The sequence below is a fragment of the Hylobates moloch genome, unplaced genomic scaffold, assembly GCF_009828535.3.
Source record: "Hylobates moloch isolate HMO894 unplaced genomic scaffold, HMol_V3 SCAFFOLD_82, whole genome shotgun sequence".
Taxonomy (NCBI): Eukaryota; Metazoa; Chordata; class Mammalia; order Primates; family Hylobatidae; genus Hylobates; species Hylobates moloch.
In genome coordinates this window covers 71,751-143,839 of record NW_026652357.1, presented here as the reverse complement: position 1 = coordinate 143,839, position 72,089 = coordinate 71,751, and the positions used below count along the sequence as shown (strand labels likewise).

General features: G+C 41.4%; 1 protein-coding gene and 1 pseudogene across 3 annotated transcripts; one reads left to right on the top strand and one right to left on the bottom strand.

Moving 5' to 3' along the window:
• The first annotated feature begins 25,347 nt into the window (after positions 1–25,347).
• ZNF486 (zinc finger protein 486) lies at positions 25,348–51,592 on the top strand. 3 transcript variants are annotated; one of them, XM_058434919.1, is made up of 5 exons: positions 25,417–25,505; positions 27,380–27,497; positions 33,536–33,662; positions 35,172–35,267; positions 46,688–51,592. In XM_058434919.1, exons 3-5 carry the CDS (start codon positions 33,629–33,631, stop codon positions 47,740–47,742), a joined length of 1,185 nt encoding a protein of 394 aa, XP_058290902.1. In that variant the 5' UTR covers positions 25,417–25,505; positions 27,380–27,497; positions 33,536–33,628; the 3' UTR covers positions 47,743–51,592. The 3 variants fall into 3 exon arrangements, with proteins under 3 accessions (XP_032003102.1, XP_058290902.1, XP_032003099.1); XM_032147208.2 differs by lacking the exon at positions 27,380–27,497 and adding an exon at positions 31,957–32,098 and having other exon boundaries at positions 25,447–25,505; XM_032147211.2 differs by lacking the exon at positions 27,380–27,497 and having other exon boundaries at positions 25,348–25,505.
• A 3,237-nt stretch (positions 51,593–54,829) lies between these two features.
• LOC116463909 (zinc finger protein 486-like) lies at positions 54,830–65,574 on the bottom strand (annotated as a pseudogene).
• Between the last annotated feature and the right edge of the window lie 6,515 nt (positions 65,575–72,089).

Here is a 72,089-nt window from a genome sequence, read left to right as displayed (position 1 = left end):
ATCTTTACCTTGTAAAATCAGTATATGAAAACTTGAAGAGGTGTTTGCTCCATCAAATTCAGACACCAATACAAAGCTATATTGTGCCTATTGTCAATGCTTCTATTTTAATGTAGCACTGGAAGTACGTGGCAGAAGAACTAGTCAAAGAAATAAAAAAATCCATTGAAATTGAAGAAAAATAATTAAAGTGCTGCTGTTTGTAGATCATGCAATCTTATATTTAAAAAAAACCATAAACAGCACATTAAAACCTGTCTAAACTAATAAACACACTCAGTAAATTAGCAAAATATAAAATTAACATACAAGTATATGTAGGGTTTCATACACTTAAACTATCTAATAAAATAGAGGAAGAAAATAATCTTATTTATTTATTTATTTATTTATTTATTTATTTATTTATTTTGAGACTGAGTCTCAGTCTATCACCAGGCTGGAGTGCAATGGCGCGATCTCGGCTCACTGCCCCAATGACAATGAAATAAATGGTTAATTGGGAATAAAGGGCTTGGGGAAAGCAATACTGGGAATATATCTCAATCCTGGCACACAATACCATTATTACTGTTTTCCTTTTTTTTTTTTTTGACACGGAGTCTAGCTCTGCCAGCAGACTGGAGTGCAGTGGTGCAATCTAGGCTCACTGCAACCTCAGCCTCCCAGGTTCAAGTGATTCCCCTGCCTCATCCTCCCAAGTAGCTGGGACTACAGGCACATGCCACCATGCCTAGCTAATTTTTTGTATTTTTAGTAAAGACGGGATTTCACCGGGTTAGCCAGGATGGTCTCGATCTCCAGACCTTGTGATTTGCCTGCCCTCAGCCTCTCAAAATGCTGGGATTACAGGCATGAGCCACTGCAAAAATCTTATTTTTTTTTTTTTTTTTTTTTTTGAGACGGAGTCTCGCTCTGTCACCCAGGCTGGAGTGCGGTGGCTCAATCTCGGCTCACTGCAAGCTCCACCTCCCGGGTTCATGCCATTCTCCTGCCTCAGCCTCTCCGAGTAGCTGGGACTACAGGCGCCCGAAAAATCTTATTTTCTAAAGCATTAAATAATAAATTTCTGAGGAAAAAAATTAATCAAGGAGGGAAAAAGTCTTTACAATAAAGAAAAAATAAAAAAATTAGAGAAGATACAAATAAATTTTAAAATACTGTGTCTATGGATTGAAATAATAAATATTATTAAAGTACCACATTATCCAAAGTAATCTATAGATTCAATAGACTTCCTGTCAAAATTGCAGTGATTTTTTTTCACAGTAATGGAAAATACAATTCTAAAATTTACATGAAACTAAAATAAACTTTGAATTGCCAAAGCAATCATGAGGAAAAAGAACAGAGCAGGAGGATATCATACTTAAAATTTCAAACTATATTTCAAGACTATATAGTAATAAAAAAAGAATGTACTGTGCAGAAAAATGAACCAAAAAAATGCAACAGAAACTACTACTTTCACACATTTCAGACTTGATGCAAAAAGAGAACTTAAAAAAAATAGCGTTAGTTTCTCAAAATCATGTGGATAGTTGTGTCTCCCAAAAACAATGGAAAAGCAGCCAAATTGTGCAGTCTCTCTCTTTTTTTTTTTTTTTTGAGACGGAGTCTCACTCTGTCACCCAGGCTGGAGTGCAGTGGCATAATCTCGGCTCAGTGCAAGCTCTGCCTCCTGGGTTCAAGCGATTCTCATGCCTCAGCCTGCCTAGTAGCTGGGATTACAGGCACCCACCACCATGCCTGGCTAATTTTTGTATTTTTAGTAGAAACAAGGTTTCACCATATTGGCCAGGCTAGTCTCAAACTCCTGACCTCAGGTGATCCACATGCCTCGGCCTCCCAAAGTGCTGGGATTACAGGTGTGAGCCACCACGCCCAGCCTGTGCAGTCTGTTACATGCCATGAAGAGGAATTTGGCTCTCCCTGTGAAGCTGAAAGAAGCTCACTGAAAGAAAAGTAGAATCCTTATTTAAAAGCATCAGAGAGAAGATGCCCCTTTGTGAGAGCCAATTAAAAACAAACAAACAAAAACAGCTTTCCACGAATGATTTCCTTTGGAACACAGCTTCCCAAATCACATTTAAGGACAGACTTTCTCTTTGACCTTGGGACCTCTTATCTGTGTTGTCTGTTGTATTCATTTTCTTCTTCTTCTTTTTTTTTTTTTTTTTTAAGACGGAGTCTGGCTCTGTCCCCCAGGCTGGAGGGCAGTGGTGCGATCTCTGCTCACTGCAAGCTCCGCCTCCCGGGTTCACGCCATTCTCCTGCCTCAGCCTCTCCGAGTAGCTGGGACTACAGGCGCCTGCCACCACGCCCGGCTAATTTTTTGTATTTTTTAGTAGAGACGAGGTTTCACCATGTTAGCCAGGATGGCCTGGATCTCCTGACCTCGTGATCCGCCCGCCTCGGCCTCCCAAAGTGCTGGGATTACAAGCGTGAGCCACCGCGCCCGGCCCTTTCTCTTTTTTTTTTTTTTTTTTGTTTTTTTTTGAGATGGAGTCTTAATCTGTCACCCAAAATGGAGTGCAGTGGCATAATCTCGGCTCACTGCAACCTCTACCTTCTGGGTTCAAGCGATTCTCCTGCATCAGCCTCCTGTGTAGCTGAGGTTACAGGCGCATGACACTATGCTTGGCTAATTATTGTATTTTTAGTAGAGACGTGGTTTCACTCTGTTGGTTAGGCTGGTTTCAAACTACTGACCTTGTAATTCACCTGCCTAGGCCTCCCAAATTGCTGGGATTACAAGCGTGAGCCACTGCACCCAGCCTGTTGTATTCATTTTCACTCTACCTATCTGAGGGTTTGGCAATCATCTCATGTCTCTTCATAGTCAAAGGTTTTTTTTTCCTTGACAACAATACCAGTTTATTAAAAATAAATACCATGAATCTTGCTCATATTCTCCAATTAGAAGCTAGTAATGTGCTAAGCAGAGAGGATGTAATAAAATAGTCTAGTAAATTAATACCAAAATACTAATTCATAATAGAAATTTCTAAATATTTAGAAAATACTTTCACTTTTTCAGTTTCTTAATTTTACTACCTGGCACTACTGAATCAAAAATTGGTGGTGGCAATTAGATTTCCAGGTGGGGGCAACAATATTTCATGCCAGTAAATTTCTGGAATTACCACTAATTTAGAGTGAAGAATACACTCAACTGAGGAGTGTGGAAAGTTTGGATTAAGATGAAACATCTTGAAGAAATTATCTTCTAAATGAAAGAATCCTGAAGATTTTCTGGAAAAAGGGCATCTGAAACTCTTTTATGCAAAGAATAAAGTACTAAAAAAATTCCAGAAAAAAGGGAAATAAAATTTTTAGAGTATATTATGAATTATATATTAAAGTTATACTCACAACGGAAGACCAAGTTTCTGTAGTTCTAGCCTGTAAACAAAGATAAGAGTCTTCATTTTCCAAAGAAAAATATGTAGAAAAAATAAGAAAAAAGGACAGCTGTCAGATTGAATGTGATTGTTTATGCACGCCAGCTGCATAAACATACTTAATAATACAGAGAAAAATAATTAACTCTATAGTGAAAAAAATTAGAGAGCTATTTCACCAATTGAATCATTAACTATTAAATTCACTAGGACAAATTTTTATTTTGTGCTAATGCACACAGAAGAACACAGCATCACTCCTGAAATATTCTTCCCCAAAAAAGTAAATTATAGTCTGAATTTATGCAAACTTCAAAACACAGATAACTCCTATGTTCTGTAATTTTTAGTAGTAATTTTAAGTAGGCTTCATTTAGCACCCTAGAGAGCAGGTATCTCCTAATAATTTTTTTCAGAACTTTCTGGGTAATAAATGCCATCCCATTTAAATAAACATTTTTTTTTTTTTTTTTTTTGAGACAGAGTTTCGCTCTTGTCACCCAGGCTGGAGTGCAATGGTGCAATCTCGGCTCACTGCAACCTCCACTTCCCGGGTTCAAGCGATTCTCCTGCCTCAGCCTCCCAAGTAGCTGGGATTACAGGCATGTGCCACAATGCCCAGCTATGTTTTTTGTTTTGTTTTGTTTTGTTTTTTGTATTTTTAGTAGAGATGGGGCTTCGCCATGTTGGTCAGGCTGGTCTCGAACTCCTGACCTCAGGTGATCCACCTGCCTCAGCCTCCCAAAGTGCTAGGACTACAAGGTGTGAGCCACTGTGCCCAGCCTAAATAAGCATTTTCTTAATCCTGTTCTGCATAGAGCTAATTGAACACACAGATGGAGCCTAAACATTACATGTCCACCATCTTTACTAAGGACCACAGTTTTCTCCAATAGAAATCTTGAGTATCCACTTCTTTCCATGTTCAACAGCCACAAAGGGAACATTTTTAATGTTATGGGTCATAAATTCTTGCTGAGAATTTTGCATGGCATATAAGAAGCTATGACATTGAGAATGTAGAGAAGGCTCTGGGATATAGGAAAGAAACATCTTTCAGAGACCCTTGACTATCATAAGAATTTTAACAAGTAGTTAAACCAAACTCATTAGGGAGCAAAAACACAAGCAGAGAAGGAAAGCTTTTTGAGTAGTAAATCCATGGCAGTCCAGGAGGCAGAGTGGACCCAGTTCTTCATCTGACACCCGTTTACCTGAAGAAAAGCCATTTTTTTCTTTCTCATCTTCCTCTGGAATTTTTTCTCAGATGAGATTCTCTGAACAAATTACGCCCCCAGGTTGAGGATATGCCTTTAAAAGTGTCAGTACCACATGTTTACCTGCTAGCATGACATCAACTGGCAGAAAAACAAAGACGGAAAAAGTCCACCCATTTCTGCCCTTTAAAACAAAGAGACTCAGAAACAATGAGCTGCTCCATGAAAATAAAAATGTAAGTATCTCTTTTGCTGTCCTCAGTTGCCCTCCTCTGCCACAGACACCAGTAATTTCTGCTACAGTAATGGAAATATGCACCACACTGACCTGTCCCTACCAAATTCAAACAGAACAGGCCCTGTGACCACCCTTTAGTGCAAAGGTGGAACTTAACTCTCATGAATGTATTTTGAAGCAATCATACTTGATTCTGACCTCACCTTAGAGCCATATGAGGCCCTTCATTAAAACAACATGGATGCTTCCACCCAGAAAAATAAACAGAAGCTGTGGGGAGGGCATAAGAGGGTTCTGCAAATTGGCCATGTGATCCTAATGAGAAGCCTGGGCTGATAATCACTAAGCTAACCATTGCCTCTCAAGCTTTAATGAGCTTATCAATCACTTGGTAATTTTGGCCACAAAATTCTGGAGGCTTGAAAAGGGTCCAGGAATGGTTGTTTTATACAAGTTCCTTGTCAATGCTGATGTTGCTCTCCCTGGGCTCATTATTAGCATTAGTCAGAGAAGCAGGCACAGCTCAGGGTCCCTTACCCTTAGCACTTTTGTCACAACCAAATACTTCTGGCACAAATAAGGACAACCCATCTCCATCCTAAAGTTTTATATTATTTGCTGGCTCTTTAAAGTTTACAGATGAAACAGAGACCTGGAATCTACACTTTGATTAGCAGCAATTACAAAAGGATTTATAAAGACAACAAGAGAGGGACAGAGGGTGGGCTGATATAAAGTTGTCTGTCAGAAATTTTTATTTATTTAAAGAAGTAACTTTGATTATTGATTAGATATATATCATTATGGTTTAGGATATGAAATATAATGTCCAATATGGCACTATTATTTTAACTTATACCTAATTGTGGCAATAGCAAACATTTTCAAGAGATGAATAAATAGTTCAGGCCGGGCGCGGTGGCTCACGCCTGTAATCCCAGCACTTTGGGAGGCCGAGGCGGGCGGATCACAAGGTCAGGAGATCGAGATGAATAAATAGTTCAAAGTGGGAGAAAGACAAAACTGCACTTTTATTTTAATGTCTCTCAGAGTTTGATAACCAGAAAGACTTGCATTTTTCAGATAAAAGTTTTTTATTTCCCAAATCTCAAGACCTGGATTCAAAATTGGGAGTTACAGATTTAGGGCCTGAATGGCTGGAGTTGCAGCAGGTGTTAGCTGCACATTTGTGGGCATTTTGGCAAGAGGAGGAAGGGGAAAGTGGAGATTCTCATGTCTATATGTCTACTCAATGCACACATATTACTCTGATTGGGTTTCTGGGCTCCATAGTCACTGAATCACTTTCAGGCTTGAAGATACAAGAATCATTGAAAGAGCTAAAATGATTGATTGCTGTCCTGTGAAGTTTGTAGAAATTTGGTCTAGCTTCTCTAGAAATGACTGTAGAGGACTATAGATAACAAATAGGCTGAGATACAATTCTACCTGCATATTTAGGGGACAGCATGCACTGTGCTGTGCAAGTGTCTGTTGACTGGAAGCCTGAGAGGGAAAGTCCCCTCTAGAGTAAATTCTGGTTGGCACCTTATGTGTTTCTATCATGTCTGGTAATTCTAGACAGTGTTTGGAAACAATAATTAAAAGAAAAATTTTCTCCACCCCAGAGAAACTCCACAATAATAGAAGAGAAAGAAAATGCTTTTATTACACAATTAAACTTGAATATGACACCCATATACTCAATCTGCTTAAGAGACTGCAAAGACAGAAGGATGGTCACCATAATTAGTTCACAATTAGAAGAATTTCCAGCACCATGTCATATATAGTTCATCCTAAATTCACCTGGAGATTGAAGAGGCCATCTGTGTATGCTGATTGCTTATATTCAATGATGATAAACTTTTCATATCCTCATAACAGGAGGTAGTTTAGTAGTCTGAAGCCAGGTGTCTGCTGAAGCTAGGCTTTCACTCTGCTACAAAAATGGTTGAATAGTGTTCTATCTTTTTGGCTATTTACATTTTAGAGCCATGTCTCTGTACTCCCTGTCACTGAGCTACAGCACTCCTGCTTGCTTTCTCCTGGCTGCTACTGTCTTCCCTTGACCTCTGCCATCTGCCACTGAGGCACAGCCCAAACCACAGCTCACATTTTATGTGAATCCCATTTGCCACAGCAGCACTCTAGTGTCACATCAGAGAGGGAAGCCTGAGCTGCAGGAGGAGAGCCAGCAGGCCTCCTGGGTAGAATTACACCCTCACAATAATCAAAATAAGACCAATGTTGCAATCTCAGGTTCTACTTATAATGGTGACAAGGAAATAATACTGCTGAATTTCCAGCATGAGTCCAAATAGAGATAGCTCCAAAAGTTCTTTCTGTGACAGCCCACCTCATTGAGACACCATGGAATACTAATCGGGCTTCTGAAACAAAGCATTGGAGAGAAAAACAGATCTCCATCTGGGCAAGATGATTTTGAGACAAGAAAGTTAAAACGATCTTAAAAAAAGCTCAGAATAGATATAAGATTGACTAAGTCAGCCAGAAAATACTCCCCTAAAAGAAATTTCTCTCTAAACACCTAATGTGCACAGCTACTCTCAGCATGAGAAACATGAGCTTTATGAAGAAAGGCGGCAGATTTTAAGAAGAATTTTATAAAAGTTTCTTTTCCATCTCTGCTGCTCTCTCATGTCCTAGCCATTGAACGGGGGTTCTATATTGAAATACATCTGACAACTTCCAACAACACTTTTTGATGAAGAAATAGAATCTGACTATGTTCATATAGTGGAATATATTAGAACTTGTAACATAGCTAACTGAACAGCTATTATGGTGTTTGGGTGGCCACATCACCTGTCTTTATTTGTCCGGTAATAGCAGCATTCCAATTTAGGGAAATAAAAGATGCCAAAATTGTGTTTACTTTTAATTATTCCTATTGAATAAAGTAATAAGCATGTCATACTGATATCTATCGTAACAATAAATTTTGTTTGGATATTATATTAGATATAAATATTTAAGTATGAATAATTTTAATGAACTAGTCATAATGTACGTAGCATTTTTAAAAATTGTAACTATACTTCAGTTAAAACACTTTATAGTTCAAAAGTATAAATAACAACATTAAAATAACAATTTAAGTGATTCATTCAAAGTAAGTATTGGGGCTTTATATTCATACTATTGTAGAAAATACTGCTTATGGCTCATGCCTGTAATCCCAGCACATTGGGAGGCTGAGGTGGGTAGATCACCTGAGGTCAGGAGTTCCCGATCCCATCTTTACTAAAAATATAAAACTTACCCAGGGTGGTTGTGCATGCTTGTAATCCCAGCTACTTGGGAGGCTGAGGCAGGAGAATTGCTTGAACATGGGAGGAAATGGTTGCAGTGAGCCATGATCATGCCACTGCACTCCAGCCTGGACAAGAGAGTGAGACTCTGTCTCAAAAAAAAAAAAAGAAAATACTATTTAATTTTTATGAATGCAGGTTTTCTGCAAACACTACACATAACTATGCTAATTGTTCAGAAGTAATAAATAGAAAGCAAGGCACAACTACAGACTCTACTGTTCAGTTTATGCACTGAACTATTCTTGCTTTTGCAGTGTAAGTACTTCTGCCTGCAAATACTGGATAATTACCTTGGATCACCAGATTTCTATCAAAGAAACTTAATATCTTTTAGTCTTTATCATTTTGTATTGCTAAATTTATCTTTGTGTTAAGCTTCTGTGTGCTCTTAAAATGAGGTTTTATCTAAACAAACCTGTATCTACTTTAAAAGACTAAACATGAAAAAACTAAACTTTTCGGAACCAAAAACAAAGCAATAAATCTGAAGTACTAGATAAAGATAGTCTGGAGTGAGATTTATTTAGCTCTTTTTTTTTTTTTTTTTGAGATGGAGTCTTGCTCTGTCGCCCAGGCTGGAGTGCAGTGGCATGAACTCAGCTCACTGCAAAAGCTCTGCCTCCCGGCTTCATGCCATTCTCCTGCCTCAGCCTCCCAAGTACCTGGGACTACAGGCACCTGCCACCATGCCCAGCTAAATTTTTGTATTTTCTTTAGTAGAAAAGGGGTTTCACCGTGTTACCCAGGATGGTCTCTATCTCCTGACCTCGTGATCTGCCTGCCTCGGCCTCCCAAAGTGCTGGGATTACAGGCATGAGCCACCGTACCCTGCTCTTATTTAGCTCTTAATATGATTTACATATATTTCAAAAAAGCAGAGAAAAATATCTACATATAATCTAAATCCCTTAAGAAAAGAGAGAATAGCAAAAAAATTTTTGGAATTTTTTTTTTTTTTTTTTTTTTTTCAGATGGAGTCTCGCTCTGTCGCCCAGGCTGGAGTGCAGTGGCGCAATCTCGGCTCACTGCAAGCTCCGCCTCCCGGGTTCACGCCATTCTCCTGCCTCAGTCTCTCCGAGTAGCTGGGACTACAGGCGCCCGCCATCACGCCCGGTTAATTTTTTTGTATTTTTAATAAAGACGGGGTTTCACCATGGTCTCGATCTCCTGACCTCGTGATCCGCCTGCCTCGGCCTCCCAAAGTGCTGGGATTACAAGCGTGAGCCACCGCGCCCGGCTGGAACTTTTTAAAGAGTTTTGAACTCTTGGACATCTGAATTTTGCACACTATATGCACTTGAAAGAATGTTAATGGGGAGGCCTACAGTTTCAGCAAGAAACTGTAGTTATCTTTACCGGTTTAATATATAAGATGAAGGCCAGGAAAAGCCAAATGGAAAAAATGCATAGAACAAATAAAAGAGATGGAAAAAGATGAAACACATAATCCTAAAAAATATTTGTGATTAATAAAATTATCCATCCTAGGCCGGGTGCGGTGGCTCACGATTATAATCCCAGCACTTTTGGGGGCCGAGGCGGGCGGATCACAAGGTCAGGAGATTGAGACCATCCTGGCTAACACGGTGAAACCCCGTCTCTACTAAAAATACAAAAAATTAGCTGGGCATGGTGGCGAGCACCTGTAGTCCCAGTTACTCGGGAGGCTGAGGCAGGAGAATGGCGTGAACCCGGGAGGCGGAGGTTGCAGTGAGCCGAGGTGGTGCCACTGCACTCCAGCCTGGGAGACAGAGCGAGACTCTGTCTCAAAAAAAAAAATTAAAAATAACTAACTAAATAAATAAATAAAGTCTCCATCCTTTGTGTGCTCCAGGAAGTTTATGGAAGGAAACACCATTCCCATTATGACTTAAGTGGTGCTCTCTTTTCTTACCTAAAACACAGGCTGACACACACTCTCCACATTTTCTCGTTTTTTTTTTTTTTTTTTTTTGATGGAGTCTCGCTCTGTCGCTGAGGCTGGAGTGCAGTGGCCCGATCTCGGTTTCCTGCAACCTCTGCCTCCCGGGATCACGCTGTTCTCCTGCCTCAGCCTCCGGAGTAGCTGGCACTACAGGCGCCCAACACCACACCCAGCTAACTTTTTTTTTTTTTTTGTATTTTTAGTAAAGATGGGGTTTCACCGTGTTAGCCAGGATGGTCTTGATCTCCTGACCTCGTGATCCACCCGCCTCGGCCTCCTAAAGTGCTGGGATTACAGGCGTGAGCCACCACGCCCAGCCATTTCTCCTTTTTGTTATTTAAAAAAATCAGCTGAATTTGTCTTCAGTGGTTGAAATAAAAGATAACCTTTTTTTTTTTTTTTTTTTTTTTTTATGATGGAGTCTCACTCTGTTGCCCAGGCTGGGGTGCAGTGGCGTGATTGTGGCTTACTGCAACCTCCGCCTCCCAGGTACAAGTAATTCTCCTGCCTCAGGCTCCCGAGTAGCTGGGATTACAGGAGCCCAAAACCACACCTGGGTTTTTGTTTTCTGGGCTTTTTCTGAGACAGAGTTTCACTCTTGTTGCCCAGGCTAGAGTGCAATGGTGCAATCTCAGCTCACCACAACCTCCACCTCACTCCTGCCTCAGCCTCCCAAGTACCTGGGATTACAGGCATGCACCACCATGCCTGGCTAATTTTTTGGTTTTTTTTTTTAGTAGAGATGGGGTTTCTCCATGTTGTTCAGGCTGGTCTTGAACCCCCGACCTCAGGTGATCCTCCCGCCTCAGGCTCCCAATAATTTTCGTATTTTTAATAGATACAGGGTTTCACCATGTTGACCAAGCTGGTCTCAAACTTCTGACATCAGATGATCTGCCTGCCTCGGCCTCTCAAAGTGCTGAGATTACAGGCGTGAGCCACCAGCCTGGCTTAAAATTAAATATTTTTAAATTAAACTTTACTTAAGTTTATCTCCCTCCTCAAGCTCCTGAACTTTGAGCTACCCTCAGTCTGAGTCAACATACAACCCCATTTTACATCCCTCCCAAGAACATGCTGATTTCAGGGTAAGACATCCTCTGATCTAAAATCTGACTTTTTCACCCCCCATTTGCCATTCCCTTCCCACCTCGTTTCTAGTCTTGTTTGCTCCTTTCTGGGAAAGAAAGATCTTTTATGCCTACATCTTTGCAAGCCATAAAGATCTTGTAGTTAGTTGGTATTTCCTCCTATTGCAATACTTTTTTTGGAATTCAATTTTTTTTTTTTTTTGAGATGGAGTCTCGGTCTGTGGCCCAGGCTGGAGTGTAGTGGCGTGATCTCGGCTCACTGCAAGCTCTGTCTCCCGGGTTCACGCCATTTTCCTGCCTCAGCTTCCCAAGTAGCTGGGACTACAGGTGCCCGCCACCATGCCTGGCTAAATGTTTGTATTTTCTTTTTTTTTTTTTTTTTGAGACGGAGTCTCGCTCTGTCGCCCAGGCTGGAGTGCAGTGGCGCAATCTCGGCTCACTGCAAGCTCCGCCTCCCGGGTTCACGCCATTCTCCTGCCTCAGCCTCTCCGAGTAGCTGGGACTACAGTCGCCCGCCACCACGCCCGGCTAATTTTTTGTATTTTTTTAGTAGAGACAGGGTTTCACCGTGGTCTCGATCTCCTGACCTCGTGATCCGCCCGCCTCGGCCTCCCAAAGTGCTGGGATTACAAGCGTGAGCCACCGCGCCCGGCCTGTATTTTCTTTAGTAGAGATGGGGTTTCACCGTGTTAGCCAGGATGGTCTCGATCTGCTGACCTCGTGATCCGCCCGCCTCGGCCTCCCAAAGTGCGGGGATTACAGGCATGAGCCACCGCGCCCGGCCTGGAATTCATTTTTTTTTTTTACATAAATCTAATGTTTTTATTTTACAAAGTTTAGAAATTGCCTCAAAAAAATAAAAACTTCATCATCAGTAAGAGCTTCCCAGTTTCCTTTCATCTTAACCTCAACTGCACCTGCCTGTGGCACCCCAGCTTTCCAGGGCTCTGTAGCTTCTCTCAGGATAAAGGCTTCTTCTATGGCTGGGGTGAGCAGGCTGAGACATCTGCATGGGTGGCTCCTCAGAAAGAACTAACTGGGCCTTTAATAACTTCCTCTTGCAGGCTTAATATTAGCCTTAGCTTGGAGTCACTAGGTTCAAGCTTTAATTTCCATGTCAGAGTTATTCACTTGGTTTTCAAAACTAAGTGTTTGAAAAATCCAGTGAAATTACTCACAGCTTTTACGTAAGAAAAGGAAATTTTAAGGTGCTTACTTTTTTTTTTTTGAGACAGAATCTCGCTCTGTCACCCACGCTGGAATGTAATGGCTGGATCTCAGCTCACTGCAACCTCCACCTCCTGGGTAAAAGCTATTCTTCTGCCTCAGCCTCCCAAGTAGGTGGGACTACAGGCATGCTCCACCACACCCAGCTAATTTTTGTATTTTTAGTAGAGACAGTGTTTCACCATGTTGGGCAGGTGGGTCTCAAACTCCTGACCTCAAGTAATCAACCAGCACTGGCCTCCCAATGTGCTGGAATTACAGGCGTGAGCCACTGCACCTGGCTAAGGTGCTTGCATTTTATGCCTCCATAAGAAAAACAAATATATCTACTTCTTTCAGACAATATATGTATTATTTTATTATTTATATTAAAAAATAGTGTAGTAAAAAATTAGTCATATGGGAACACTTCTAGAAGTTACCACATTTCATCACATACAATTTAGCACTAAACTCAGAAATCAAGAAAACAGGATACAGAATGGAGATATTCACTGTCACAAATTTACCCTGCAAAAAGAGGAACTGATGTTTTGATGAATCTGTATAACTCATCAATTATCTACCACATGTTCCTATGAAAATATATTCATTGTCTAGAGCCAAAATGGAAGAGAGATTTTCCCTATTTTTTCCCTTGGTAGCTAGCATTATAAAGCTAAGGCTTAGAATTCTGTTTGAAATCACTAAGACATAAAAACCACACCTGAGAAAATTCCTAAACTCACTCTTGGAAAGAAAAATGTCAATGAGAGGTATTAACAAATGGAATATATGATTAAATATTAATTTTTTGAAACTCATCTATTTTCTTTGTAAATATTTTCTTACCTTTCAAGCCCTACTAATAAAATGCAAATTACAGTTAAAAAAACTGATGCAGGTGGGTGCCATGGCTCACTTTAATGACAGCACTTTGGGAGGCCAAGGCAGGCAGATTAATTAAGATTAAAAGTTTGAGCCGGGCGCGGTGGCTCACGCTTGTAATCCCAGCACTTTGGGAGGCCGAGGCGGGCGGATCACGAGGTCAAGAGATAGAGACCACGGTGAAACCCCGTCTCTACTAAAAATACAAAAAATTAGCCGGGCGTGTTGGCGGGCGCCTGTAGTCCCAGCTACTCGGAGAGGCTGAGGCAGGAGAATGGCATGAACCCGGGAGGCGGAGCTTGCACTGAGCCGAGATTGCGCCACTGTACTCCAGCCTGGGCGACAGAGCGAGACTCCGTCTCAAAAAAAAAAAAAAAAAAAAAAAGTTTGAGCAGGGCGCGGTGGCTCATGCCTGTCATGCCAGCACTTTGGGAAGCCTAGGTGGGCTGATCACCTGAGGTCGAGAGTTTGAGGCCAGCCTGACCAACATGGAGAAACCCCATATCTACTGAAAATATAAAAATTAGCCAGGAGTGGTGGCACAGCCCAAGGCTGAAGCAGGAGAATCTGGGAGGCTGAACCTGGGAGGCAGAGGTTGCGGTGAGCCAAGATCATGCCATTTGCACTCCAGCCTGATCAACAAGAGCAAAACTCCATCTCAAAAAAAAAAAAGAAAAAAAAAAGACTAAAAGCTTGGGACCAGCCTGGTCCATCTCTACTAAAAATACAAAAACTAGCCAAATACAGTGGTGCACACCTGTAGTCCTAGCTACTCAGGAGGCCGAGGCATGAGAATCACTTGAACCCAGGAGGCAGAGGTTGCAGTGTGCCGAGATCTAGCCACTGCATTCCAACCTGTGCAACAGAGTGAGACTGTCTAAAAAAAAAAAAGCAGAATCAACAACAAAAACACCTGAGGTCAAAATAAGTGAACAAATCTTTTCAAGCTACGGATCCAATCACCCACCCCATCCTGTTCACATGCTCAATAACCACCCTCTCAGGAGACAAAGCGCTATACCCCAGTGAGTGCCCCAGGTGCATTTTACTTTGTAAGTTTTTACGCCATCTCACTGGGGTCATTTTCTTTTGTCTTTTGAAGTGTTTTTTCACAAACTTTTTACTATTTTTCTTTCACTCCTCCCAAGTGCATCCAGGGGACAGAAATTATCTGTTTTCCCCTCAATACCAGCATCTGATTGGATGACCAACAACGTGTCTCCAAGAAATGGAAGTTAGGTTGGGTGAAGACAATCTTCATGTCTCAAGGGGCTAGCTTTTCAAAAAAAAAAAAAAGTATACTGGGAGATGACTTTCAGCCCCAAGGCTGCCACCTGCTCCCTTGAGAGGCTACACTCTATACTTCAGGTGGTCCTAAGGGAGAAAATGACCCAAGAGCTAATATCCGTTAGATATTTTAGCAGACATAGCCATAGTGGGTATATTTGTTTATCCCCAGAAAGTACTAAAACCCAGGCCCAGAATAAAACTGAAGGTTAGCAGAGGTCACATCACCCTATAATGTTTCCAGAGGGTAATCTGAACCTAAAAACATTCTGGTAAGTTCTCTGGAAAAATAAAAGAAAAAAAGGCACAGATATTTTTTACAATACAGTGTCAGAGGCTTATTCTTTGCTTTCTTCTCATGGGAAACATTTAAAAATAGAAAACAAATCTTTTCAATAGTGCTATGCAATGCTTTAAACAATGATTGAGGAACATGGGGTACACTTGAGGCCCTGCTGGGGACACATGTGAAAAATGCCAGGGAAAATCAGTCCCTTGTGGATTGTGAAAATAATTGAGCAGCAGGCAATTAGACTGAGAAGGCTCTAGTCCTCGGATTCCTACTTGTAAAAAAATGTAAACTCAAGCGGATTTGTTAATAAATTACTATATTTGGGGAAACAAATTTCAGGCTTAAACAACTATAAACTGCCACATAAGCTCTGATTACATAACCAGGAAATTTCCACCTTGATTGTACAAATTAAGAAGCTAGGTAAGTATACCTAACCAATTGTTGAATTTGGTTTTCTTCATCATTGATTTTACAAACGTCTTTCCTTCGAAGTGAGGAGCGCCTCTGCCCGGCTGCCCATGGTCTGGGATGTGAGGAGCACCTCCGCCCGGCGGCCCATCGTCTGGGAAGTGAGGAGCACCTCTGCCCGGCCGCCCCATCTGGGATGTGAGGAGCGCCTCTGCCCGGCCGCCCCGTCTGGGAAGTGAGGAGCGCCTCTGGCCTGCCACCCATCATCTGGGAAATGAGGAGCGCCTCTGCCCAGCCGCCCATCGTCTGGGAAGTGAGGAGCCCCTCTGCCTGGCTGCCACCCAGTCTAGGAAGTGAGGAGCGTCTCTGCCAAGCCGCCCCGTTTGGGAAGTGAGGAGCGCCTCTGCCCGGCCGCCCCGTCTGGGATGTGGGGAGCGCCTCTGCCCGGCCGCCCCATCTGGGAGGTCTACCACGGAGGCCAGAAGCAATGTGGGGGCTGGACGTGGTGGCTCACACCTGTAGTCCCAGCACTCTGGGAGGCCGAAGCGGGTTGATCACTTGAGGCTAGGAGTTCGAGACCAGCCTGGCCAAACATGGCAAAACATATGAAAAATACAACAGACAAACTAACCAACCAACCCAGCGACAACAAAACAGGTCTACCCTGGAGTCATACTCTAATTTTTTCTATTTTCCTCCCTTTCTGATCCTTTATCCCACTGTTTTTCTTCCTCTTCCTTCTCCTTCTTCTTTGTCAAATAGAGGATTGAGTTATTATCATTGATCCATACAAAGTCCCTCTCTCATTTATTTTCTTTAATTCCCACCCCCCATTTCTATTCCCCGTCTTCCCATGTGCAACCTTCCTAATGTTTGATATGCATCTTTTTGTTTGTATGTATTTTTAGAAAATGTTTATTGTTTTGTGTGTGTGCAAAAAAAATTAATAATAAAAAATAAATAAATAAATAAAGTAAAAAAAAAAAAAACAAAAAAAACCAAATGTCTTTCCTTCAAGCCCCTCCCATGGACCACAAACTACAAACTATAGCTGGGTGCTCTACAATTCTTGAATCACTCTTTGATTAATTATTTGATTTTTTGCGGTGACTTCCATAATTTACTTTTTTCTAGACAGAGTCTTGCTCTGTTGCCCAGGCTGGAGTGCAGTGGCACGATCTTGGCTCACTGCAACTTCCGCCTCCGGGGTTCAAGCTATTCTCCTGCCTCAGCCTCCCAAGTAGCTGGGACTACAGGCGCCCGCCACTATGTCTGGCTAATTTTTGTGTTTTAGTAGAGACAAGGTTTCACCATGTTGGCCAGGATGGTCTCGATCTCTTGCCTTCGTGATCCGCCCGCCACCGCCTCGCAAAGTGCTAGGATTACAGGCATGAGCCACCGCACCTGGCCACCCGTCCCCACAAATTTTTAATAAGACAAAACAGAATCTGTGAACCCCACAGACCAAAGCTCTTCCCATTCATGAACCCACACTCTGAGTCAGGATTCTCCCCCGAAGATCCTCCTGTGGTCCCCGCACAATCTGGAAGAGACGCGGCGCTCTCGGTGCAGAGCTGCCCTGAGAGGGTTTCAGGCCAGGGCACAGTCTCTGCGCAGGGAAGAGACAAGACACCCCTGGACCGGCTGTCGGCGCAGCCACCATCTTAGGGCTGAAGGGGACTGAGGCCAAGCTGGGCAAGGAGAACGTGTGACACAGATTGTGGAGCTGACTGAGGGGAGGCCTGAGTCCTGCCGCAGCCACTTCTCACCAGTTCCAACCAGCCCCTCCCGCTCACTCGGGATGTGGGAACGGCATTCTCACTATTTCTAGGCTTCCGAGAGGTCCTGGCGTCTTAGCTGTGGATCTCCCAATACCTGCAGGTCACAGGGCCACAGAGGTTGGGCCTCTAGGAGCAGAGGACACAGACCACTGAAGACGAGACCCAGAGCTCAGGCTGCAGCCAGAGACAAAGGCCGCAACCAAACACTGAAGACGTCCTGTTCGCTCCAGCTGCGTGCCTGATTGGACGGTTTCCAGCCCAGCGTTTCTGATTGGATAATGCTTAAGGCCCCCGCCCCCTCAGGCCCTGGTTAACAGAAAATGTGATGAGGGCTGAGGGAAAAAAAAATCACAGCCTAAGCTGCAGACGTTTTCAGGCAGGGCTTCCTCCCTGAGCTGAGCCAGGCCCATGGGAAAATTCTTTTTTTTACTCTCTCTCTTTTTGAATATATTCAAAAGGTGAACAGAAGTATTTTGCTGTCATATTAATAATACATAAAATTTTTGTTCAAGAGAAAATCAACTTTTACTTTGGTAATAGTGTATTATCTATACTAAAGCTAATTTTAATAAACCTTATAAATAAATCAAATTTGTCATTTTTCACTACTCCAGTTTTACATATATATTTTGCAATCTCTTGTAATTTTTAAAAACTCTTTACATTTTATTTTTATCCAAATTCTTTTTATTTTTTCGATTTGAAACAACCTTTAAGTAATTTCGAACTGTTATAGGAGATAGAAAGAAGTCATTTAGGGCCAGGTTTGCTGGCAAGTGCCTGTAATCCCAACATTTTGGGAGGCCAAGGTGGGTGGATCACTTGAGGTCAGGAGTTCAAGACCAGCCTGGCCAACATGGTGAAAACTCATTTCTACTAAAAATACAAATAATTAGCTGGGTGTGGTGTTGCACACCTGTAGACGCAGCTAGTCCGGAGGCTGAGGCAGGAGAATTGCTTAAACCCAGAAGGCAGGTTGTGTAACTGCCCAAGGGGTTCACCTTGCCCTATGCCTAGACAGAGCTGATTCATCAAGACTGGGTAATTTGTGGAGGAAAAGTTAAATATTAAATTTGAACTTAATTGAACGTGGACACACTCAATAGTCACCAAGTTCTCAAAGAGGTCGTGTGAGCCCCTTGAGGCATTCATTCAGTGCTGTTTCAGAGAAATCTCTATTTCAATGTATTTCTGTACATCAGTTGTTGAAAAACAATAGACAATCACAAAAACAAGTTAACAGTTTTGTGTTCCTTGGCCCCAGTTGCAAATGGCTCTCATGACTGGGCCTTATGCCAAACAACTCGTTACAAAAGAGCTAGGGTATCAGACTGTGCTGAAGCTTCATTAGACCCTCCTCATCTGTGCAGGAATGAATGGCTGACTCTGGAGCCCAAGCTATTGCTTCCCAGTCTGGTGGTGAATCCTCCATAGTCTGGTGAGTGTAAATATATATATCTCTTTTCCTTTCTCCTCTTCCCATTGCAGTTTGCGTATTATATCAACATGTTTGTTATATCAATCTGGTTATTACATTGATTTGCTTATTATATTATTTGCTAATTATATCTGCATTTCCATTTACGTGGCATAAAGCTTATTTACCCTTAAAGATATTGTGTGTGTCTTTTCTTCTCCCCTTGAAGGTTTCCCACACAGAATATTTTTGGATCACAAACAGGATTCGAAAACCAAACTGTGCCACTTTTTGGCCACAAGGACAGGGCTGGAAACTTGAGGAATTCCCAAATCCAGGGATGGGAACTCCCCAATGTCACTGTCAGTTCCTACAGGATTGAACAAAGGGGGACGAATGCAGAAATGAAGACAAAGACAAAAGATTTGTTTTAAAAGAAGGGGTCAGGCAGGGTGCGGTGGCTCATGCCTGTAATCCCAGCACTTTGGGAGGCCGAGGCGGGCGGATCACGAGGTCAGGAGATCGAAACCATCCTGGCTAACACGGTGAAACCCCATCTCTACTAAAAATACAAAAAAATTTAGCCAGGCGTGGTGGCAGACGCCTGTAGTCCCAGCTACTCGGGGGGGGGGGGGGGGGGGGGGGGGGGGGGGGGGGGGGGGGTGCGCAGGAGAATGGAGGGAACCCAGGAGGCAGAGCTTGCAGTGAGCCGAGATCGTGCCACTGCCCTCCAGCCTGGGTGACAGAGCGAGATTCGGTCTCAGAAAAAAAAAAAAAGAAGGGGCTGGGGGCTCCTTGCTTCTAGTGAGCAGAAGGCAGCCCTGAGTTTCTACAGGCCTTAGTATTTATTAGGTAGAATCAATAGGGAGGGAGAGGTAATGGTTGGTCAGCTGCTTGATTTATCACAGGTACATATAATTGCTTTCTTTGTACAACAGGCTTCAGATGTTCCTATAGATAACCACGAGGAACACTGCGCCTGGGGCGTATCTGCCTTCAGCACCCCTTCTGGCAGCAGATGCAGTTTGTCAGTTTTCCAACATCCTGCTTTCATGAGAAGAGTTTTCTGTTTGCTCATATAGCCTCCAGTGGTATACTGAGTTGGTCAGGACCCCCATTTCCTCTGCGTCCAACACCCCCAGTTCTCCTTTTTGGTGATTGAATGGTTCAGGGAAAGTGGCCTTTGTAAGAATTGAGAATCTAAATTAGTGCAACTTAAACCATTGACTGTGCATGTGAGAGGAGAGAAAGACCCTCTCACCTTGTTTTATATTGTTTTATATTCAGTAAAAACAACAAGGAAGTAAAACCAAAGACAGGCAGCCCGGCACCAGGCCTGAAACCAGGCCTGGGCCTGCCTGGCCTAAACCCAGTAGCTAAAAATCAACTTATGATTTAGAAGCCGATGTTATTCATAGATTCCTTACAGTGTATAGAAGAACATGGTGAAACTCCCTGCCCTGTTCTATTCCTCCCTGACCACTGGTGCATGCAGCCCCTGTCATGTACCCCTTGCTTGCTCAAATCAATCACGACCCTTTCATGTGAAATCTTTAGTGTTAGGCCGGGCACGGTGGCTCACGCTTGTAATCCCAGCACTTTGGGAGGCCGAGGTGGGCGGATCACGAGGTCAGGAGATCGAGACCACAGTGAAACCCCGTCTCTACTAAAAATACAAAAAATTAGCCTGGCGTGGTAGCGGGCACCTGTAGTCCCAGCTACTCGGAGAGGCTGAGGCAGGAGAATGGCGTCAACCTGGCAGGCGGAGCTTGCAGTGAGCCGAGACTGCGCCACTGCACTCCAGCCTGGGCGACAGAGCAAGACTCCGTCTCAAAAAAAAAAAAAGAAATCTTTAGTGTTGTGAGCCCTTAAAAGGGCAGAAATTGTGCACTCAGGGAGCTCAGATTTTGAGACAGTAGCTGGCCGATGCTCCCAGCTGAATAAAGCCCTTCCTTCTACAACTCGGTGTCTGAGAGGTTTTGTCTGCAGCTCATCCTGCTACATGTGAAGTGCTGCAGGGGATTCCAGTCACCAAAGGAGATGCTGAGGGGATCTCCCCGAGTGAATGGTGTTTGCTTACTGCTTATAAGTTAATGTATCAAGATAGGGGATAGTTGCTACAAGAGAAATGAAAGCTGGAAAAGAAAAATGCTAATCTGACTTCCAGACTGACCCTGGCCCAATGCCAGGCCTATGTCTTGACTGTTCAAACTCAAAAATATCAGCCTATTGATGAAAAAAGCAGCTGTTCCAATGGCCCCGTCAGGGTGAAATTGAAGAACTAGTCAGTAAGGGTTTGGAGTAAGTAAAAACACAGCTCCTATCTCAAGGATGGGAAATTAACCTTAGTAAAATTCAAGGACAAATTGTAAAATTCCTTGGTATCCTGCACAAACTATAAAATTCCTTGGCATCTTTTGAAATGCAGGGAAATAGTCCATTTTACCAAAGACTAAGGCTAAAATACTAAAAATTGCAACCCTTACCACTAAAAAGGAGGACTAGAAATTTATTGGCTTGTTCGGATTCTGGAGACATTATATTCCCCACTTGGGTAACATATTACAACCTTGACATGCAGTCACTAGAAAATGCTATGACTTTCACTGGAGAGAGAAAGAGAGCATGGCTTTTGAACAAGCTAAACAAGAAGTGCAACTGGCCCTGGACCTATGGCCCATATGGGATGGGCCAGTAGAACTGCAAGTAACTGTCCTAAATCAACATGCTAATTGGAGCCTTAGGCAGAAACAAGATGAGAAGAGGGTACATTTTGGGTTTTGAACCCAGAAACTGCCAGAGGCCAGCCAAGCTTATACCCCTTTCAAGAAGCAATTGTTAGCTTGCTATTGGGCTTTGCTGGAAAAGGAACATCTCTGCTTCAACCATGATGTCTTTATAAGGTCTGAAATTCCTATTATGACTTGAGTCATGAGTTCCCCCAAAACTCACCAAACAGGGCATGCCCAAGAAAGTAGCATCATAAAATGGAAATACAACATAGAAGACCAGGCTAAGCCAAAACCAAAGGGGGTATCATTTTTACATGAGGATGTACAAAACCTGCCAGCTCAGGAAACCACTGAGGAAGTGCTGCAGATAGGGAAGGAAACCCCCCACCCCCCCGCTCAGTGGTGCAGTTCCTTTAAAGAACTAAGCCCAGAGGATCATAAACATGCTTGGTTTACTGATCGATCCAGCAAACACATTGGTGGGACCCGATGCTGGAAGGCCGTGGCTTATAATCCTGTTAAAAACGTAAGCATTTCTGATGAAGGAAGGGGTGGGAGCAGCCAGTTGGCTGAACTAGTAGCCATCCTCCAAGCTATTCAGGAGGAAGCCAGAGGGATTTGTCACTTGTATACCAACTCTTGGTCAGTAGCAAATGGTCTTACTACCTGGATGCTCCAATAGTGACAAAACAATTGGTTAATTGGGAATAAAGAGGTTTGGGGAAAAAAATACTGAGAAGATATCTGAATCCTGGTGCACACACTACCATTATTGCTGTTTTCCATGTTGATGCTCATCCATCTCTGCTGTCTCTTGACAGAGTATTTAATCACCAGGAAGATCAACAGGCCAAAATTTTTATTACAACTGAAAACTTGAATGCGGATGAATTGATTACCTGTTCAAGCCTTGCAATGACTGGCATTATAATGTGTAGTGGTATAATTGGTAGTGATTAGTGGCCTAAATGTTCCACTTAAAAGATACAGAATGGTAGAATGGATAAGAGTTTACCAACCAAATATCTGCGGTCTTTAAGAGACTCACCCAACACATAAAAACTCACATAAAGTTAAGGTAAAGGGTTGGGAAAAGATAGTCATGCAAATTTACCCCAAAAGCAAGCAGTAGTAGCCATTCTTACATCAGACAAAACAGACATTAAAGCAAAAACAGTTAAAAATAAAAAAAGACAAAGAGGGACATTATATAATGATAAAAGGACTAATCCAACAGGAAAATATCACAATCCTAAATATATATGCACCTTACACTGGAGCTCCCAATTTATTAAACAATTACTACTAGACCTAAGAACTGAGATAAATGGCAACACAATAATAATGGGGAACTTCAATACTCTACTGACAGCACTAGACAAGTCATCAAGACAGAAAGTCAACAACAACAAAAACAATGGACTTAAACTATACCGTAGAACAAATGGACTTGACAAATATTTACAGAACGTTCTACCCAACAACTGCAGAATATACATTTCATTCATCAGCATATGAATCATTCTCTAAGACAGACATATGATAGGCCACAAAACAAGTCTCAATAAATTTAAGACAATCAAAATTATATCAACTGCTCTTTCAGACTACAGCGGAATAAAAGTGAAAATCAACTCCAAATGAACCCTCAAAACCATGCAAATACGTGGAAATTAAATAAATACATGGAAATTAAATAAAAATAAAATTTAGGATCAACTTGTTTCTGAATGATTGTTGTATGAAATCAAGGTGGAAATTTAAAAATTCTTTGAGCTGAAAGATAATAAAGACACAATCTATCAAAATGTCTGGGATACAGCAAAAGTGGTGCTAAAAGGAAAGTTCATAGCATCAAGTGCCTACTAAAAAGTCTGAAAGGGCATAAGTAGACAATCTAAGATAACACCTCAAGGAACTAGAGAAACAAGAACAAGCCAAACTCAAACCCAGTAGAAAAAAAGAAATAACAAAGATCAGAGCAGAACCCTAGGGCAAGGGGTGGCTGCAGTCTCTGTGGACCAGCAGACTTAGGCTTTCCTCCTGCTAGTTTTGAAGAATTTGAGCAGCCCAGATGAGTAGATTTTCCCCCAGCAAAACACCCCCCTCCACCAAAGGACAGTCAAAGTGCTTCAGTAAGTGGGTTCTGCTTCCCATGCCACCCAATTGGATGAGACCCTTCAACAGGGGTTGTCAGACACCCTATAGCGGAGCAATTCTACTGGCATCAGGTTTGTGCCTCTTGAGGTCAGAGATCCCAGAGGAAGGAGCGGACACTCTTCTTTGCTGTTCTCCAACCTCCTTGAGTGACATCTCCAGGCACGGGAGTGAACCAGATGAATAGGTCCTGAAGTGAACCCCCAGCAAACTGCAGCAGCACTACAGAAGATGGACCTGACCACTGAAAGAAAAACAAACAGAAAGCAACAACGCATCAACAAGAAAAAAATGTACCCACAAAAACCTCATTCAAGGCCACACATGGTGGCTCACACCTGTAAAAAAAAAAATCCAAGGGTCAGCAGCCTCAAAGATCAAAACCAGACAAACTCATGAAGATGAGAAAGAATCAACAAAAAACTGCTGAAAGGCCAGAGTGCCTCTTCTCTTCCAAATGATCAAAATGTCTCTTCAGCAAGGTGCAGAACTGGACAGAGGATGAGATGCCTGAATTGACAGAAGTAGGCTTCAGAAGACGGTTAACAACAAACTCTGCTGAGCTAAAGAAACATGTTCGAACCCAATTTGAAGAAGCTAAGAACCTCGATAAAATGTTAGAGGAACTGCTAACTAGAATAACCAGTTTGGAGATGAACATAAGAGGATGAGATGTATGAATTGACAGAAGTAGGCTTCAGAAGACAGTTAATAACAAACTCTGCTGAGCTAAAGAAACATGTTCGAACCCAATTTGAAGAAGCTAAGAACCTTGATAAAAGGTTAGAGGAACTGCTAACTAGAATAACCAGTTTGGAGAGGAACATAAATGACCTGATGGAGCTGAAATGTTTGGCATGAGGCCCAGTCAGTAGGGCCCTTTGCGACTGGGCTCAAGGAACACAAAAACGTTATCTTGTTTTTCAATAACTAACATATAGGAATAGATTGAAACAGAGATTTCTCTGAAATGACATTACATGAATGCCTCAAGGGGGTCACACATCCGGTTCTGAGACTTGGTGACAATTGTTTGTGTCCATGTTCAATTTATTTCAAAATTAGTATTTAACTTTTCCTCCACAAATTCCCCTGTCTTGATGAACGGGTTCTGTCTAGGCAAAAGGCCTGTCTTTATGAATCAACTCTGTCTAGACAAAAGGCAAGCTAAACCCCTTGGGCTGTTACACAACCTCCGCTTCCTGGGTTCAAGCGATTCTCCTGCCTCAGCCTCCAGAGTAGCTGGGACTACAAGTGCGCACCAGCACACCCAGCTAATTTTTTGTATTTTTAGTAGAAATGGGGTTTCACCATGTTGGCCAGGCTGGTCTTGAACTCCTGACCTGAAGTTATCCGCCCACGTTGGCCTCCCAAAGTGCTGGAATTACAGGCGTGAGCCACTGTGCCTGGTCTAAATGATTTCTATTTCCTGTAACAATTTGAAATTACTTAAAGGTTGTTTCAAATTGAAAAAAAGAATGTAGATAAAATATAAAAAGTTAAAAAAATTACAAGAGATTATGAAATATATGTGTAAATCTTGAGAAGTCAAAAGTGACAAATCTGATTTATATACAAGGTTTTATTAAAATTAGCTTTAGTATTGATAATACACTATTACCAAAGTCAAAGTTGATTTTCTCTCGAACAAAAATTTTATGTATTATTAATATGACAGCAAAATACTTCTGTTCACCTTTTGAATGCATGCAAAAAGAGAGACAGTAAAAAAGATACAGAATTTTCCTATGCTCTAGGGTGGGCCTGGCTCAGTTCAGGGAGGAAGCCCTGTCTGAAAAGGCTGCAGCTTAGGCTGTTACTCTTTCATCGCTCAGCCCAGCATCTGATCACATCTTCTGTCACTCAGGGGCTGAGTGGGCAGGGCCTTAAGCATTATCCAATGAGAGACGCCGGGCTGGAAACCGTCCAATCAGGCAGGCAGGTGGAGCAAAGAGGACGGCTTCCGGGTTTGGCGCGGCCTTTGTCTCTCGCTGCATCTGGAGCTCTAGGTCTTCTCATCACTACTCTGTGTCCTAGAGGCCCACCCTCTGTGGCCCTGTGTCCTGTAGGTATTGGGAGATCCACAGCCAAGATGTCGGGACCCCCTGGAAGCCTAGAAATGGTGAGAGTGCCTGTTCGACATCCTGAGAGAGGGGAGGGACTGGTTGATGGGAAGTGGCTGTGGAGGGACTCAGGCCTCCCCGTAGTCAGCTCCACAATCTGCGTCCGGAATTCTCCTTACCCAGCTGGGTCCCCTCCAGCCATAAGATGGCGGCTGCGCTGACAGCCGGTCCCGGGGCGTCCTGTCTCTTCCCTGCGCAGTGACTGTGCCCTGGCCTGGCACCCTCTCTGGGCAGCAGCTCTGCACCCGCAGCTTCAGGTCTCTCCCAGATTGTGCGGGAACCACAAGAAGGTCGTCAGGGGAGAATCTTGACTCGGGGTGCGGGTTCACGATTCGGAAGAGCTTTGGTCCGTGGGGTTCACAGTTTCTCTTTTCTCCTGTTAAAAATTTACGAAGCCGGGCGCGGTGGCTCACGCCTGTAATCCCAGCATTTTGGGAGGCGAAGGCGGGCGGATCACTTGAGGTAAAGGGTTGCTAGGACAACTAAATTCCTCTTCAAAGACTCAACTTCCTGGTCAGAAGTTGTAAAAGTTGTAAATCAACCCTACCCCTTTTTCTCCCTTTTCCTTTTCTCGCAAATCGCGCGTTTATCCTATTTGGAAAAAGTTTGGGTCTAAGCTAACCGGGATCAGCTTAGATTGTGCGGTCTGACCCCAGCCAATAGGGGAAGGACACAAAAACAAAAACTACGTTGGGGTTAAAAACCCCTTCCTGGTCGGGCGCGGTGGCTCACGCCTGTAATCCCAGCATTTTGAGAGGCCTAGGCAGGAGGATCCTGTGGTCAGGAGTTCTAGATCATCCTGGCCAACACGGTGAAACCCCATCTCTACTAAAAATACAAAAATTAGCCAGGTATGGTGGCAGGAGCCTGTAATCCCAGCCACTTGGGAGGCTGAGGCACGAGAATTGGTTGAACCCAGGAGGCGGAGGTTGCAGTGAGCTGAGATCGCGCCATTGTACTTCAGTGTGCGCGACAGAGCAAGACTCCTTCCCCCCCCCAAAAAAAAGGGCCGGGCGCAGTGGCTCACGCCTGTAATCCCAGCACTTTGGGAGGTCGAGGCAGGCGGATCACCTGAGGTCGGGAGTTCGAGACCGGCCTGACTAACATGGAGAAACCCTGTCTCTATTAAAAATACAAAATTAGCTGGGCATGGTGGCGCATGCCTGTAATCCCAGCTACTCAGAAGGCCGAGGCAGGAGAGTTGCTTGAATCTGGGAGGAGGAGGTTGCAGTGAGCCGAGATCGCGCTATTGCACTCCGGCCTGGGCAACAAGAGAGAAACTCCGTCTCAAAAAAAAAAAAAAAGTAAGAATCTTAAAATTTTCTTCCTTTATGTAAACACTGTGTTTGAGTAATTTCACTGGATTTTTCAAACACTTAGTTTCAAAAACCAAGGGAGTAACACTGACATGGAAATTAAAGCTTGAACCTAGTGACTCCAAGCTAAGGCTAATATGAAGTCTGCAAAAAGAGGGAGTTAAAAAAAATTTTTTTTTGAGACAGTCTTGCTTTGTGGCCAAGGCTGGAGTGCAGTGGCGGGATCTCGGCCCACTGCAACCTCTGCCTCCCGGGTTCAAGTGATTCTCCTGCCTTAGTCTCCCTAGTAGCTGGGATTGCAGGCATATGCCACCATGCCCGGCTAATTTTTGTATTTTTTAGTAGAGACGGGGTTTCTCCATGTTGGCCAGGCTGGTTTCGAACTCCCCACCTCAGGTGATCTGCCTGCCTCGGCCTCCCAAAGTGCTGGGATTACAGGCATGAGCCACCACACCCAGCCAAAACGTTTTCTTTCTGTTCTATTATTGTGGAGTTTTTCTGGGGCTGTAAACATTTGTTCTTTGTTTTTTTGAGACGAAGTCTCTCTTGTCCCCCAGGCTGGAGTGTGATGGCATGATCTTGGCTGGCTGCAACCTCTGCCTCCTGGGTTCAAGCGATTCTCCTGCCTCGGCCCTCTGAGTAGCTGGAATTACAGGTGCCTCCCACCAAGCCCGGGTAATTTTTTTTGTAATTTTAGTAGAGATGGGGTTTTACCCTGTTGGCCAGGCTGGTCTAGAACTCCTGACCTCAGGTGATCCACCCGCCTAGGCCTCCCAAAGTCCTGGAATTGTAGACATGGGCCACCATGCCCAGCGAAGAAAATTGTTCTTTTTTTTTTTTTTTTTTTTTGAGACAAAGTCTTGCTCTGTCACCCAGGCTGGAGTGTGCTGTGGTGCCTTCTCGGCTCACTGCAAGCTCCACCTCCTGGGTTCATGCCATTCTCTTGCCTCAGCCTCCCGAATAGCTGGGACTACAGGCTCCCACCACCACACCCGGCTAATTTTTTATATTTTTAGTAGAGACGGGGTTTCACTGTGTTGGCTAGGATGGTCTTGATCTCCTGACCTCGTGATCTGCCTGTCTCGGCCTCCCAAAGTACTGGGATTACAGGTGTGAGCCACCGCACCTGTCCAAAGAAAATTGTTCTTCTAATTATTGTTTCCAAACACTGTCTAGAATTACCAGACATGATATAAACCCATAAGGTGCCAACCAGAATTTAGCGAGGACTTTCCCTATCAGGCTTCCAGTCAATTCACACTTGTGCAGCAAAGTGCATGCTGTCCCCTAAATATGCAGGCAGAATTATGTCTCTATTTGTTATCTATAGTCCTCTACAGTCACTTCTAGAGAGGCTGGATTAGATTTCTACAAAGTTCATAGGGCAGCAATCAATCATTTTATCTCTTTCAATGACTCTTCTATCTTCAGACTTGAAACAGAGTCAGAGACCATGGGGCCCACAAACCCAGTTAGAGTAATGTGTGTGCATTGAGTAGACTTGTTGACAAGAGAATCTCTACTTTCACCTTCCACCTCTTGCTAAAATGCTCACAAATTTGCAGGTAACGCCTGCTGCTCCTCCTGCCATTCAGGCCCTAAATCTACAGCTCTATATTTTGAATCCAGATCTTGAGATTTGGGAAATAAAAAACTTTTATCTAAATAATGCGGGTTCTTTTGGTTATCAAACTCAGAGATATGTTAAAATGAAAGTGCAGTTATGTCTTTCTCCCACTTTGAACTATGTATTCATCTATTGAAACTGTTCACTATTGGCACAAGTAACTATAAATTAAACTAATAATGCCACATTGGACACTATATCCCATACCCTAAAACATAATGATAGATATCCAATCAATAATCATGTTATTTATGTAAATAAATAAAAACTTTTGACAAACAACTCTGCATCAGCCCACTCTCTGTCCCTGTCTTGTCTTTACATATCTTCCTGTAAATGCTACTAATTGAAGTGTAGATTCCAGGCAACTTGAATCTTTGCTCCCAGGTTTTAACCCTTAAGCTTGACCCAAATAAACTGTCTACTTATATTCATGTTGTGTTACCTTTTTTTTTAAATGTAGACTTATTATTTAGGATGTGTTAGAGCAGCATCTATGAGGAGATCTCTCTTTTGACTGTACTCCACTTGGTGTAACACGAAAGGATGGAGAGCCAAGTCGATCCTACCTAGAATTTGCAGATAAGGTCTGCCCTCTGCCTGGGATTTAAAAAAAAATGCCAGACTTTGGATAGAGAATGTACAGAAAATTAACAAAAGTCATTTTCTCTATTGTAAGTTGTCAAGATATCTTACAGCCTCCATTTGGGAGTGTGGCTCTTTGAGATTTTTCACATCTTGTTCATTGACCTGCTACAGTTATGTGAGAGGCTCCAGGAGGAAATAGAATCTGATGGCAGAATCTGTAAGTGTAAATAAATATCTCAAGAGTGAGAGATCAGGCCACAAAATATCCAGAGCCATGACCACAACTATATTTACCTGTAAAATGTGATACTGGAGTAGAGTGTTTTTGTTCTTTCTCTTATCCAAGAGCTAGCAAATCAGGACAGATGATCCAGATTCTGGAGCTCCACCAAGGCAGTTCTATTTTCTATTCAGAATCAGCCTGAGTCTCTCCAGCCTGGCTTAGGGCATTGAGCCATCAGCCCTGGTTCACTAGGAATTCCCTCACGATCACCTAGGTGTCTTTGAGGCATTTGAGGATGTCCAGAGCAGAATTGTGTTAGGCTGAGAAGAGTGGTTAATTCTGCTTCTGTCTCAGTGTAAGAGAAGTGAGTCATCCTGTGTTTGTTCATGCCCTCATACAAGAGGTGTCTTTTTTGGTACCCAGATCAGAGTTTCTCCAGTTTCTTGGTACTTGGATGATAAACAAGGAGGAGATCTGGAGACCCAAATAGATAAACTAGTAGCTTCCATTTCATATGGCCATTAAAAAATACATGAAGCAGCCGTGGTTCCTACAATCCAGAGACTTTTAGTCTAGACCAACAACTGGATAAATAATTGAATTATGCAACATATGGTTGGCACAATACATAGATGTGTCCAAAACCTTGGGTTTTATTTAGGACACTTTATGCTGTTATGACTTCTGAATTCTACATCTGAAGGGATATCTATGAACAGAATAATTGTTATTATAATTTTTTTTCTTTAGTCAGAATCTCACTGTGTTACCCAGGCATGAGTGCAGTGACACGATCTCAGCTCACCGCAATTTCTGCCACTTGGGTTCAAGCGATTCTCCTGCCTCAGCCTCCAAAGTAGCTGGGATTGCTGGCCCCAGCCACTGTGCCCAGCTATTTTTTGTATTTTTAGTAGAGGCGAGGTTTCACCATCTTGGTCAGGCTGGTCTTGAACTCCTGACCTCGTGATCCACCCACCTTGGCCTCACAAAGAGTTGGGATTACAGGTGTAAGGCAGTGCACCCAGCTGTAAAACTTCTACTTTTTTTTTTTTTTTTTTTACCTTCTAAAGTGTACATTTTGATTTACTAATAATATTACCCTAGAAAACCTTAAGGGATTTGTTTAAATTGTGTATTAATATATAGTGTAAAGTTGACAGGGCAGTGGCTAGAAAAGATTAAAATTATAGGAACTCTGGGATTTAAGTTTCTTTTAGGTAAGCTTAGAAAAAAACAAAACTGGAAGTACCCCAGTGGCATAGAGAACAGAATTCTACATAAGGTCTTCACACTGCCTGAGACCTGATCAGATTCATGCTTTTTGGAGGCTTTATTTAGGTCTGACCCTACCCTGGAGTCTTGCCTTACAGAACTGATTAGTAGAGATCAGAGTTTTGGCTGGTGAATCCTGCTGCCTTTCTAGAGCTGCTGCTCACAATTTCCTGAATCCCAAAAGCAGATGAAAGGGAAAAATAAAGTACGTATTTTAGGGTCTTAGTTTTTAAATTTTCTGTTAAAACCAGTGCTTGCAGAGACATTCTATTTAGCAATTTGTTTTCTATTCCTGCAGATCCAGTAGTTGCTCCACAAGTCACAGAAAAGTAAATATAAACAGAATAAAATTTTCTCTAAATTACATTAAACTCTTCCTTTCTGTCTCTTTCATCTGTCTATATTTCGCTTTTATTCTTTATGGTGTTTAAAAAAATTGATGACAGAGAAACGGGAGAAGAAATAAAAATGCTGCACACTTTACCTAAATCCTAAAGTTTATTAAACCCTTAGTACCAGCTTTCAGGGTGTTATGAGAAGTAAATCACAGAATGTGTTATGCCCAGCACAGTGCTCTGTATCATTCTCTTGAGCACATAGTACCTGCTTAATAAACATTGCATTAGTACATGTGTACATGTTGTTTTTTAAATACAGACTTATTCTGACACTGCTGCCTTCAGTTTCCTCTGTAAACTTTAGAGAGCCAGCAAAGCATATAAAACTTTAGGGTAGAGATGCCTTGTCCTTATTTGTATCGGAAGTATTTGGTTGTGACAAGAGTGCTAAGTGTAAGGGACCCTGTGCTGTGCCTGTTTTCTCTAACTAATGCTAATAATGAGCCAAGAGAAAGCAACTTCAGCATTGACAGGGGACTTGTTTAAAACACCCATTCATGGATACTTTTCAAGCCTCCAGAATCACATTACATAAAGTGGAGCCAAAATTACCAAGTGATTTATAAGCCTATTAAAACTTGAGAGGCAATGCTTAGCTTAGTGATTATCAGCCCAGGCTTCTCATTAGGATCACATGGCCAATTTGCAGAACTCTCTTGTGCCCTCCCCACAGCTTCTGTTTATTGTTCTGGGTGGCAGCATCCATGTTGTTTTAATGAAGGGCCTCATGTGACTCTAAGGTGAGGCCAGAATCAAGTATGAGGGCTTCAGAATACAATCATGAGAGCTAAGTTCCACCTTTGCGCTAAAGGGTGGTCACAGGGCCTGTTCTGTTTGGGTTTGGTACAGACAGATCAGTGTGGTGCGTATTTCCATTACTGGAAATTGCTGGTGTCTGTGGCAGGGAGGGCACCTGAGGACAGGAAATGAGAAACATTGCTATCTTCGTGGAGCAGTTCATTGTTCCCTGAATCTCTTCTGTTTCAAAGGACACAAATTGATGGGCTTTTTCTGTCATTTTGCCAGTTGATGTCATGCCAGCAGGTAATCATGTGCTGCTGATACCTTTAAAGGCATGCTCTCAAGATGCAGGTGTAATTTTTCCAGAGAATCTCATCTGAGAAGGAATTCCAGAGGAGAAGGAGAAAAAAAAATGGCTCCTCTTAAGGTAAACATGTCTCAGATGAAGAGCTGTGTCCACTCTGCCTCCTGGACTCCCATGAGTTTAGTACTCACAAACCTTCACTTCTCTACTTGTGTTTTCCCTCCCTGAGTTTGGTTTAACTACTTAAAATTCCTATGATAGTCAAGGGTCTCTGAAAAATACTTCTTTCCTATATCCCAGAGTTTTCTCTGCATTCTCTACGTCATAGCTTCTTATATGCCATGCAGAATTCTCAGCAAGAATTTATAATCTGCAATATTAAAAATGTTCCCTTTGTGGCTGTTGAACATGGAAAGATGTGGATACTCAAGATTTCTGTTGGGGAAAATTGTGGTCCTTAGTATAGATGGAGAACATGTAATGTTGAGGCTTCATCTGTGTGTTCCATTAGCTGTATGCAGAACAGGATTAAGAAAATGCTTTTTTACATGGAATGGCATTTATTATCTAGAAAGTTCTGAAAAAAATTATTAGGAGATACCTGCTCTCTTGGGTGCTAAATGAAGCCTACTTAAAATTACTACTAAAAGTTACAGAACATAGGAGTTATCGAAAACTTTGAAGTTAGCATAAAACATGTTTCTTTATAGTTAAATTCAGATTTTATTTACTTTCTTTGGGAGGAATATTTCAACAGTGATGCTGTTTTCTTCTGTGTGCATTAGCACATCATAAAAATTTGTCCTAGTGCAGTTAATGGTTAATGATTCAGTTGGCGAAATAGCTCTCTGACAGATTTTTTTCACTATAGAGATAATTATTTTTCTATTCATTATTAATTATGTTCATGCAGCTGATATGCATAAACCATCACATTAAATCTGGCAGCTCTCTTTTTTAAAAATATTTTTCTTTGGAAAATGAAGTCTCTTATCTTTGTTTACAGGCTAGAAAATCTGAAAGAAAACATAGGCTCTTGCACTTACTGCATGTTTGACAAAATATCGTTTTTGGGACAAGAACATTAACATTATTGGTGAGCTTGTTAGAAATTCAAATAATCAGACTTTATGCCAGATCTTCTGGGAAAAAAAAATCCTGCATAAGAAGGTCATCAGCTTATTGTACATGTTAAAATTTGAGAGATGCCTTCTAACTCAACATGTCTTTTCTATCTGAAAGATATTCATAACTGATTCTGTATGATATAAATATAGCACTCAAAAATGTACATGTTCATGTTCATGCCCTTAATTTTATACTTTGTTATCTAGAAAAATATCATTATATGAACTAATGTTGTGGATCTTAGGCTGCTCCTTTTTCTCAGAGATAGAGAATACATTAGAAAATATTTCTGTGTTGAAAATTATTTTATTGGATAATTTTAGTCAATCCTATAAGTAAGAACCAGTTCTCTTTACTCTCTCATTTCACCTTAAATTAAAAATTCCACCAATGGCAACTTGGTAAAAATGTGTGTGTTTGTGTGTTTTTCAGGAACCATTGCAATTTAGAGATGTGGCTGTAGAATTCTCTCTGGAGGAGTGGCATTGCCTGGACACTGCACAGCAAAATTTATATAGGGATGTGATGTTAGAGAACTACAGACACCTGGTCTTCCTTGGTGAGGATAACTTAAATACATAATTCATAAAAAAAACCCAAAAGTTTTATTTCTCTTTTTTGTGGAATGATTTTAGTAATTTATCCTTTGCATAAAGAGTTTCAGATGCCCTTTTTCCAGAAAATCTTCAGAATTTGTGTATTTAGAAAAGAATTTCTTCAAGATGTTCTATCTTAATCCAAACTTTCCACGTTGCTGAGTTGAGCTTTATTCTTCACTCTAAATTAGTGGAAATTTCAGAAATTTAGTGGCATAAAATACTGTTGCCCCCACCTGAAAATCTCATTGCCACCACCAGTTTTTGATTCAGTAGTACCAGGTAGTAAATTTAAAAAGCCTACATGCAGGGCCAGGCGCAGTGGCTCATACCTGTAATTCCAGCACTTTGGGAGGCTGAGACGGGCAGATCACCTGAGGTTGGGAGTTTGAGACCTGCCTGACAAACATGGAGAAACCCCATCAATACTAAAAATACAAAATTAGTACGTCATGGTGGGGTAGTCCTGTAATCCCAGCTACTCCGGAGGCTGAGGCAGGAGATTCCCCTGAACCCAGGAGGCAGAGGTTTTGGTGAGCTGAGATCGAGCCATTGCACTCTAGCCTGGGCAAGAAGAGCAAATACTGCTCTAATTTTGATAGGAAGTTTATTGAATCTATAGATCACTTTGGATAATGTGGCAATTTAAAAATCTATTTGGATCTTCTTTTTTTTTCATAGTGTTTTTATTGTAAAGATTTTTTACCTTCTTAGTAATTTTTTAAAGAAATTTATTATTTAATGGTATAGTAAATAAGATTTTTTTCTTTCCCTATTTTATCAGATAGCTTAAGTGTTTGAGACCATACATATACTTGTGTGTTTATTTTATGTTTTGCTAATTTACTGAGTGTATTTTTCAGTTTAGAAAGGTTTTAAGGTACTGTTTATGTTTTTTTTTTTCTTTTTTTGAGATGGGAGTCTCACTCTGTTGCCTAGGCTGGAGTGCAATGGCATGATCTCAGCTCACTGCAACCTCCGCCTCCTGGGTTCAAGCAATTCTCCTGTCTCAGCCTCCTGAGTAGCTGGGACTACAGGCGCGTGCCGCCGCACATGGCTTTTTGTATTTTAGTAGAGATGGGGTTTCACCATGTTGGCCACGCTGGTCTCGAACTCCTGACCTCGTGATCCACCCATCTTGGCCTCCCAGAGTGCTAGGATTAGAGGCATGAGCCACTGCAACCGGCCCTATTTATGGTTTTTAAAGTACTGCTTATGGTTTTTTAAATATAAGATTGTATGATCTACAAACAGCAACTTTTTAATTATTTTACTCCATCTCCAAAAAAAAAAAAAAAAGAAGAAACCTTAAAGTTGAAAGTATTTTCTAAATATTTAGAAATTTGTTATGAATTAGTATTTTGGTATTAATTTATGAGAATATTTTATTACATTATTTCTGCTGAGTACATTACTAGCTTGTAATTGAGGAATATAAGCAAGATTCATGCTATTTATTTTTAATGAAACAGGTATTGTTGTCTCTAAGCCAGACCTGATCACCTGTCTGGAGCAAGGAAAAATACCTCTGACTATGAAGAGACATGAGATGATTGCCAACCCCCCAGGTAGGTGCGAATGAAAATGAACACAACAGACAACGCAGATAAGAGGTCCCAAGGTCAAAAAGAAAGCCAGTCCTTATCTGGGAAGCTGTGTTCCAAAGGAAATAATTCCTGGTCAGCTGTTTTTATTTATTTATTTATTTAATTTTTCTCTCACAAAGGGACATCTTCTGTCTCATGCTTTTAAATTCTCTAAGGATTCTACTATTCTTTCGGTGAGCTTCCTTCAAGTTCACAGTGAGAGCCAAATTCCTCTTTATGGCTTATAAGAGATTGCACAATCTGGCTGTTTTTCCATTGTCCTGGGGACACATGAATATCTGCATGATTTTGAGAAACTAAAACTGTTTTTTAAGTTGTCTTTTTGTATCAGATCTGAAATGTGTGAGAGTACTAGTTTTTGTTGCATTTTTTATTCATTTTTTTCTGCACAGTCCATTCTGTTTTTATTACTATATAGGCTTGAAATACAGTTTCAAATTATAAGTATGATATCCTTCTGCTTTGATCTTCTTCCTCAAGATTGCTTTGGCTATCAGAGTTATTTTAGTATCATGTAACTTTTAGAAATGTATTTTCCATTACCATGAAAAAAATACCACTGCAATTTTGATAGGAAGTTTATTCAATCTATAGATCACTCTGGATAATATGGCAATTTTAAAATTTATTTGGATCTTCTCTAATATTTTCACAGTTTTTTTTGTTTTTTGTTTTTGAGATGGAGTCTTGCTCTGTTGCCCAGGCTGGAGTGCAGTGCATGATCTTGGCTCACTGCAAACTCTGCCTCCTGGGTTCAAGCAATTCTCTGCCTCAGCCTCCTGAGTAGCTGAGATTACAGGTGCATACCACCATGCCTGGCTAATTTTTTTTGTATTTTTTGTAGAGATGGGGTTTCACCATGTTGGCCAGGCTGGTCTTGAACTCCTGACCTCGTGATCCACCCACCTCAGCCTCCCAAACTGCTGGGATTACAGGCGTGAGCCACCCTGCCCGGCCCATAGTTTTTTTATTGTAAAGATTTTTTGCCGGGCACAGTGGCTCACGCTTGTAATCCCAGCACTTTGGGAGGCCGAGGCGGGCAGATCACGAGGTCAGGAGATCGAGACCACGGTGAAACGCCGTCTCTACTAAAAATACAAAAAATTAGCCGGGCATGGTGGCGGGCACCTGTAGTCCCAGCTACTTGGAGAGGCTGAGGCGGGAGAATGGCGTGAACCCGGGAGGCAGAGCTTGCAGTGAGCCGAGATTGCGCCACTGCACTCCAGCCTGGGCGACAGAGCGAGACTCCATCTCAAAAAAAAAAAAAGATTTTTTACCTCCTTTTTTTTTCTAAGAAGTTTATTACTTAATGCTATGGTAAATAAGATTTTTTTCTTCCTCTATTTTATCAGATAGTTTGTTTTAAGTGTATGAGACCGTACATATACTTGTATGTTAATTTTCTATTTTGCTAATTTACTGAGTGTACTTATCACTTTAGACAGGTTTTAATGTTATTTATTGATTTTTAAATATAAGATTGTACGATCTACAAACAGCAACTTTTTACTTATTTTTCTTTAATTTCAATGGATTTTTTTATTTCTTTGACTAATTTTTCTGCCACATGCTTCCAGTGCTACATTAAAATAGAAGCATTGACAATGGGCACAATATAGTTTTGTATTGGTGCCTAAATTTGATGGAGCAAACACCTCTTCAAGTTTTTTTTTTTTTTTTTTTTTTGAGACAGAGTCTCACTCTGTTGCCCAGGCTGGAGTGCAGTGCTGCAGTCTCAGCTCACTGCAACCTCCACCTCCCGGGTTCACGCCATTCTCCTGCCTCAGCCTCCCGAGTAGCTGGGACTACAAGCGCCCACCACCACACCTGGCTAATTTTTTTGTATTTTTAGTAGAGACAGGGTTTCACCATGTTAGCCAGGATGGCCTCGATCTCCTGACCTCGTAATCCACCCGCCTTGGCCTCCCAAAGTGCTGGGATTACAGGTGTGAGCCACCATGCCTGGCCTTCAAGTTTTTATAAACTGATTTTAGAAGTTAAAGATCTTTTGTTGCGCCCTTAGGGTGATGAGATGCCCTCTGAATTTGTAGTGGAGAGGGGGTATAGCTTGGTGACAAGGTTGCTGGGTCTGCACTAGGGTCCACCTTTAGTTGGCTTGTTACAGGGGCTTGGGTAGTTGTAATTCTCATTTTATTTTTGGACAGACTGCATATCCTTCAGGGCTTTGCTCAGTAGTTAAGACACTAGGGCATGTTTTTGTAGTCAGGTCTGCATATGGTGGGCCTTATATCTGGATATTGATGAGCATGGCTTTTATTGAGTATCAGAGAGCATTCCCTCAGATAACTGGGTGGGTTTCTATATAGGCAGAACTGACCATAAACTATCTTGTTTAAGTGAGTAGTCATGGAGATAGTCTTTTTTTCACCATGTGTTTAATGATGAATATATATTTCCTTTTGTGAGAGAAATACTTGTTTGATTTGAAGGTAATTTTCAGAAAGATTTATAATTCTGGATTTTTTTCAGTTTTTCTTTAAAAAAATTGTTTTAAAAACACATAACATAAAATTTACCATCTTAATTCAAGTGTACATTTTCAGGGCCAGGCATGGTTGTGGCTCCCATCTGTAATCCCAGGATTTTGGGAGGCCAACACAGGAGGATCCCTGGAGCCCAAAATTTTGAGACCAGCCTGGGAAAGATATGGAGACCCCTCTTTATAAAAATAATTTAATAATTACCAGGCATGGTGGTATGCAGCTGTGGTACCTGCTACTTGGGAGATTGAGGAGGAGTCAAAGTTGTACCACTACACTCCAGCTTGAATGACAGAGTGAGACCCTGTCTCAAAAAAAAAAAAAAAAATGCTGTTCATTTCAGGCACGTTAAGTATATTCTCATTGTTATGTAAAAGACTTCTAGATACTTTACTTCTTGTAAAACTAGAACTCAATACCCATTAAATAACAACTGCTCATTTTACCCTCTCTCTCACCCTTGACAGGCAAAACTTCCACTTTTCTGTTTTATGATTTGACCACTTAAGATATCCATAATTTTGTTACTGGATTAATTCAAGTGACATAATATTCTCAATGTTCATCTTAAAATGTGACAAGATTGTTCTTTTTAAGATGGAATAATATTCCATTGTATGTATATGTTACATATTTGATATGTTTATAAATCAAGAGACATCTGGGTTGCTTCAACCTTTTGGCTTTTGTGAATACTGGTGCAATAAGCATGGATTTTCAAATATGTCTTCCAGGTCCTCTGTTGCTTTTCTTTTTTTCTAGAGGTGGGTTCTCTGTCACCCAGGCTGAAGTGCAGTGGTGCGATATCAGCTCACTGAAACCTCTGCCTCCTGGGTTAAAGCAATTCTGCTTCAGCCTCCCGAGTAGCTGGGATAACAGGCGCCCACCAACACACCTAGCTAATTTTTTTGTATTTTTAGTAGAATGGGGCTCATTATGTTGGCCAGGCTGGTCTCAAACTCCTGACCTCAGGTAATCTGCCCACCTTGGCCTCCCAAAATGCTAGGATTACAGGCTTGAACACCTGGGCCTGGCCTGTGTTATGTATTTTGTAAATAGATATAATAAGTGAGGAACATTTATAACATTTTTAAATAATGGCTGCATCTTTGTTTTCCAGAAACAAGCAACATGGGTTTCATTTTTATTGCAACATCAACAGATTGGGTGTTTTTAAAAAAATTTACAGTGGCCATTCTAATGGATATGAGGTGATTTTGTTTGTCATTGTGTTTTTTTTATTTCTCTACAAATCAGTAATTTTGTGCATTCTTTCTAATGCTTTTTCCCATTTGTGTAGTTTTTTGATGAAAATTTTTTTGGTTCATTTTTAAATCAAGTTATTCAACTTTATTGTTTAGTTTTAAGAGTTGTTTATTTATTTTGAATATTAACTTCACATGAAATTTGCAAATGTTTTCATCCATTTTCTAAGGGATGTTGCCACTTTTGAATTTTCTTCCGATGTGCAGAAATTTTGATGTCTAGTGTATTTAAACTTTTCTTGTATTTGTTGCTTATGCATTTAATGTCATATCTAAGAAAATGGTGGCAAGACCAATGTCATGTCTTTTTCCTGTATTTTTTCTAATAGATTTATTATTTTCTTTATGTCTAAGTATTTTGTTTAAAATATATTTTTGTATCATTCAAGGAAATAACCCAACTTTATTTTATCAGTGTTGATATTCAGTTTTCAACATCATTTTTTGAAGATATTACTTTTCTCTATTTTGTACTTATAGCAACTTTTTGAAAGACCATTTGATCATATATAGAAGGGTTCATTTCTGAGCTCTTTAACTGTAGGTTGTATTGACATCTGTGAAGAATAAAATTTTTTGACCTCTGAGCAAGAATATGTTGAAGAGTGTGTTTTATATTCACATATTTTTGAATTTGCCAGTTCGCCTTTTGCTTTTAATTCCTAGTGTCATTCAGTTTTTGTTAGAAAACACAATGTATAATTTTAGTATTTTTAAATTGATTTGTTGTTGTTTTAAGACAAGATCTTACCAACACCGAGGCTGGAGTGCCGTGGCATAATTTTGACTCACTATAGCCTCAGCCTCCTGGGCTCAAGTGATCCTTTCACCTCTGTTTTCTGAGCAGCTTGGACTACAGTCATGCACTACCATGTCTGGCTAATCGTTTGCTTGTTTGCAGTGTTAGGATCTCATTATGTTGCCCAGGCTGGTCTCAAACTTTTGGCCCTAATGGATCCTCTTACCTTGGTCTCCCAAAGTGTTAGGATTATAGGCAAGAGCCACTGCACCCAGTCAGTACTTTTAAATTTAATAAAACTTGGTATGTGTCCTAACGGAATACACCAGATGCAAATAAGAATATTGTGTATTATCTTGGTTTTGACTGGAGAGTTTTGCATGTGTCTGTGAAGCCTTGTTGGTCTATAATATGGCTTCCATGTTCATGTTCTCCAGCCCTCATGCTGCAAAATAAATCTTCAATGTTGGATGTGGGAACTGGTGGGACATGTTTGTGTCATGGAGGCAAATTTCTCATGAATGGCATGGTACATCCTCTTGGTAACCAAAACTTTACACTCTATTAATTCAAATGAGAGCTGGTTCATTAAAAGAACCTGGATCCTTCACCTCACACTTGCTCTGTTTCATTAACATGTAGTATGTCCAATTACTCTTTACCTTCCACCATGATTGTAAGTTTCCTGAGACCCTCACCAGAAGCAGATGCTTGCACACACTTCTTATAGTCTGTCAAACTGTGAGCCACATAAATTATTTTTCTTTAAAAATTATGCACTCAGCTGGGCACGGTGGCTCTGCCTGTAATCTCTGCACTTTGGGAGGCTGAGGCAGGTGGATCACGAGGTCAGGAGATCGATACCATCCTGGCTAACATGGTGAAACCCCGTCTCTACCAAAAATATAAAAAGCCGGGCATGTTGGTGGGCACCTATAGTCCCAGCTACTGGGGAGGCTGAGGCAGGAGAGTGGTGTGAACCTGGGAGGCGGAGCTTGCAGTGAGCTGAGATCGCTCTACTGCACTCCAGCCTGGGCGACAGCGAGATTCCATCTCAAAAAAAAAAAAAGAAAAAATTATGCACTCCGCTGGGTGTGGTGGCTCACACTTGTAATCCCAGCACTTTGGGAGGCTGAGGTGGGTGGATCACGAGGTCAGGAGATCGAGACCATCCTGGCTAACACGGTGAAACCCCATCTCTATTAAAAATATAAAAAAATTAGCCGGGTGTGGTGGTGGGCGCCTGTAGTCCCAGCTACTTGGGAGGCTGAGGCAGGAGAATGGCGTGAACCTGGGAGGCGGAGCTTGCAGTGAGCTGAGATTGCATCACTGTACTCCAGCCTGGGTGACAGAGCAGGACTCTGTCTCAAAAAAAAAAAAAAAAAAGAAAGAAAAAGAAATTATGCAGTCTCAAGTATTCCTCTGTATGCAAAATAATATGGTCTATAATGTTGCATAAGTTGTCTGTTTCTCATTTTTTTCTCTGAATTTTCTATTTATTGTTGCGACTGGGGTCTTGATGTCTACAATTTTTATGTTGCTATGTATGTCTTGCTTCACTTTTGTCAATATTTGCTTTATATATTTTGGAGCCCTGATGTTATGTTTACATATACATATAGATAGATAAATAATATAGTTACAGATTCCTGTTAAATTAACTCACTTTACCATAATATAATATCATTCTTTGTCCAATGGTAGTACTTGACCTATAGCATATTATGTTTAATATAATTATGACCACCTCACTCAATTGTGGTTACTATTTTTATGAAATACACATTTTTTTCCTTCTGTTAATTTCAGCCTATTTGACTCAATGCTACAATGAGTCTCTTGTAGGCAGCATACTGTATGCTTTTAAAGAAACCACTGAGGCATTCTATAGCTTTTCCTTCATATGCATTTATTTATTTATGTATTTATTTTGAGACAGAGTTTCACTTTTGTTGCCCAGGCTGGAGTGCAATGGTGTGAGCTCACTGAAACCTCCACCTCCCAAGTTCAAGTGATTCTCCTTTGTCAGCCTCCTAAGTAGCTGGGATTACAGGCACCTGTCACCATGCGCAGCTAATTTTTTTGTATTTTAGGTAGAGATGGGATTCCACCATGATGGCCAGGCTCATCTTAAACTCCTGACCTCAGGTGATCTGCCCGCCTCTGCCTCCAAAGTGCTGGGATTACAGGCATCAGCCAACACGCCCGGTCTCATTTAACTTTGAGATAGGGTCTCACTCTGTCAACCAGGCTGATTTGCATGATTCACTGCTGCCAGAACCTCCAAAACTCAGATGATCCTCTCATTTTAGCCTCTCAAACAGCTGGGTTACAAGTATTTGCCATCATAGCCATCTAGGTTTTATTTTTTGTAGAGACAGAGTTTTGCCATGTTGCCCAGGCTGGTCTTGAACTCATAGGATCAAGTGATGAGCCTACCTTGGCCTTCCAAAGTCCTAAGATTACATTTGATTTTATTAAGTAATATAATTAATTTATATTTACAATGAATAAAGAAACAAAGTTGTCATTAGCAGTTAGACTGTTATTGTTTTATGTGTTTCTAGTAGTTATATTTTTCTCATCTCTTGTTTTACTTTCTTAATTTTCATTTTATTTTGTACTGGCATGCTTTCATTATCTTCTTTTGCATACTTTCTATAAATATTATCTTTGTAATCATCTTGAAAACTGGAGATTACATACATCTTGAAGTTAAAACAATATGTTTCAATCTCATAACTTCAATTGATTACAAAAACTGCCTCTATATTTTATGGTTTGTTATTGATATAAAAATTATTTTATATGGTGTATCTATTAACAGATTTACATAATGTTTCTTATATTTTATTTAAAAACTTAAAAGTTTTTATGTACCATCTTCTTTTTTTTTGAAACTGAGTCTCACTCTATTGCCCATGATGGAATGCAGTGGTGTAATCTTGGCTCACTGTAACCTCCACCAGGCACGGTGGCTCATGCCTGTGTTCTCAGTACTTTGGGAGGCCAAGGTGGGCGAATCAGAAGGTCAGGAGTTCGAGAGCAGCCTGGCCAACATGGTGAAACGCTGTCTCTACTAAAAAATACAAACATTATCCGGGCATGCTGGCAGGTGCCTATAATCCCAGCTCCTCAGGAGGCTGAAGCAGGAGAATCGCTTGAACCTAGAAGGCGGAGGTTTCAGTGAGCCAAGATCACAATGCTGTACTCCAGCCTGGGCAACAGAGCAACACTCCATCTCACAAAATAAAAAAAAAATATGTCTTTTGATTGGAAAGATGATTATATATATATTTAAATCATTTTCTGAAATAGAAAAAGTTACTCTTATTTTTATTAAATGTTGTATTTGATTCTTGTATCTTTGTCACTCGTTTTCTTTTTGTTTTTTTTATTTTTGTATTGATATGCTTTCAGTTTCTTTCTTATTTTATTTTGTGTATCTATACAGCTATTATCTTAGTGGTAACATGGGGGATTACATGAAACCTCTAAAAGACACAACAATATATTTGAATGTGGTAAAAAAATTAACTTCACTTACATACTGAAATTCTTCATCATTACATTTGCCTTCAACTTTGTTACTGATTTTGCTAATTATATTTTTTATTTTTATATTTTTTTATTTTTTTGAGACGGAGTCTCGCTCTGTCGCCCACGCTGGAGTGCAGTGGCGCAATCTCGGCTCACTGCAAGCTCCGCCTCCCGGGTTCACGCCATTCTCCTGCCTCAGCCTCTCCGAGTAGCTGGGACTACAGGCGCCCGCCACCACGCCCGGCTAATTATTTTGTATTTTTAGTAGAGACGGGGTTTCACCATTGTCTTGATCTCCTGACCTCGTGATCCGCCCGCCTTGGCCTCCCAAAGTGCTGGGATTACAAGCGTGAGCCACCGCGCCGGACCTTTATGTTGTATATTTATTAACAGATGTTAACAATATTTCTATACTTTTATCTTTTAAATTTAGAGAGTAATTAAAAATGTTTTCTGTACCATTATGACAATGTTAAGTAAGAAATTCCATTTTTGTGTATGTGGATATCTTTTCCAGAAAGTTACATATTTTCATAGGTTATCTGTTGTTTTCTTGCATTATGTTATTTTCAGTGGAAGAAACTCCTTTTAGCATCTTTGACGTGTATGGTTTATGCAGTGCCAATATACTTTCTCAGGATTTGGTTATTTTGGAAGCACTTGTTTTATTTGGTAGTACAATTTTGCTGATGGCATTATTCCCATTTGACAGCTTTTTAAAAAAAATTATTATAACTTTAGCTATATCACAGTTTTTTTCTGATGTGCAAGAATGTTTTAAATAAATTCACTGGTGCCAGTTGCGGTGGCTCATGCCTATAGTCCCAGCACTTTGGGAGACCAAGGTGGGCAGACCACCTGAGGTCAGAAGTTCGAGACCACCCTGGCTAACATGGTGAAACCCTGTTTGTACTGAAAATACAAAAAATTAGCCAGGCATGGTGGCGCACGCCTGTAATCCCAGCTACTCAGGAGGCTGAGGCAGGAGAATAGATTGAACCCAGGAGGCAGAGGTTGCAGTGAGCCAAGATTGCATCATTGCACTCCAGCTTGGGCAACAAGAGTGAAACTCTGTCTAAAAAAAAAAATTCCCTGGTTATCTCATGAGACTGCTTATAAATGGAACATCATTTTTATCTTGCAGCACCCAAAATTCTATTCTTATATGTGATTTTTGAAATTTTGCTTATATGTGTGTTTGTTATAAATATATTTGTGTGTATCTAAGTTTGTTCAGCTTTTTCATATTTACATCATATTTTCTTTTAATAAATTTTTCAGTTTTTTATTTTTTATATCCACAATTTTTGTTTTTTTGGTATTTTAGTATTTCTTTTTATTCTCATTTTTCTGATCTTCAGTAGTTGGGTTTCTATTTTTTTCTTATACAGAGTCTTTTTCTGTCACTGAGGCTGGAGTGCAGTGGTGTGATCTCAGCCAGGCTGATCTTGAACTGCTGACCTCAAATTATCCACCCACCTCAGCCTCCTAAAGTGCTGGGTTTACAGACATCAGCCACCACACCTGGCCTTTTTAATTTTATTTTTGAGACAGTGTCGCTCTGTTGCCCACGCTGCAGTACAGTGGTATAATCTCCACTCACTGCAACCTTTCCCACCCGGATTCAAGCAATTCTTCTGTGTCAGCCTTACAAGTAGCTGGGATTACAGGCACGTGCTACCATGCCCAGCTAATTTTTGTATTTTTAGTAGATACAGCATTTCACCATGTTGGCCAGGCTGGTCTCAAACATCTGACCTCCTGTGATTTTCCCACCTTGATCTTCCAGTGTGTTGGGATTACAGAAATGAGCCACCAACACTGGGCTGTTCAATTCATCTGGAATTTTAAAAATTACTTTATATACTTTTTATGGTTGCTTTTGAAAATTTTATAATTTTTTCGGTGGGGCCATGTTCTAATATTTGGTATACATTATAATCTTTGATAGAGATTTGGAAATTAACAAAAAGCTACCTGTTACAATCTTTATAATATAGCTTTGTCCTGGCGTAGTCTGAAATCAATTGTCTTGGCTAGAGATTCTGGGAATGTCTCAAACATGTTTTTAGGATGTGTCTTGTGTAAAATTTTGTGTCTATTATTTGGTTAAATCAGCTTATTCGTATTTCTTCTTAATAGTCAGTAATCACTTGCTAAACCCATTCCCTGTTTGGGGTACTGCCGTTTCTCTGCTTCTCTATAATTTACCTTTAGACTTAGCAAACTCGAACTGTCATTCCAACATACATCACCATTTTTTTCAGCATTTTATGTCATGGGACACATTATCTGGTGTCTAAAAAAGCCCCCAGAAGACAGAAATAAAGATGTATGTGCCAATGTTTCTTGTTTTTTAAAAAAGAAACTAGGAGTTGGCAATTTACATTTTTGTGTGTATGTGTGAAACAGAGTCTGAATCTTACCCATTCTGGAGTGCAGTGGCATGATCTTGGCTCACTACATTCTCTGCCTCCACAGTTGAAGCAATTCTCCTGCCTCAGCCTCCCAAATAGCTGGGATTACAGGTACCTGTAACCACGCGTGGCTAATTTGTTTGTATTTTAGTAGAGATGGGGTTTTACCATGTTGGTCAGGCTGGTCTCAAACTCCTGACCTCAGGTGATCCTCATGTTTTGCCATCACAAATTGCTGGAATTACAGGCATGAGCTATCATTCCTTGTTGGCAATTTACTTTAAAAAAAAATTTTTTTTTTTTTGAGATGGAGTCTTGCTCTAGCCCCAGGCCGGAGTGCAGTGGCGCAATCTTGGCTTACTGCAACCTCCGTCTCCTGGGTTCAAGAAATTCTCATGCCTCAGCCTCCTGAGCAGTTGAGATTACAGTTGCCCATGACCATGATTGGCTAACTTTTTGTAATTTTAGTAGAGATGGGGTTTCACCGTCTTGGCCAGGCTGGCCTTGAACTCCTGACCTCAAGTGATTCACCCACATCAGCCTTCCAAAGTGCTGGTATTACAGGCGTTGAGCCACTGCACCAGGTTGGCAATTTACTTCTAAAGGCACAATGTTATACTGGAGAGCAGGAAGAGCTGTTGCATATAAGTAACAGACTTTTCTTTATCTTCTATGTGACTGTTTGCATTGTGCTCACCTGGGGACTTTCACACACTTAACTCATTTACAAATTTTTTACAAATGTATTTTGGTCAGTATGTTTTTGTTACCTTTATATGTCCAGGAAGAAATTACAGCTTGTGGCATTTTGCTATGTCATCTTGCTTATGTAGTTTGTGTAATTTTATAGGTTAGATTTGTAAAGTATATTTATCTGAGTCTAGCAATTGAAGTAATGTGTTTTTATTGTTTCTTTCAGTTATGTGTTCTCATTTTGCCCAGGACCTTTGGCCAAAGCAGAACATAAAAGATTCTTTCCAGAAAGTGATAATAAGAGAATTTGAAAAATGTGGACATGGCAATTTACACTTTAAAAAAGGCTGTGAAAGCGTGGATGAGTGTAAGCTACACAAAAGAGGTTATAATGGACTTAACCAATGTTTGACAACTACCCAGAGCAAAATATTTCAGTGTGGTAAATATGTGAAAGTCTTTCATCAATTTTCAAATTCAGAAAGACATAAAAGAAGACATACTGAAAAAAAACCTTTGAAATATGTAGAAGGTGACAAAGCTTTTAATCAGTCCTCAACCCATACTACACATAAAAAAATTGATACTGGAGAGAAACCCTACAAATGTGAAGAATGTGGCAAAGTCTTTAAGTACTTCTCTACCTTTACTACACATAAGAAAATTCATACTGGAGAGAAACCCTACATTTGTGAAGAATGTGGCAAAGCCTTTAAGTACCCCTATACCCTTACTACACATAAGATAATCCATACTGGAGAGCAACCCTACAAATGTAAAGAGTGTGACAAAGCTCTTAACCATCCTGCAACTCTTTCTTCACATAAGAAAATTCATACTGGAGAGAAACCATACAAGTGTGATAAATGTGGCAAAGCCTTTATTTCATCCTCAATCCTTAGTAAACATGAGAAGATTCATACGGGAGAGAAACCCTACAAATGTGAAGAATGTGGCAAAGCCTTCACCCGTTCCTCACACCTTACTATGCATAAGATAATTCATACGGGAGAGAAACCATACAAATGTGAAGAATGTGGCAAAGCCTTTACATGGTCTGCAGGCCTCCATAAACATAGGAGAACTCATACTGGAGAGAAACCCTACAAATGTGAAGAATGTGGCAAAGCTTATACTACATCCTCAAATCTAACTGAACATAAGACAACTCATACTGGAGAGAAACCTTACAAATGTGAAGAATGTGGCAAAGCTTTTAACTGGTCCTCAGACCTTAATAAACATAAGAGAATTCATATTGGACCGAAACCAAGAACGTGACAAAGCCTTATTTTATTATTATTATTATTATTGTTTGAGAGGTAATTTCACTGTTGTTTCTCAAGCTGGAGTGCAATGGTGTAATTTTGGCTCACCACAACCTCCATCTCCTGGGTTCAAGTAACCCTCCTTAGTAGCTAGGATTACAGGCATGCGCCACCACACCTGGCTAATTTTGTATTTTTAGTAGAGATGGGATTTCTCCATGTTGGTCAGGCTGGTCTCAAACCCCTAACCTCAGGTGATCTGCCTGCTTTGGCCTCCCAGAGTGTTGGGATTACAGGCATGAGCCACTGTGCCTGGCTGACAAAGCTTTTTAAGGAAGTTCTCAACCCTTACTACATATTAATTCATACTGGACAGAAACTCTACAAGTGTGAAGAATGTGGCAAGCCTATAACAAGTTCTCAATTCTTTTATTTTTATACATTTATTTTTTGAGATGCAGTTTCACTCTTGTGACCCGGGCTGGAGTGCAATGTCATGATCTCGGCTTACTGCGACCTGCACCTCCTGGGTTCAAGCCATTCTCCTGCCTCAGCCTCCCGAGTAGCTGAGATTACAGGTGCCCACCACCATGCCCAGCTAATTTTTGTATTTTTAGTAGAGATGGGCTTTTGCCATATTTGCCAGGCTGGTCTCAAACTCCTGACCTCAGGTGATCCACTCGCCTTGGCTTACTAAAGTGCTGGGATGACAGGCATTAGCCTCACTTCTCAGCCACATGCTCTTAATTCTTAGACATGGCGATAATTCATGGTGAAGAGGAACTTTACAAACCTGAAAGATGCGACAGTGCTTTTCCCAACACCTCCAACTTTTCTATGCATAAAAAAATTATACTACTGTGAAACCAAATAAATGTATGAAATGTGACAAAGCCTTTGTGTGGTTGCCACACTTTATTGTAGGTAAGGTAATTCATAATTCCAAAATACCTACAAGTATGAAGAATGTGGCAAAACTTTTAATCATGCTTACACCGTATTTCACAGGAAAGCTATTATCCTTGAGAAAAATTGTACAAATATAAAGAATATGGAAAAGCCATTAATGCCCATCACATCTTACTCAACGTAAGAAGGTTCATAGTTAATAAAAATAAAAGAGCAATTACTGTGAAAAAATATTTCAGAAAATATAAACCTTTAAGGTGAAGAAGAGTATTGATTCTGAAGGCAAGCATTACAAATATAAAGGGGTTTGTAGTACCTTTCCTTGTATTGCAGATCTTATTGCCCACATTTTGTATTAGAAGGAAACCCTAAAGCGGTTGCCAAGCTTTGTGCAACATCAGGGAATGTATATTGAAGAAGATTCCTGCAAATGTAATGAGTTTGGAAACACTTTTTAGATAAATTATTTGTGGCCGGGCACAGTGGGTCATGCCTGTAATCCCAGCACTTTGGGAGGCCAAGGTGGGAGGATCACCTGATGTTGGGAGTTTGAGATCAGACTGACCAACACGGAGAAACCCTGTCTCTACTGAAAATATAAAATTAGCCATGCGTGGTGGCACATGCCTGTAATCCCAGCTACTCAGGAGGCTTGAACCCCAGAGGTGGAGGTTGTGGTGAGTCGAGATCATTGCACTCCAGCCTGGGCAACAAGAGCGAAACTCCGTCTCCAAAAAAAAAAAAAAAAGAAAAGAAATTTATTTGTGTATAACTTTAAAAGTAGATTTTTGGAAGCATTGTAATTACATTAAAAGTATACTTGTTCCAGCTGGGCATGGTGGCTCACGCCTGTAATCCCAACACTTTGGGAGGCCAAGGCAGGTGGATCACGAGGTCAGGAGTTCAAGACCATCCTGGCCAAGATGGTGAAACCCTGTCTGTACTAAAAATACAAAAATTAGACATGTGTGGTGGCGGGTGCCTATAATCCCAGCTACTTGGGAGGCTGAGGCAGAGAATTGGAATTGCTTGAACCCAGGAGGAGGAGGTTGCAGTGAGCTGAGGTCGCACCATTGTCCAGCCTGGGTGACAGAGCAAGACTCCATCTCAAAAAAAAAGTATATTTGTTTCCTTAAAAAAATTTTTCTGAAAAGTGAATAATGATGTAATACAGCTTTCAAATTACTTTATGCTGTTACTTTATTCTTATTGTATTCACATGTGAAAGCATGTGTTCAATTTTTGCTGCATCAGAGATATTAGAGATACTTTTTTATTAATTGGGCATTTATGACCTTTTCTATAAAAGTAAGGACATTAAAATGTAAGATGCCTGATGAAAATATAAGTGGAGAGGCTCTTTGTCGTTAACCTATATTAAGTAATGTATAGGTAGGTGTTCAGAGTAATACTTTTCTACATTATAGTGAGAAATTATAGATAAAAGTATATTAAACTAAATTAGTATATTTTACTTATTGTACTTTTATGTAATAAAATGCAGTACATTTAAAAATTGTTAGATTATGTGTGAATTTAATTTTATGTTTTTTACCATGTTAAGACTATTGTGCATTTAATGAAGCATTATTATGCCACTAACATATCCCACCTTACTCAAAGGTGTAGGTAAAAGATGGTAGCAATATACTATTTGGTACATAATGGGATAACGTCTCTAGTAATCACTTTGCCAGTGGCTTTAAACAGCAAGTGAATTTAAGAATATTGTTCCCATTGGTTAAATTTTTATTCTCTTTTCTTATTGAAATTTATTATTAGTATTTGTGGGTATATAGTATATGTATATATTTATGCTTTATATGGCATATTTTGATTCAGGCCTACAATATGTAGTAATTACATTAGGGTAAATAAGGTATCCATCACCTCTAGCATTTATCCTCTGTATTACAAACAGTGTAATTATATACTTTTAGTTATTTTAAAATGTACAATAAATTGTTATTGACTACAGGGTTATTTTTATGATCATAATAAAAATTATACAGAAATATAAATAAAATACAGCCAGGCCCAGTGGCTCATGCCTGTAATCCCAATACTTTGGGAGGCTGAGGCAGGTGGATTGCCTGAGGTCAGGAGTTCAAGACTAGCCTGGCCAACGTGGTGAAACCTCGTCTACTAAAAATAAAATATATAGCTGGGCATTGTGGTGCATGCCTGGAGGCTGACGCAGGAGATTCACTTGAAACTGGGAGCTGGAGGTTGCAGTGAGCTGAGATTGCACCACTTCACTCCAGCCTGGGTGACAGACTCAATCTCAAGAAAACAAGAAATAGAAATCATACATATACTGAAAAATTATTAATAAATGTTTGTTATATGGTTTTCTTTGAACACGTGGTCTCTGCCTGCAAACGTAGACTTTTAGTGTTAATTTACATGAGTTATATATACACATATTACTCTGAAGATAAACCTTAGGTGTAAGAAAATTATGGAGTGTATTTGTGTGAGCATGAGATTGTATGTATTTTCAGAAGAACAATTATTGGAACAAAACAAATTATTTTAATAAGGTGGCTAATAAAAAACTAAGCACCTTGAGAATGCTGAAAGCAAATCTATGCTTTCTGCTTTGTCTTGAATTTATTAATATAAAATTTTATGGCTTATGTTTCAAATTTTTTTCAGAATCTGCCTATTAAAGTACAGGCAGCTTTGTCTCCAGAAACAACACTCTTGAGTACAACAATAAAAGCCCTCTTCAAACAGAAAACAAATAATCATAGTTAACACTTATTTTAATGAAAATTCAACCAAAATTAAATTATTGGATATATTTTATTGTCCTATGTGTGTATGAATATATAAAATGGTGCATAAAGGAAAAATAAGCCAGAAAAAAAGATGTTAATATTTGTAATGAATAAAACTGGAAATTAGTTAATTATTATTTGCAGGTGATATCTTTGTTTATGTAGATAACAAAAGCAGCAGAAAACTTTCACGGAGTCTCTCTCTGTTGCCCAGGTGGGGTGGAGTGCAGTGGTGCGATCTCGGCTCACTGCAAGCTCCGCATCCCGGGTTCATGCTGTTCTCCTGCCTCAGCCTCCCAAGTAGCTGGGACTACAGGCGCCCACCGCCATGCCCAGCTAATTTTTTGTATTTTTAGTAGAGACGGGGTTTCACCGTGTTAGGCCAGGATGGTCTTGATCTCCTGACCTCGTGATCCGCCTGCCTTGGCCTCCCAAAGTGCTGGGATTACAGGCATGAGCCACCGCACCTGGCCAAAACCTTTTTTTTTTTTTTTTTTTTTTTCAAAAAATTATAAATAGAAGATTCTAAAGAGAAGCTTTTAATAAATAAGCATTTAAAAGAAACTAGGGTTACTTGTTATGTTTAAAATATATGCTATTCTCACACAAAATGAAACTGCTGCAATCCAACTTTAGAAGCAAAGAATAGCCTTAAATTGTTAAATACAGAAAATATACTTTGCAGAATAGGATTAGGCACTCTGATATGTGAAAGAAAATATTAGGAAATAAACTATGTTATTCTTTAGATATAGGCTGAAGAAAGTAGATGAAAATCCTGTAATTCTTTTTGCCTGAAGCAAACTTAAATTTATAAGTAACTATTTTGATAAATATGGAGTTCCTACTAATTATGTAATTTACTTCATGCATAACATGCAAATTCTAGCATATTGTCCTAAATATCTAAATCTGAAATTACAGACAAATTTGAAACAGAAAATAGAAAGTCAAAATGTATAGGGAGAGTGACATCATTAAGATGAAAGATTAAAAGTGCCCTAATTTTATATCCCCTTACAGCAAAAAACATCAGCTATCCCTGACAAAAATGCTTTTATTGGCCAGGCATGGTGGCTGATGCCTTTAATCCTAGCATTTTGGGAGGCTGAGATGGGCAGATCACGAGGTCAGGAGTTTGAGACCAGCATGGCAAACATGGTGAAACCCTGTCTCTACTAAAAATAGTAAAAATACTATTGGTGGTCGTGGTGGCACACACCTGTAATGCTAGCTACTCAGGAGGCTGAGGCAGGAGAATTGCTTAAACTCGGGAGGCGGAGGTTGCAGTGAGGTGAGATGGCACCACTGCACTCCAGCCTGAATGAGGGAGTGAGTCTCAGAGAAATAAATAAATGCCTTTATTAGAAAACCAGGCATTATGGCTCACACTTCTAATGACAGCTACATGGTACATTAATGATGGAGAACATCTTCAGGCCAGGATTTTGAGACCAGCCTGGGTTATGTAGCAAGATGCCATCTCCAAAATAAGTGCCTCTATGAGAGATTTGAGATCCAGGGAGGGAGTTGTGAAACTCTGTTAAAGCTTAAGTTTGAGAAGTGTTCTATTCAGAAGGCAGGCCTTCATTCAGGTGGAAAACTACATGACCCCTGTTCTTGGCTACAGACCAGGATAGGGTTCACCCAACTTGGTCCCACTAAGAATTCTGAACTTACTCTGTAATCATCCAAAACTCCTCCAGCCACAGTCTGGCAGAGGTCCTGCCATTCCAGAGACCTGGAGGAAGGCACACATTTACAGCCATGTAGGCAGGCCTGCAGACCTTGGCCTTTACAGGGGTGCCTGAAGTGGTTCAGTGACTCAGTTTTAGTTACCTGAGCCATAGTTCACGGCCAGTCCTGCTTACATAGAAACCTACTGAGTTACTTGAAAAAATAATCTCTGGTACTCACTGAAAGCCATACTCATCTACATCCTGATACAAGGCCCACCATATGCAGAACCAACTTCAAAAACATTCCTTATGTCTGCCCTATGGAGCAAAGTCCTGAAAGATTTGCAGTCTGTCCAGAAATAAACTGGGAATTACAATTACCCAAGCCCCTGTAACAAGCCAGCTAAAGGTGGACCCTAGTGCAGTCCCAGCAGCCTTGTGACCAAGCTACAACCTCTCTTCACTACAAATTCAGGGGGGATTTCATCACCCTAAGGGACCAACAAAAGAAGATCTTTATCTTCTAAAATCAGGATATGAAAACTTGAAGAGGTGTTTGCTCCATCAACTTCAGACAGCAATACAAAACTATACTGTGCCCATTGTCAACGCTTCTATTTTAATCTAGCACCGGAAGTATGTGGCAGAAGAATTAGTCAAAAAAAAAATTTTTAATCCATTGAAATTAAAGAAAAATGATAAAAAGTTGTTTGCAGATTATACAATTTTATATTTAAAAAACCATAAGCAGTATATTAAAACCTGTCTAATAAATGCACTCAGTAAATTAGCAAAATATAAAATTAACATACAAGTATATGTATGGTTTCCTTCACTTAAAACAAACTATCTGATAAAATAGAGAAAGAGGCTGGGTACAGTGGCTCATGGCTGCAATCCCAGAACTTTGGGAGGCCGAGGCGGGTGGATCATCTGATGTCAGGAGTTTGAGACCAGCATGGCCAAAAAGGTGAAACTCTGTCTCTACTAAAAATATAAAAATTAGCTGGACGTTGTGGCAGGCACCAGCAATCTCTGCTAATCGGTAGGCTGAGGCAAGAGAATTGCTTGAACCCAGGAGGTGGAGGTTGCAGTGAGCCCAGATTGTGCCACTGCATTCCAGCCTGGGTGACAGTTGGAGACTCCATCTCAAAAGGGGAAAAAAAAAAATAGAGGAAGAAAAAAATCTTATTTACTATAACATTAAATAATAAATTTCTGAGAAAAAAATTAACCAAGGAGGTAAAAAGTCTTTACAATAAAAAAATCAATAAAAAATTAGAGAAGATCCAAATAAATTTTAAAATATTTTATGTCTGTGGATTGAAAGAATAAATATTAAAGCACCATATTATCCAAAGTGATCTATAGATTGAATAAACTTCTTATCTAAATTGCAGTTGTATTTTTTTCACAGTAATGGAAAATACAATTCTAAAATTTACATGAAATTAAAATAAACTTTGAATAGCCAAAGCAATCATGAGGAAAAGGAACAAAGCAGAAGGATATCATACTTATAATTTCAAACTATATTTCAAGACTATATAGTAATAACATAGTGGACTGTGCAGAAAAATGAACAAAAAAATGCAACAGAAATAACTACTCTCACACATTTCAAATCTGATGTGAAAAAAACCTTAAAAAATAGTTTTAGTTTCTTAAAATCATGCATATATTTGTGAGTCCCAAAAACAATGAAAAAGAAGCCAGATTGTGCAGTCTCTTATATGTCATGAAGAGGAATTTGGCTTTCAGTGTAAACCTGAAGGAAGTTCACCGAAAGAAAAGTAGAATCCTTAGAGAATTTACAAGCATAAGGCAGGGCTGGGCATGGTGGCTCACATCTGTAATTCCAGCACATTGGGAGGCCGAGGTGGATAAGTCACCTGTTTTCAGGAGTTCAAGACCAGCCTCACCAACATGGAGAAACCCCTTCTGTACTAAAAATATAACATTAGCCGGGCATGGTGGTGCATGCCTGTAATTCCAGCTACTAGGAAGGCTGAGGCAGGAGAATCGCTTGAACCCGGGAGGCAGAGGTTGTGGTGAGCCAAGATCATACCATTGCACTCCAGCCTGGGTAACAAGAGCAAAACTTCATCTCAGAACAACAAAAAAAAAGCATAAGACAGAAGATACCCCTTTGAGAGAGCAAAATTAAAAAACAAAAAACAGCTGCCCAGGAACTATTTCCTTTGGGACACAGCTTCTCTAATCACATTTTAAGGACTGGCTTTCTCTTTGACCTTGGGACCTCTTAGCTGTGTCATCTATTGTATTCATTTTCACTTGCAGCTACCTGAGGGTTTGGCAATCATCTCATGTCTCTTCATAGTCAAAGGTTTTTCTCCTTGCTAAAGGCAGGTGATCAGGTCTGGCTTAGAGACAACAATATCTGTTTCATTAAGAATAAATAACATGAATCTTGCTCATATTCTCCAATTACAAGCTAGTAATGTGCTAAGCAGACAGGATGTGATAAAATATTCTAGTAAATTAATACCAAAATACATATTTATAAAGAAATTTCTAAATATTTAGAAAATGCTTTCAATTTGTAGGTTTCTTAATTCTACTACCTGGTACTACTAAATCAAAAATTGGTGGTGGCAATTAGATTTTCAGGTGGGGGCAACAATATTTTATGCCACTAAATTTCTGGAATTACCACTAATTTAGAGTGAAAAATACAGTTCATCTCAGGAATGTGGAAAGTTTGGATTAAGATAAAACATATTGAAGAAATTCTTTTCTAAATTAGCAAATTCTGAAGATTTTCCAAATAAACGGGATCTGAAACTCTATTTTTTTTTTTTTTTTGAGACAAAGTCTCACTCTGTTTCCCAGGCTGGAGTGCAGTGGTGTGATCTCGGCTGACTGCAAAGTCCGCCTCTCTGGTTCAAGCAATTCTCTGCCTCAGCCTACTGATTAGTTAAATTACAGGCTCCCTCCACAATGCCTGGCTAATTTTTTTTATTTTTAGCAGAGACGGGGTTTCACCATCTTGGCCAGACTGGCCTTGAACTCCCTACCTCGTGATCCACCCGACTCTGCCTCCCAAAGTGATGGGATTACAGACGTGAACCACCGCGCCTGATCCTGAAACTCTTTTATGCAAATAATAAATTACTAAAAAACATTCTATAAAAAAAGAGAAAGAATATACCCTTGTGGGATATGATGAGGTTTCTCTTCAAATAATCTGATCAATCTTTTATTCTTTAATTCATAGTACCCCCCACCATTTTCCTCCTTTTTTCCCCTTTTTGCCTTTGTTAGATACCCAGGCACACCACAGTACCAGACGTTATCAGTACCAGCTCACATTCCTTTCCTTATTTGGAAAGAGGACTAACTTTCTAGCTCATTACAGACACCCCTTTCCCTTTGTCTCCATTTTCTTTTACATGCTCACTTACCTAAAAAAAAAAAAAAAAAAAAGTCAAGTGTTTAGCCAGCCGGGATTAGTTTAGATTGTACGACCCGACCCCAGCCAATGGGGGAAAGGTAGAGGAGTACGACTTGTGTCAGGAATAAAGTCTCTCATGCCCCTTTGTTCAGGTGTGCTCTCATGGCAACCGGACAAGGAGGCATCCTTCTGGGCAGAAGTAAAATTGCTTTGCTAAGAATCTTTTATTTGAGTGTTCAATTTCCTTAGGATTTTGAGGGTTATTCCTAACAGTTCTGGCGCCCGACTTTGTGGCTCAAATATTCTCCTTTAGGAAGGGAGCCTTTGGTCACCCCACCCAGAGTGGATGCGTCCTACTGTCTAGTTGCAGTGGCCCTAGGGTGAGGGAGATCAAGACACACCCGTTGAGATTAATAAATGTGGATTATCAGCAAAGCAGGTAGGAGAGGCTTGCAAGACCATGGCAATAAGAGGACTAGGTAATTCTTGTGCACAGAATAAGGTAGGAGACTTCATGAAGGCGACAAAATATGTCCTGGGTGGATGGGATAATTTGGAGGTTGAGAGTGTGTGAATGGGGCTATGTACTGTGGTGGTGTGGAGTGAGTGAGTCTTCTCTGCGGTCTCGTGCTGCAATCTATCAACTAGAGGTGGGAGCAAACAGAGTAGACAAAGAGGAACGGGGAGGGTAGAAATCTCAGACAGATTGGATTGGGGCCTTTTCCCCAAAGCCTCAGTAAGCCTCCAGGAAGGGGGAGGGTAGAAATCTCTAACAGGAGTGGTTGGGCCCCCCACAACCAAATAATCCCTAAGATGAGGAATGTTTCAAGTAAAACAAGAAAATTAAAGTGTCTCCAGAGTGATGAAATTCCTTCTGATAGCCCCTTAGGGCTTATGCTAAAGTATTGGAAAGATAATGAGAGAACCAAGTATAAACGAAAATAGCAGACGATAAGATATTGTTGTTTTATTTGGGCTTGAGAAACCATCCTTAAACCCTCACTTTTCTGGCCAAAATTTGTGTCTAATGAGGGGCGGATTTGTCAGCTCTTAATCGAACATGTTAATGATAACAGCCCTGTTTCCCAGGAAGCGATCAATTACGCCCTCTGCTGGCATCAGGGACCAGTTCTCCTTTACCCTTTAGACTCCGGAGGGAGAAAGTCAGAAGCCAACCCTTCTAAAAGGGAAGACGTTCCCATGCCTAGACAGCCCACACCTAACACGTGGGATCCTCTAAATCATCTTCCTTCGTTCAGCACCCCTAATCCCGACACTCCGGTTCCCGTCTCAGGTCCCTCCCCTGTTTGCGTCACTCTTCCGGCTGCCCCTAATCCTGTCCCTCCGGTTGCGGTTTCAGGTTACTCTACTCCCCAGCCACTTCAGGTTATGCCCCAGCCTGTGCCATCCCTCCGGCTGTGCTTTCAGGTTACTCCCCAGCCGCTTCAGGCCACACCGCAGCCTGTGCCGTCCCTCAGGTTGCGGTTTCAGGTTACTGCCCGGCTGCTTCAGGTTACGCCCCAGCCTGTGCCGCCTCTCCGGCTGTGGTTGCGGGTTACTTCCCAGCTGCTTCAGGCAGTGCCCCAGCCTGTTCTATTCCTCCAGCTGCTGCTGTGGATCCATCCTCTGCTTGTGGTACTTCTGCTCATATTGCCCTCCCTCCTTATAATCCCAACTCTGCAGAATTACCATCTTGTGAGCCTGCCCCCTCCCAACCTATTTAGTATCCCTCTTTAAGGGGCTTCAACGTGAAATAGAGCAATGTAGAAAAGATATTCAAAACTTTCCATTTCCCTCCACACCCAAAGAGCCAGACCCAACTTACTTTCCTTTAAGAGAGGTACCACAAGGCGGGGGGGCTATTGGCTTTGTAAATGCTCCCTCGACTAGTTCAGAGGTCTGGAATTTAAAAAAAGGAGCTTAAGCCGTTACTGGATGACCCTTATGGAGTAGCAGATCAAATTGATCAATTTTTAGGGCCTCAGATACGCACTTGGACAGAGTTGATATCCATCTTGGGCATCCTCTTTTCAGGGGACGAATGAAGTATGATTCAGAGGGCTGCTATGGCGGTTTGGGAACGTGAGCAGCCACCCGGTCAAAATGTTCCTCCTGTGGAACATAAATTTCCCACCCACGACCCTCAGTGGGACAATAACAATGCAAATCACTGAGAAAACATGCAAGATCTAAGGGAGATGATAATAAAAGGAATTTGAGAATCAGTACCCCGAACTCAGAATCTTTCTAAAGTATTTGATATTCAACAGGAAAAAGATGAGGGACCCGCTAAGTTCTTAGATAGATTGAGGGAGCAAATGAGACAATAGTCAGGTCTTAATCTGGAAAATCCCCTTGGACAGGGAATGTTAAAACTTCACTTTGTTACTAAAAGTTGGCCAGAAATTTCAAGAAAATTACAAAAAATAGAAAATTGGGAGGACCGTCCCCTGAGTGAACTGCTTAGGGAGGCTCAAAAGTTATATGTCAGAAGAGAAGAGGAAAAACAAAAACAAAAGACAAAACTTGTGTTATCTACCTTCCAGCAAATGGCTCCAAATCCATATATCTCTCAGCAGGGCTTCCAAGGTGCCAGAGATTATAAAGGGCCTAGACCCGTCTTAAGAGGACCCAAGTCTCCATCTGGAGGGCCAAGGTCCTCAACTAATAAGTCCCCTAAGGAGTATAGAGGTGCAAGGGCAGAGAATGCTAAGACTGAGAAGGGAGAAGGACAAGATAGATGTTACCAGTGTGGAAAAACACGCCACTTCAAGAAGGAGTGTCCTGAACTAGAGAGAGAGAAACTCTCAGACTCATGACTTTTGAGGAACAATAGGGGAGTCAGAAGCCCCACTTCTTTTGAGTCCCACCAGGAGCTCTTGATAAATTTGGAGGTGGGATCTAAATGTAAATTTATCACCTTTCTACCTAATCAGTGCAGGTAAATGAAAAATAGGACTTGAAAGAGAATTGTTTCCCTACCCTTGCCTCAAACTAAACAAGAACTCAGGAAATTTTTAGGACTAATTGGATATTGTCATTTATGGATTTGACTCATATGCATGAAAGAGTAAACTTCTATATGAGAAACTTGCCCAGTGGAAGGCTGATAATTTCTCGTGGACTTCCCGAGAAATCCAGCAAATTGAGGAACTGAAAGGGATGCTCATAGCCACCCTGTTCTAGCTCTACCCTCCCTAGAAAAGCCATTTCACCTTTTCATTAATGTAAATAATGGGATAGCCGTAGGAATTCTCACCCAAGAACATGGAGGCCGCCGACAGCCCATGGCCTTCTTGTCAAAGGTCTTAGACCCACTCACTCATAGGTGGCCCCAGTGTATCCAATCCATCGCAGCTACAGCAGTATTATCAAAGAAAGTAGGAAGGTAACCTTTGGAGGAAATTTAACAGTAAGCCCGCCCCACCAAGTTAGAACTATATTAAATCAGAAAGCAGGGAGGTGGATCACTGACTCAAGAATTTTAAAATATCCTCCCTCCCTCCCTCCCTGCTTCCTTCCTTCCTTCCTTCCTTCCTTCCTTCCTTCCTTCCTTCCTTCCTTCCTTCCTTCCCTTCCTTCCTTTCCTTCCTTCCTTTCTAGCTTTCTTTTCTTCCCTCTGTGGCCCAGGCTGGAATCTACTCAGTTCGCTGCAGACTCCCTACCTCCGGCTCCCATGATTCTCCTGCCCCGGCATGCGGGCTGCCTGGGATTGCCAGGGCGCGCCACCACCGCTGCCTGCTTTTACTCCTTTGGCTGGAGGCGCGGTTTGGCCATGTTGGCCAGGCTGGTCTCCAGCTCCTGACGTCGAGTGGTCTGCCTGCCTCGGCCTCCTGAGGTGCTGGGACTGCAGACGGAGTCTCGCTCACTCGGTGCTCAGTGTTGCCCGGGCTGGAGTGCGGTGGCGTGGTCTTGGCTCGCTGCAGCCTCCACCTCCCAGCTGCCTGCCTTGGCCTCCCAGGGTGCTGGGATTGCAGCCTCTGCCCAGCCGCCGCCCAGTCTGGGAGGTGGGGAGGGTCTCTGCCTGGCCGCCCATCGTCTGGGATGTGAGGAGCGCCTCTGCCCGGCCGCCCCGTCTGGGAGGTGAGGAGCGCCTCTGCCCAGCCGCCACCCCGTCTAGGAAGAGATGAGCGTCTCTGCCCGGCTGCCCATCGTCTGGGATGTGAGGAGCGCATCTGCCCAGCCGCCCATCGTCTGGGATGTGAGGAGCACCTCTGCCCGGCCGCCACCCGGTCTGGGAAGTGAGGAGCGCCTCTGCCCGGCCGCCCCGTCTGGGAAGCGAGGAGCTCTGGGGAAGACCCCTGCCCGGCCCCCTCTGGAGTGGGGACTCCCGGCCCCACCCTGGGATGAAGGAATCGTCTGGGATGCGAGGAGCGCCTCTACCCGGCCGCCCATCGTCTAGGAAGTGAGGAGCGCCTCTGCCTGGCCGCCCATCGTCTGGGAAGCGAGGAGCACCTCTGCCCAGCCGCCCCGTCTGGGATGCGAGGAGCGCCTCTGTCCGGCCGCCCCGTCTGGGATGCGAGGAGCGCCTCTGTCCGGCCGCCCTGTCTGGGAAGTGAGGAGCGCCTCTGCCCGGCCACCCCGTCTGGGATGCGAGGAGCGCCTCTGCCCGGCCGCCCCGTCTGGGAAGTGAGGAGCGCCTCTGCCCGGCCGCCCATCGTCTGGGAAATGAGGAGCGCCTCTGCCCGGCCGCCCATCGTCTGGGAAGTGAGGAGCGCCTCTGCCCGGCCGCCCCGTCTGGGATGTGAGGAGCGCCTCTAGCCGGCCACCCATCGTCTGGGAAGTGAGGAGCACCTCTGCCCAGCCGCCCCGTCTGGGAAGAAGTGAGGAGCGCCCCTGCCCGGCTGCCCCGTCTGGGAAGAAGTGAGGAGCGCCTCTGCCCGGCCGCCCCGTCTGGGAAGAAGTGAAGAGCGCCTCTGCCTGGCCGCCCCGTCTGGGAAGTGAGGAGCGCCTCTGCCTGGCAGCCCATTGTCTGGGATGTGAGGAGTGCCTCTGCCGGGCCGCCCCTTCCAGGAAGTGAGGAGCTCCTCTGCCCGGCCACCACCCCGTCTAGGAAGTGAGGAGCACCTCTGCCCGGCCGCCCCATCTGGGAGGTCTACCACGGAGGCCAGAAGCAATGTGGGGGCTGGACGTGGTGGCTCACGCCTGTAGTCCCAGCACTCTGGGAGGCCGAGGCGGGTTGATCACTTGAGGCTAGGAGTTCGAGACCAGCCTGGCCAACATGGCGAAACATATGAAAAATACAACAGACAAACTAACCAACCAACCCAGTGACAACAAAATAGGTCTACCCTGGAGTCATACTCTAATTTTTTCTATTTTCCTCCCTTTCTGATCCTTTATCCCACTTTTTTTCTTCCTCTTCCTTCTCCTTCTTCTCTGTCAAATAGAGGATTGAGTTATTATCATTGATCCATACAAAGTCCCTCTCTCATTTATTTTCTTTAATTCCCACCCCCATTTCTATTCCCCGTCTTCCCATGTGCAACCTTTCTAATATGATTGATATGCATCTTTTTGTTTGTATGTATTTTTAGAAAATGTTTATTGTTTTGTGTGCAAAAATTAATAAAAAAAGAAAAAAAGAATTTTAAAATATGAGGCTATCTTACTGGAAAAAGACGATTTAATATTAATTGAGAATATCGTACCTAGATTTAGACTAATAGAAAATATTAGTCTACTACTACGGATAATTCACTTAATCCAGCAAGATTTTTAACAGAGGATCCAAACTTAAAATGAGAGCATGTATGTTTAGATCTGATTGACTACCATACAAAAGTTTGATCAGACTTAGGAGAAACTCCCTTCAAGACAGGGTGGCACTTATTCATAGATAGGTCTTCCCAGGTAATTGAGAGGAAAAGACATAACAGGTATTCAGTGATTGATGGAGAGACGCTTGAAGAAGAAGAATCAGGAAGGCTGCCTAATGATTGGTCTGCCCAAACATGTGAACTGTTTGCACTCAGCCAAGCTTTAGGACATTTACAAAGCCAAAGGTATACTGACTGTAAGTATGCCTTTGCCAACAAGGAACTATCTATACTGACTGTAAGTATGCCTTTGGGGTGGCACACACATTTGGGAAAATTTGGATGAAGAGGGGTCTTATCAATAGTAGAGGCCAAGATTTAGTTCATACAGAGCTAATTGCTTGTGTCCTCAACAATCTCCAATTGCCAGAAGAGATAGCTATTGTGCATGTCGCAGGGCACAAAAGGGGCTTTCGTGTCTGTAGTTCTCTAACATCACATCCCTATATAAATTCCACTGTGCAGTGTCCAGGCAATGCCACTCCTCCAGAGAGAATTCTATGGCCACATCTCTAAATTGCAATGGTTCCTGAAACACACACACACACACACACATACACACACACACACATATTTTTACCAAGTCACCATTGGTGGAATTTTTAATTTGATTTAAGGTGAAATGAGAGAGTAAAGGGAAGTGATTCTGACTTATAGGACTACAATTATCCAATAAAATAATTTTCAACACAGAAATATTCTCTAATATATTCTCTCACTCTAAGAAAAAAAGAGGAGCATAACATCCACAACATCATTTCTTATATTTTTCCATATAATAAAGTATAAAATTAAGGGCATGAACATGAACATGTACATTTTTGAGTGCTATATTTACATCATACAGAATGAGTTGTGAATATTTTTCAGATGGAAAAGACATGTTGAGTTAGAAGGCACCTCTCAAATTTTGTTTTGTTTTGAGACAGAATTTCGATCTAGTTGCCCAGGCTGAAGTGCAGTAATGCCTTCTTGGCGCACTGCAACCTCTGCCTCCCAGGTTCAAGCGAATCTCCTGCCACAGCCTCCTGAGTAGCTGAGATTACAGGCTGCACCACCATCCCTGGATAATTGTGTATTTTTAGTAGAGATGGGGTTTTCTCTATGTTGGCCAGGCTGGTCTTGATCTCCCAAACTCACGTGATCTGCCCGCCTCAGCCTCCCAAAGTGCTGGGATTACAGGCATGAGCCACCGCACTTGGCTGATTTTTTTAATTTCTAAGAAGCTCACCAGTAATGCCAATGTTTTTGGCCCAAGAAGGATATTTTGTCAAACATCCAGGAAGTGGAAGAGCCTGTGTTTTTCCCAGTTTTTTAGCCTGTAAGCAAAGATAAAAGCCTTCATTTTCCAAAGAGAAACTAGTAAGAAAAAATAAGAAAAAAGGACAGCTGCCAGATTAAATGTGATGGTTTATGCACATCAGCTGCATAAAGATACTTAATAATGAACAGAAAAATAATTAACCCTATAGTGAAAAAAATCTGTCAGAGAGCTAGTTCACCAAGTGAATCATTAACCATTAACTGCACTAGGACAAATTTTTATGATGTGCTAATGCTCACAGAAGAACACAGCATCACTGTTGAAATATTTCTTCCCAAAAAACCTAAATTATAGTCTGAATTTAACCATAAAGAAACATCAGTTTTATGCAAACTTCAACATCCAGATAACTCCTATGTTCTGTAATTTTTAGTAGTAATTTTAAGTAGGCTTCATTTAGCACCCTAGAAAACAGGTATCTCCTAATAAGTTTTTTCAGAACTTTCTGGGTAATAAATGCCATCCCATTTTAATAAGCATTTTCTTAATCCTGTTCTGCATAGAGCTAATGGAACACACAGATGGAGCCTCAACATTACATGTTCTCCATCTTTACTAAGGACCACAGTTTTCCCCAATAGAAATCTTGAGTATCCACATCTTTTCATGTTCAATAGCCACAAAAGGAACATTTTTAATATTGCAGATCATAAATCCTTGCTGAGAATCCTGCGTGACATATAAGAAGCTATGATGTACAGAATGCAGAGATGGCTCTTGAATACAGGAAAGAAATATTTTTCAGAGACCCTTGACTATCATAAGAATTTTAACAAGTAGTTAAATCAAACTTATTAGGGAGGAAAAATACAAGTAGAAAAGCAAAGGTTTGCAAGTACTAAACGCATGGCAGTCCAGGAGGCAGAGTGGACACAGGTCTTCATCTGACACAGGTTTACCTGAAGAAAAGCCTTTTTTTTCTTTCTCCCCTTCTCTGGAATTCCTTCTCAGATGAGATTTTGTGGACAAATTACACCTGCATCTGAAGGATATGCTTTTAAAGATGTTTAGCTGCCAGTATGACATCAACTGGCAGAAAAAGACAGAAAAAGTCCACCCATTTCTGTCCTTTAAAACAGAAGAGGTTCAGGAAAAATGAGATGCTCCAAGAAGCTGAAAATATAAGTTTCTCCTTTCCTGTCCTCAGGTGACCTCCCCTGCCAGGGGACACTAGCAATTTCTGCTACAGTAATAGAAATATGCACCACACTGACCTGTCCCCACTAAACCCAAACAGAACTGGCCCTGTGACCACCCTTTAGTCCAAAGGTGGAGCTTAACTCTTGTGAATGTATTTTGAAGGCCTCATACCTGATTCTAGCCTAACCTTAGAGTCACATGAGGCCCTTCATTAAAACATGATAGATGCTTCCACCGAGAATGATAAACAGAAGCTGTGGGGAGGTCACAAGAGATTTCTGCAAATTGGCCATGTGATCCTCATGAGAAGCCTGGGCTGATAACCACTAAGCTAAGCATTGCCTCTCAAGCTTTAATGAGCGTATAAATCACCTGGTAATTTTGGCCCCACTTTATGTAATGTGATTCTGCAGGTTTGAAAAGGGTCCAAGAGTGAGTGTTTTAAACAAGGCCCCTGTCAATGCTGTTGTTTCTCCCCCTTGGAGCATTATTAACATTGGAGAAAGCAGGCAAAACACAGGGTCCCTTACGCTTAGCACTCTTGTCACAACAAAATGCTTCTGGTACAAATAAGGACAACTCATCTCCATCCTAAAGTTTTATAGTCTTTGTTGGCTCTTTAAAGTTTACAGAGGAAACAAAAGGCAGCAATGTCTGAATAAGCCTGTATTTAAAAAACAACATGTACACATGTACTAATGCAATGCTTATTAAGCAGGTACTATGAGTACCTGATACAGAGTAAGACACAGAGCACTGTGCTGGTCATCCCTCATTACGTAATTTAATTCTCATAACACCCTGGGAGCTGGTACTAAAGGTTTAATAATTTTTAGGATTTAGATAAAGGGCCCAGCATTTTTATTTCTTCTGTTTCTCTGCCATCAAATTTTTTTAAAAAACTGTAAATAGTAAAGCTAAATATAGGCAGATGAAAGAGATATAGAAAGGAAGAGTTTAATGTAGCTCAGAGAAAATTTTATTCTGTTTATATTCACTTTTTTTTGACTTGTGGAGCAACTACTGGATCTGCAGGAATAGAAAACAAGTCGCTAAAGAGAATGCCTCTGCAACCACTGGTTTTAATAGAAAATTTAAAAACGGGCCAGGTGCAGTGGCTCACGCCTGTAATCCCAGCACTTTGGGAGGCCGAGACAGGTGGATCACCTGAGGTCGGGAGTTCGAGACCAACCTGACCAACATGGAGAAACCCCATCTCTACTAAAAATACAAAATTAGCCAGGCACGGTGGCACATGCCTGTAATCCCAGCTACTTGAGAGGCTGAGGCAGGAGAATCGCTTGAACCTGGGAGGCGGAGGTTGCAGTGAGCCGAGATCGTGCCACTGCACTCCAGCCTGGGCAACAAGAGCAAAACTTCATCTCAAAATAAATAAATAAATAAATAAATAAATAAATAAATAAATAAATAAATAAAATAAAATTTAAAAACTAAGGCTCTACAATATATACTTTATTTTTCCCATTTATCTGCTTTTGGATTTCAGGAAATTGTGAGCAGCAGCTCTAGAAATGCTGCAGGATTCACCAGCCAAAATTCTGATAACTTCTAATCAGTTCTATGAGGCAAGACTCCAGGGTAGGGTCAGACCTAAATAAGGCCTCCAAAAAGGGTGAACCTGAACAGGTCTGGGACAAGGTGAGGACCCTGTAGAATTCTGTTCTCTATGCCACTGGGGTACTAACAGTTTTGGTTTTTTCTAAGCTTACCTGAAAGAAACTTAAATCCCAGAGTTTCTGTAATTTTAATTTTTTCTAGCCACTGCCCTGTCAACTTTATACTATATACTAATATGCAATTTAAACAAATCCCTTCAGGTTTTGTAGGGTAATTTTATTAGAAAATAAATACCACGCACTTAACAACATAAACGAAATAGATTTTATATGGCCAGGTGCTGTGGCTCATGCCCATAATCCCAGCACTTTAGGTGGCTGAGGTGGGTGGAACACGAGGTCAGGAGTTTGAGACCAGTCTGATGAAGATGGTGAAACCACGTCTCCACTAAAAATACAAAAATTAACAAGGTGCAGTGGCAGGCCCCTGTAATCCTAGCTACTCGAGGGACTGAGGCAGGAGAATTGCTTGAACCTGGGTGGCAGAGGTTGCAGTGAGCCAAGATTGTGCCACTGCACTCCAGCCTTGGTGACAGAGTAAGATTCCATCTCAAAAATAAAAAAGAAATTATAATAACAATTTTTCTGTTCATAAATATCCCTTCAGGTGTAGACATGAGAAGTTACAATAATATAAAGAAATAGCCTAAATAAAGCCTAAGATTTTGGACATATCTATTTATTGTACCAACCATATGATGCATAATTCAATTATTTATCTGGGTGCTAAGCTAAACTAAAAGTTTCTGGATGGTAAGAACCATGACTGCTTCATGGATTTTTTTTAATGGCCATATGAAATGGAAGCAACTAGTTTATCTATTTGGGTCTCCAGATTTTCTCCTTTTGTATCATCCAAGTACCAGGAAACTGGAGAAACTCTCATTTGGGTACCAACCAAAGACACCTCTTGTATGAGGGGATGAACTAACAGGATGACTCATTTCTCTTACACTGAGACAGAAGGAGAATTAACCATTCTTGTCAGCCTGACATAATTCCGCTGGGGACATCCTCAAATGCCTCAAAGGCACCTAGGTGATTGTGAGAGAATTCTCAGTGACCCGGGGCTAATGTCCCAATGATAAGCCAGGCTGGAGAGACTCAGGCTGATTCTAAATAGAAAACGGAACTGTCCTGGTGGAGCTCCAGAACCTGGATCACCTGTTTTAATTTGCTAGCTCCATGGTATAAAATATTTTTTTGGAACTTCTTAAATTTTTTTAACTCTTGGACATCTGAATTTTGCATACTGTATGCACTTGAAAGAATGTTTATGGGTGAAAATGTGGAAGAGGGAAATATGTTATAAAAAGCCCATGAATGAACAAGACCTATGCAACAGAATAGAGAGCCCAGAAATAATGCCACCCTCCTACAACCATTAGATTTTTGCCAAAGCTGACAAGAGGAATGTGGGAAGAATTCTCCATTTCTTAAATGGATCTGGAATAACTACCTAGCACTACGTAGAAGACTGAAACTGGACCTCTTCATTACACCATATACAAAAATCAACTCAAAATAAATTAAAGACTTAAATGCAAAACTTAAATAAGAAACCCTGCAAGATAACCTAGGAAATACCATTCTAGACATAGAAACTGGCAAAGACTTCATGATGAGTCTATCAAAAGCAATTGCCACAAAAGCAAAAATTGACAAAAGGGACCTATTTAAACTAAAGAGCTTCTTCACAGCAAAGGAAACTATCAACAGAGTAAACAGACAACCTACAGAATAAAGAAAATATTTGCAAACATTGCCTCTGACAAAGGACTAATATCCAGAATTTATTAAGAGCTCAAACAAGTTTACAAGGAAAAAACCAAACAACCTCATTAAAAGTAGAAAAAAAAAAACATGAACATATTCTTTACAAAAGAAGACATGTGCAGTTAACAAGCACGTGAAAAAAATGCTCATTGCTAATTATTAGAGAAATTAAAAGAAAAACCACAATGAGATACCGCATCACACCCACCAGAATGGCTATTTTTTAAATATCAAAAAATAACAGGTGCTGGTAAGGTTGCAGAGAAAAGGGAATGCTTATACTCTGCTGGTGAGAGTGTTAAATTAGTTCAGTAACTGTAAAAAGCAGGTGGCGATTCCTCAAAGAACTAAAAACAGAATTATCATTTGACCCAGCAACCTCATAATTGGGTATGTACCCAAAGAAATATAAATTATTATATTACAAAGACACATCTACATGCATGTTCATTGCAGCACTATTCACAATAGCAAAAACATGGACAGGCACCAAATGCCTATCAATGATAGACTAGATAAAGAAAATATGGTATGGTCAGATGTTGTGGCTCATGCCTGTAATCCCAACACTTTGGGATGCCATGGCAGGTGGGTTGCCTGAGCTTAGAAGTTTGATACCAGCCTGGGCAACATGACAAAATCCTGTCTCCCCGGAAAAAAATGTATATATATAAAATTGCCCGGGCGTGGTAATGCACGCATGTAGTCCCAGCTACAAGGGAGGATGAGGTAGGAGAGAATTGCTTGAGCCTGGGAGATTGTGGCTAAAGTAAGCCAATATCATGCCCTGGCACTGTAGCCTAGGCAATAAGCCTATCTCCAAAAATAAAATAAAATAAAAGATTTAGTAAAAACAAAATATGGTATATAAACATTACAAAATACTGGGTAGCTATTTTAAAAAAATGTCCTTTGCAGTCACACAGATGAATCTGGGGACCATTATTCTTAGAAAACGAATGCAGAGGCTGGACATGGTTGCTCACACCTGTAATCCCAACATTTTGGGAGGCCGAGGCGGGTGAATCACCTGAGGTCGGGAGTTTGAGACTAGCCTGACCAACATGGATTAACCCCATCTCTACTAAAAATACAAAATTAGCTAGGCATGGTGACGCCTGCCTGTAACCCCAGCTACTGGGGAGGCTGAGGCAGAAGAACCACTTGAATGCAGGAAACAAATGTTGTGATGGCTCTCCATCCTGGACAACAAGAGCAAAACTCCTTCTCAAAAAAACAAAACAAGACAAAACCAAAAACAACAAAAAAAGAAAACTAATGCAGAAACACAAAACCAACTGCATGTTATTATTTATAAATAAGGGCTAAGAAGTAAGAACACAGAACACCAAGAGGAGAGCAGACACAGGCCTAGTTGAGGCTGGAGGGTAGGAGGACTCAGAAGATCAGAAAACATAATTGTTTGGTGCTATGTCATAGTATCTCAGTGACAAAATAATCTGTACACCAAATCCCCATGACATAATTTTAGCTGTATAACAAACCCACGCCGGGCGCGGTGGCTCACGCCTGTAATCCCAGCACTTTGAGAGGCCGAGGCGGGCGGATCACAAGGTCAGGAGATCGATACCATCCTGGCTAACACGGTGAAACCTCATCTCTAATAAAAATACAAAAAATTAGCCGGGCGTGGTGGCGGGCGCCTGTAGTCCCAGCTATGCGGGAGGCTGAGGCAGGAGAATGGCGTGAACCCCGGGGGGCGGAGCCTGCAGTGAGCCGAGATCGCGCCACTGCACTCCAGCCTGAGTGAAAGGGCGAGACTTCTCAAAGAAAAAAAAAAAAACAAACAAACCCACATGTGTACCCGGAACCAAAAATAAAAGCTAAAAGAAAAAAAATCCCCAGGTGAGAGAGAGTGCAATGTAGGTGAATGGACAGATTTTTGCTACGGATAGTTGACCAGGTGGGTCAACTGACTTATTTCTGTGTGCATGCAGGCAGATGAGATTATGAAAAGGAAGGCCAGAACCCTAGGCTGGTGGAGAAAACAGGTTGCTGCTGCAGATTTTATGTCCGGGGATGGGGATATGCAAGGAAACTTGTAGATACTTTCGGCTTTTTGGCTAGAAATGCTTGGACCAAAAATGCCGTGGTGAAGTCACTGAGGGTGTTGCCTAGTCCTGGGAGGAGTGTGGACACGTCAATGTCTAGTGTGTGTGTTTGTGAGTAGTTGGGAATCCTGTGACGGCAGCTGCAAGAAAAGGGGGTCTGTCATCAGAGCTCCTTTCCTGTAAGTTTTCAGTCCTCTGTCACCCTGGGAGAAGACCTGGAATCACAGGACAATGGGCAGTGTGAAAATCTTTGTACAGGAGAGCAGAATCTCCCATTCGCAAACACCCAGAGTTTTATTCCAGGCCAGGCCTCCATGATATCTTTTTTCTGGCACCAAATCTGTAGAGTTTGCTGAACATCAAACAATTCTCCAACACCAACTCATTGTATAACATTTGAATTCTAACACTACCCAGAGTCAGCACAGACCCTGATTCAGGGCTCGGTCCTACAATATTGTTCTCACTGCAGATGCCAGTCACAAACCCCATGAGCCCATCTATGGTTCTGAGCTACTGTTTAAAAACTGGGGACACCCATAACTTCCCTGAAGCTCAATAATTTGGTAGAGCTACTCACAGAACTCAGCAAAACACTGTAGTTATGCTTACTGGTTTAATATACAAGATGCAGCTCAGGAAAAGCCAAGTGGAAGAAATGCACAGAACAAAGAAAAGAGATGAGGAAAGATGAAACACATAGATAATCCTGGAAAATATTTGTGATTAATAAAATTATCCATCCTTTATGTGCTTCAGAAGCAGTTTATGGAAAGAAACACTCTTCCCATTATGATTAAGATGATGCTGCATTTTCTTACCTTTCACACAGCCAGACACACACTGTGCACATTTTCTCCTTTTTCTCATTAAAACAACAACGACAACAACAACAACAAAAAACAGCTGAATTTCCCTTCAGCGGTCAAAATCAATTATGATTTTTTTCTTTTTTTTGAGATGGAATGTCACTCTGTCACCCAGGCTGGAGTGTAGTGCGGCCATCTCGGCTCACTGCAACTTTTGCCTCCAGGGCTCAAGCAATTTTCCTACCTCAGCCTCCCAAGTATCTGGGATTACAGGCACCTGCCACAACGCCAGGCTAATTTTTGTATTTTTAGTAGACACAGGGTTTCACCATGTGGGCCAGGCTGGTCTTGAACTGCTGACCTCTGGTGATCCCCCTGCCTCAGCCTCCCAAAGTGCTGGGATTGCAGACTTGAGCCATCACACCCAGCCTAAAATAAAATATTTCTTAATCAAACTTTACTTAAGTTTATCTTCTCTCAGGCTCCTGAACTTCAAGCTACCCTCAGTCTGAGTCAACATACAACCCCATTTTATGTCCCTCCTAAGAACATGCTGATTTCAGGGTAAGACATTCTCTGATCTAAAGTCTGACTTTTTTTTTTTTTTTTTTGGAGACAGAGTGTTGCTCTTGTTGCCCAGGCTGGAGTGCAATGGCACAATCTCAGCTCACCACAACCTCTACCTCCTAGGTTCAAGAGATTCTCCTGCCTCAGCCTCCGGAGTAGCTGGGATTACAGGCATGCACCACCACACCCGGCTAATTTTGTATTTTTAGTAGAAACAGGGTTTCTCTATGTTGGTCAGGCTGGTCTCGAACTCCTGACCTCAAGTGATCCACCTGCCTCAGCCTCCCAAAATGCTGGGATTACAGGCGTGAGCCACCGCACCCAGCCTAAAATCTGACTTTTTCACCCTCCATTTGCCGTTCCTCTCCCACCTCCTTTCTAATCTTGTTTGCTCTTCCCTAGAAAAGAAAGCCCTTCTCTGCCTATATTT

Excerpts from the sequence above, each read along its gene's own strand:
- ZNF486 (XM_032147208.2), top strand. The coding sequence starts at position 32,006 with ATGCTCTCAAGATGCAGGTGTAATTTTTCCAGAGAATCTCATCTGAGA. Across the intron at positions 32,099-33,535 it reads AAAAAATGGCTCCTCTTAAG|GAACCATTGCAATTTAGAGA; the intron begins GTAAACATGTCT and ends TGTGTTTTTCAG. Across the intron at positions 33,663-35,171 it reads CAGACACCTGGTCTTCCTTG|GTATTGTTGTCTCTAAGCCA; the intron begins GTGAGGATAACT and ends TTAATGAAACAG.